This window comes from Silene latifolia, chromosome Y, assembly GCF_048544455.1.
Source record: "Silene latifolia isolate original U9 population chromosome Y, ASM4854445v1, whole genome shotgun sequence".
NCBI lineage: Eukaryota > Viridiplantae > Streptophyta > Magnoliopsida > Caryophyllales > Caryophyllaceae > Silene > Silene latifolia.
This window is the reverse complement of record NC_133538.1, coordinates 102,237,578-102,309,666: the sequence shown is the minus strand read 5'-3', so window position 1 is coordinate 102,309,666 and position 72,089 is coordinate 102,237,578. Positions and strand designations below refer to the sequence as shown.

Below are 72,089 nucleotides of genomic sequence, written 5' to 3'. Positions count from 1 at the left end.
AAAAACTAGGTGAGGAAAACTAGGTAAGGAAGACTAGATTTATCCTTTCCTTGAGCGGCACTCTTTTTGTACGACACTTCTTGGACGGAACTTCTCGGACCAACTAGAGCTTGACGTCCAACTTATCATTGTGACATAGCTCACATTTCTTTTAGCTCCAAAATAAGGATTCGGACCACCGTTAAGTAAGAGTGCGCTAGAGCTCGACATTGCTCCTGCATCATTCTCTCCTTCTTCAAAAGAATTTGTCCTAAAATTTTCATCATCCAAGTATGTAGATAGATCACTAATATTAAAAGTAGCACTTAGACCACCATATTCATCAGGGAGTTCAATTTTGTAAGCACTTTCACCGTAGCACTCAAGTACTCGAAATGGACCATCAGCCCTTGGCATTAACTTGTTCTTTCGCTTCGAGGGAAACCTTTCTTTGCGAAGATTTAACCAAACAAGATCTCTCACCTTAAAAGTAGGCTGTTTTCGATGCTTATTATCTTTCTCCTTGTATCTTGCATTAGCCTTCTCAATTTGAGCTTTGATTTGCTCACAAGTACGCAAGAATGCAGATTGTCTTTCCTTAGCTTCAAAACTTACCATCTCCTTCTTTGGAATAGGAATAATATCAATAGGGAGATAAGGATTTACCTCATAAACAATCTCAAATGGTGCACGGCCAGTAGTCATAGACAGTGTACGATTATAGGCAAACTCAGCATGTGCCAACTTTACATCCCAATCCTTTGTGCTCTTACTCACTAAACCTCGTAACAAACTTCCAAGAGTTCGATTTGTCACCTCTGTTTGACCATCAGTTTGGGGATGGTGAGAAGTACTAAACAACAACTTAGTACCAACCAAACGCCACAATGTCTTCCAAAAGTAGCTTAAAAACTTAGTGTCTCGATCGGAAACAATAGTTTTTGGAATGCCATGTAGACGAACAACTTCCTTGTAATATAACTCAACAACTTTAGAAGCGTCATCAGTTTTGTGACATGGTATAAAGTGAGCCATTTTTGAGAATCGATTAACCACCACCATGATTGAATCTTTACCCCTTTGAGTTCGAGGCAAACCAATAATAAAATCCATGCTTACCTAGCCCCATGGTTGTGTAGGAACTGGTAAGGGAGTGTAAAGCCCCTTAGTGAATGAACTTTTCGACATTTGGCATGTAGCACACCTTGCTATCACATCTTGCACATCCTTGAGCATCTTAGGCCAATAGAAGTGCTCTCCAAGGATATCATAAGTCTTATTGACGCCAAAGTGTCCAGCCAACGCTCCTCCATGTGCTTCTCTAACCAATAGCTCTCGAATTGAGCTCTTAGGAATACAAAGCAGCTTGTTTCCTTTGAACAAATATCCTTCTTGCACCGAGAACAAATTAGTAGGACTAATAAGTTCATTTGAAAAATCAGGATCATATTTGTACAATTCTTTCAATTGCTCAAATCCATGTAACCTTGCATCAAGTTTGACAAGCAAACAATCACTACTGCAAAATAAGTAAAAGAAACCGGTTAAAAATAGCCTTAGAAACCGGTTTATAACCGGTCTCTAGCTCACAGGTGTCTTAGCCTAAGAGACCGGTTATTTAAACCGGTTTCTTTGATTATTTCAAAAAGGCCAGTTGAGTGGAGAAACCGGTCTCTTTGGTTATTTCAAAGAAACCAATTGTCTGCAAAAACCGGTCTCTTTGATTATTTCAAAGAAACCAGATATTGACCATAACCGGTTTCTTTGATCTATCTTTGAAACCTGTGATTAACTAAAACCAGTCTCTTAGCCTTTTCTTTAAAAAAAAAATATCATTCAATAAAGTAAGACCTTGATAATTTTTAATCAAAAATTAAAATTATATTACATCATCATCATATAAATATAAAATCAGTCTGTCTTTTAACTTTTGAAATATGGTACAAATTCATATATATTGAATATCCCCAATTATTAAAACGTACAACTCTAACAAAATAACAAGTCTATGAGTTAACTTTGTAGTCAGAGCAATCTAATGTGTACCCAACTTGGAGTCTTCAAACGAGTCATCGTTGGCCTCGATGTTGTAGGAGAAAAGAACAAGCAGTTTTATACTGACTGGGATTCATCAAACGAGTCGTTGATGGCCTTTAATTTCCACGGTGTTGTTAGTGTTGTACAATGAACAAGGATGCAAAGCACCTTAGGTGTAAAAGCTCGCCTATTCAGTCTGCCAAGGACACTATCAAGAGCTTCTTATCCAATTTCACTTCCACACTAATAAAAAACCAGATAGAGCAGACCGCACAAAGAAATTCTCTTGTTACATAAAAATGACAAATAAACTATTTCGAAGACGTGAGTGGTGACCTGACCTCGCTAAGTTGTTCAGATCAATGCCACTGAAAGTTATATTCACTTCACGTTCTTTCCGAGGAGCTGTATCATTTTGAAAAGGTTAGCAAATACCATAATGTTTATTTTACTGCCTCTACCACAAGCTATTTTAACATTTAACTAGCTTGCTAGTATAACATATAAGAGTGCGACTTTGTCCCTATATTGTCGTAATCATTGGCATACCATTATTAAATTTTTAAGCTCTACCACCAAAAGACCAAAACGTGAAGGGATGATGTACCTTGCAGCACGTGAAGATGTATTTAAACATGAGGAGCACACTACAGGATCACTTCTCAAGAAGAATAGGATTTAAGAGTTAGAATAGGCCATATTTTCTTCCACGATGTCCAATCAATTCCTAGATTTAAACAATAAATGTCAAAGACAATATAAATAAACTCTGACATGGCTGGACATATTTTTTAATAAGGAGATGTCTATTTGCATTGCTTGCTTACCCAACCTGTTCAGTGGCATCAACCTGATAGGCCAGAGTAAATAACAATCACAAACTCAATGCCGATATAACAAATGGTCACTACTTACAAGTGCTTTCTGCAATTATCCCATCCTGAAATCTTCTAAGTTTGGCTTCCCTTCCAAAAATTTCCTAAATCTGTCAGCCTAAATTCCGAAAAATAGTAGAGCTTAGACCACCAAAAACAAAGAGAGCTGCGGGCTATACATTTGAAAACACGAGCATGTGAAATCTAACCAACAGTACAACTGTACAAGATAATGTTTTGTACCTTTCGCCATTCTGACCCCACCAGTCTACAACTCATCTTCAAATAAATCATCCTTGCTCCCACCTCTACATCGCCTTTATTCTAGAAATCGACATCCCAAAATTAATTCAAATATTTCACTTGGTGTACTAGTCATAGGTTTGTTATAGTGCTTATTCATACCGTTTAGATGGCATTGCATTTTATACAGTTAAAAAAAAAAAAAATAGGGCGTCACCAGCACTCTTCACCCTACTATTTCATAAAACTATAGGTATAGATAATCAAACATAGGCCTAGTTCTAGGCCCATTAAAGAATACTCATGTATAGACATTGATAAGACGGGTAAGCGCATATGAGGTCTTCTACAACAACTTATATATAGCACAAAACTGCATTTAAGCTTTATTTTATTTTATGTATACTTATAGTCATCCCAAGCAAGTAGACAATATTCTACCTCAGTAAGCACCTACAGAAAGGATCAGATAACCAAGCTAATAGTTATCTGGTTACACTATACAGATTGCATGTATATTAACTAAACTTTCCGAAATATATTAGTTATACAATTAACACTATCGAAAGCAGAAGACTAACTCAAAAACATCACTCAGGTTATCGACAGTCCTTGATTTTCAGCTATTCGAAGATTATATACTTGGTGCCTGAATATGTAAAGTGCCCTTCTTTGTTATCTATTGTTAGATGGATTAGAAAAATTATACTTCGTATTTGGGGGGACTCGTTCCCATGTCAACTAACATTATCATACTTGCACTTTCCCCATTTGCCATTAACAAAAGCAGTAATCATCTCCTATAAATGACTACAACCCAACACATATAAGACAACAATAGGACTATCGATCTTGGTTAGTAAGTAGCAACAATTTAGATTTAGAAATAGCACGAGAGTCTCGATTACATTACCTCACAGGCTCACAGTAATCAACTCTAATCCATCATTCTCCACTAGTCCACTTAACCACGAACCTCTTCTTCCACAATTGCATATATCTGCATTCAACTCATCATATGAAACTAATGGGTTTTCAAAGCACTTAGAATAATCATATCATTGATAATTTGATATTATCCAGCTATTGCAAATTGGCACAACAATCATCTCACTCACACTCGATCAACAACTATCGCACTTTATGGCAATATAATACTCAAAAAACTTCTACCAAACTTAAAATTCTCAAATATATCTTGAAATATACGGTTAATCATTCATAAACTTCAACAGTAGATCTATAATTAATTGTTATAAAGGAAATAACATAATCACACAACATTAAGAAAATGTAAACGATCTTTGTACATATACAATCCACCGACTATAAAGCCAGAATCAACAACAAAAAATAATTTTGATAAGACAAATCGCTCTAGAAGTTCATCACAAAATAGTTCAATTCATCGGAAATTAACAGAAAATCGAACAACTAACAGTTGGAATTGAATAGAACTCACTCCAAGTATGGCGGCTTTATGATGAGTAGAGCGACGGTGGTATGACTACGAAGGACTAGAGGCGATTTTCTGAACAAATGGGATGAGCGGTTTTAATTGAATCTTGTTTGATCGTGAGAAGAAAATCAGGTTGGTGAGGGTAGGGCACGCTTTTTACGATTTTGATAATAACAAAGAAACTGGTTTTAATTGAATCTGGTTACTTATTAAGACAAAGAAACCGGTTTTAATGAAAACCGGTATCCTATGTTAAAGGAACCGGGTAGAATGTTCAACCGGACTCTTAAAAATGGTTCCTTTGCCCATAATTGTAGTAGTTAATGCCTCCTCGAAAGCGCATCAGCCACAACATTAGAGTTTCCCATCTTATACATTGAAGAAATGGTAAGAGATTGTAAGAACTCTACCCATTTGGCATGTCTTGCATTCAACTTCTGCTGTCCGTGAATGTGCTTTAGAGCCTCGTGATCAGAATATAGAACAAATGCTTTTAGGCGAAGATAATGAGCCCAGTGATCCAGCGCTCACACAATCGCATAGATATCTTTGTCATAGGTGGAATACTTCAGCCTTGCTCCATCCAATTTCTCACTTAAGAATGCAATTGGTCGTTTCTCTTGGATTAGAACAGCTCCAACTCCAACTCTGCTAGCATCACATTCAAAGTCAAACAATTTGTCAAAGTCGGGTAAAGCTAGAATAGGTGCTGAACATAGTTTATCTTTGATCTCATCAAATGCCTTTTGTGTGCTAGGATTCCACACAAACTCTCCTTTCTTTGTTAGCTTAGTAAGAGGTGCAACAATAAAGCTAAAATTTTGAATGAACCTTCGATAAAATGAAGCCAATCCATGAAAACTTCTAACTTCAGTAGTTGTTTTAGGAATAGGCCACGATTGAATTGCTTCCACTTTTAAAGGATCAACGCTCACCCCTTCTTCTCCAACGATGTAAACAAGAAAGGTCACGCTAGGCACCATGAACATGCATTTCTCGAGCTTTCCATAAAGTTTCTGTTCTTTTAAATTCTCAAACACCTTTCTCAAATGTTCCAAGTGTTGCTCCTTATTTTTGCTGTAAATAAGAATGTCATCAAGATAAACAACAACAAACTTATTAAGAAATGGCCTTAGGACCTCATTCATCAACCGCATAAAAGAACTAGGAGCATTGCATAACCCAAATGGCATAACAAGCCACTCATACAACCCTTGCTTTGTTTTGAAGGCTGTTTTTCATTCGTCACCTTCTCGAATCCTCATTTGATGATAACCACTTCGAAGATCAATTTTTGAGAACACACGAGCTCCATTCAATTCATCAAGCATATCCTCTAGCATTGGCATAAGAAAGCGATACTTGATTATAATATTGTTCACCGCTCGGCTATCAATACACATACGCCATGTCCCATCCCTCTTGGGTACCAAAAGAGCAGGTGCGGCACAAGGACTAAGATCCTCTTGCACATAGCCTCGATCAATCAACTCTTGCACTTGTCGTTGCAACTCTTTAGCCTCTTCTAGATTGCATCGATAAGCTGGTTTATTTGGAAGTATAGCTCCTGGAATAAGATCAATTTGGTGCTCTATGCCATGCTTAGGAGGTAATCCAAGTGGCAACTCTTCCGGGAACACATCGTCAAACTCATTCAACAACATCTGAACAACCTCATCATGAACACCAACTCCTTTCTCCACATCTCGAACCATAAGAACATAAGCTTGTTCCCCTTGTTCTAATGCTTCAACAAATTCTTTAGCATTCATAAACAAATTCTCATTTTTCTTCCTTACTTTTTTAGGTGACAAGGGTTTCAAGTGGAATCTGTTTTTACCCTTCCTAACAATGTAAATGTTATCCCTTCCTTGATGAACAACTTCTCTATCAAACTGCCATGGTCGACCCAATAGAATATGACACGCACTCATGGGTAACACGTCACACGATACTTCATCTTCATAGGGACCCATAACAAATAAAAGTAAATCTTGTTTCTTGACTTTAATCCCGCTGTTTTCATTCAACCAATGCAGCATATATGGTTTATGGTGATTATGAGTCTCAAGCATAAAGGAATCCCCCAATTCAGTAGCAACCGCATTTTTGCAAGACCCACTATCAATAATCAAATTGCAAGTCTTACCATGCACTTTACAATATGAGTGTGAACCTTATCATCTTCTTCCTCTCTATCGTTCTGGATAGAACTGACCTCCGTCTCATTTGTCACAACGAAACATGGAGTAATCTCACCTAACTCTTGAAGAGTAAGCGCTCTCTTTTGGGGACATTCATTAGCGATGTGTCTATAACCTTGGCACTTAAAGCATCTTCTAGCACGCATATCTTTCAAATCATTAGCAACTCCTTTTCCTTTGTCTTTGGGTTCTTCCTTTTTGGCTTCCTTATTGAATGATGATGTAGCGCTCAACTTATAAAAAAGGATTAACACCCTTAGAACCATCACGAGCTACCAGAGGTTTCTTTCCTTTGTCCTGCTTTATAAACATAAGAGCAAGCTTACACACATCATTAAAATCAAGGAAATTCTAAACTTCAACTCGTTAGGCCAATGAAGGACTCAAACCCTTAATGAATCGAGCAATTTGCATCTCCTCCCGTTCTTCAAGAACACACACTATAATTAGTCTTTCAAACTCCTTAATGTAATCAGTCACACTTAAATTACCTTGAGAAAGAGATGTAAGCTTCAAGTACAACTCTTGTTCATAGTCTCTTCGCATGAAGCGTTTTTGCAAGTGCTTCTTCAACTTATTCCAAGGCTCAATCTTACTTTTTCCCCTTCACGCCTTCTTTGCTTCTTAAGGTTCTCATACCACAAGGATGCATACTTGGTCATTTTTAAGATAGCAACCTTGAATTATTTAGCTTCATCATAGCCTTTATATTTAAAGACTCTCTCTGCTTGTCTCACCCAATCTAAGAATTTTTCAGCGTCAAGTTCTCCTTCAAACTCCGGGATATCAAGTTTTAATCCACGATCATCATCATTATTCCTCCTTGGTTCAGAAATGGGATGATGCCTCTCATCGGAATCTTAACTTTCAACGTGCCTCCTCCCCTTCTTTCTAAGAGTATGATTACAAATCTGATCAATCTTGTAATCCATTTGTGATATTCGTTTTGTTAAGTAATCCATATGTTCCACCCATGGTTCTTGATATGAACCATCGTGAGAAGACATCTTTTTTTTTTCTTTTTTTTTTCTTTTTTTTTCCTCACGGGGGAACATTACCAGAACGTGAACAATAATTTTTTTTTTCAAGATAATAACACTAGCAATGGATCATCTTGCTTATGGAAAATCAAGAGCCGAAACTCTGATACCAATTTGATGTAAAACCGGGTAACAATTTAGTGTGAAATTTAGACACAAAAGGGGCCTGATTTGGTGAAGTGTTTTGAGTGATATTTTTGTGTTTTTAGAGTTTAGTTTGCAGCGGAAAATGTTAAGTAAAATGGATATGGATTTGCTAAGAAACCTCGTAAGATAACTCAACTAAAACTGAAATCTCAAACCAAGACCACACAGGAACAAGGAGGGAAACAAAGGATATTTCAACCAAGAACACACAGTAAACAAGAATGAAATAAGGCGCCAACCTCACAAGGAAGAGAAGAAAACTCGCAAGCGTTCAAAGTTTGAGAAAAGTTCTCAACACTTGGGTTTATATTTCTGAAATTGGATGATTTACAAATGGGGTATTTCGGCCCTTATATAGCAAAAGATGTGCTTGGGCTCCAAGGCAACATTAAATGCTAGGGGCAATTTCCTAAGTGTGCTTGGGCTCCAAGGCATTATTCAAGACTATGTAGAAAAATATGCTAGACTTTTGTAAAAACTAGGTGAGGAAAACTAGGTGAGGAAGACTAGATTTATCCTCTCCTTGAGCGGCACTCTTTTTGGACGACACTTCTTGGACGACACTTCTCGAACATCTAGAGCTCGACGCCCAACTTATCATTGTGACATAGCTCGCATTTCTTTTAGCGCCAAAATAATGATTCGGACCAGCGTTAAGTAAGAGTGCGCTAGAGCTCGACATTGCTCCTGCATCACTTGTTATTATCGGGTACTGTGGTTCGTATATCGTATTACAACATGAGACTAGATGAGGTATGGAAATTAATGCAGGGATGAGTTTTGGATGTTGGGACGATCGACCAAGCACAGGGGTCGATCGACCTAGGCCGTGTATGAAGTACATAGTTATGCGTTACTTAAATTCTTTTGCATAGTTATTGTTTATAAGATATTGTGATATATATATATATATATATGTTTAACGTTGGTTACTGTTGAGCCAAGATTTATCCTGCCATCAGATAAATGTCAGGCATCAACCATCAGGTCAGGCCAGACAAGGGCAACCCAGAATCAAATACGTATCCCAGATATTGACACCAGCCACGAGGGAAGAGCAGATCAGGGATCCACATCTTGCCTGCCCAGAAGAAATACATGTCCAGCATGATCAGATACCGTTTATATACATCAAGCAACAATTAGGGTACAAGAAGACGGTTCCTACTTTCGTGGAAGAACCACTCTACCAGCCCATAAAAGAGGAAGACGCAGTCAACCAAGCAAGACGTGCGAAGAAGTAGTTTCAAGGTCAATACCCACTCCCGGATTAATAGGGTATAAGGCCTATTAACCGGGAACGAACATATTGTAAGTTGAGGATCATTGAAGCCTACTATAAATAGCGAAGGGAAAGAAGAAACAAGTACACATTTTACTCAATTAAGTATACATACTCTTATACTACAAATAGCCTGACACACTTATATCCTGGCAACCTATATAATAAAATCCCTCCTAGCTTGGTGCCTGTGGTTTTTTCCCTTATTCCCAGGGTTTTCCACGTACAAATCTTTGTGTCTTTTTCTATTGTTTACTCTTTATTTATTTATTACACTAGTCAAGCATTATTTACTGAGTTAGATCACCCTGCAAAATACTCCTCTGGCAAGACAATACACCTGTGTAAAATCTTGCTAAAACAATTGGCGCCCACCGTGGGGCATCTACCTCAAAAATAACCAAATTCCAATTTTAAACAAATCACATATGATGCCGTCATTTCAGTATCAAAAATAAATACTTAAGTACTACTAACAGAAGTCAGCGGTAAGTAGGGTCTATCTCCACAGGGAGGCGGTCAAAATCTACTTGTCAATTTAGTCCGTCTGAAGTCACAAGATGGGGGGTTTGAAATGTTTGAACTAAACTAAGAGCATAAAGCGAGAGAAGAGAGTAAGAGAGATTAATATTAAAGGAAGAGAACTAGGATGTCGGGTCATCAATGAATATCGGTTAATTGTAGCTAAGATCACAGATCAGTCAACTGTATCGGTCTAAGGGGCAACGAATATCTCCTTCCGGTCTCAATTCGCCCTAATATACTATTAGCTTAGCTTCCGTCCTCACTAAAGCATCCTATTGTTCACTTCGGGTCTCACCCCTTCCAACCTTCCGGTCTAGGTTAAGGCTTACCAAGATTAATTAAGCTAAATGCATCGATTCAAGTAACTAGTTACGGTTAATTGCAGTGATTAACAACAAAGACATGATAACAATGAAAGATCTGTAAAGCTAATTAGCAACTAACAATAATCATTGAATCCCCTAAATCCTAGCAAGAGATTTAGCTATGCATAATGAAGAGTAAAACAATAGAGAAAGATACAGTAATAACAAGCATAATAGGAAGATGAAAAGAAGAGAAATTAATACTAGAATAAGGGAGAAGGAGAAATTACAAAGGTTTAAGATCCGTCAAAGAAGAGCAAAGCAACCTTCAGCAGAGAAAAGGGAGAAAAGAGGGAAAAGAGAAGAGAGTTTAGACCTAATGACGTCTTTCCTATTTATAGGAAAGACAATTATTAACCTAAATGATATTAAAATCTTGCGGCAGATAGAAAAGTACTCGATCGAGTGGTTTAAAACATCTCTATCGAGTAATTTATAGCAAAACCTCTCGATCGAGTAGAAAACCTACTCGATCGAACACTATCTAAAATAAGCTATTCGATCGAGGACTTTAAACTACTCGATCGAACACTATCTACTCGATCGAGTAGTTTCCAGCGCATAGCGCATAATTTCTACTTCGCGCACTGAACATCAAATGGCTGCTATTTCTTCGTTAGTTGGGCAGACAGAGCGTTTCCGGTGTCGTTGGAAATTTAAGAGGACAAGCTTTAATATCCAATTAGAATAACCTGAAAACCTGTTGTAGAACTCTAGATATGGCTCTTCAAAGTAGGCACTAGTAATTTGAACTTCTTTCTTTGCTCGCCTAGCTATCTTACTTCTTTGCGCACTACAAGTAGTAGTTTCCAAGCTCCGACACAACTTATCTACTAAATCCATACATAAGGACATGTTTTAGGCTTGAATATGCTCCTTTCCGGTTCATACCTGCAAATAATACAAGAAAAACCAAAGTAGACAATTCGAGGGACATTTGTAGCTAAACACTACTAAATATGCATTGGAATGCGTGCAATTGAAGTACAAAATACCTATATAAAATGCACGCCTCAAATCTCCCCAAACCAAACCTTTGCTTGTCCCAAAGCAAACTGTATGCAAAACTAATGGAACAAAAAAAGAAAACTCAGAGCTAGCTACAAATTGTCAACTTAAACCAATTTAATGCAGCAAACTAACACTTATAGCAAATCAGTCAAATGCAAACAAGGTGTAAGATGTCTATAATAAAGCTGAACCGTCGAGCTTGCAAGACCTTTAATGATGGACTCTCACGAGTCACTCTTATCTCATGAAACAAAGGGTAAGCATACGAGTGTAAGAGAGAAAGAAAAATAAGTCGCTCACCTAGACTACGACCCACATAAACATGCATGCAACTAATATGATAGACAATTCTAGCTACCGTAGATACATTACAACCTAACATGGTCCGTCACAGCTGAGGGCTTACAAATGATATGGGAAAGTGAGGTAACGGGTATGAAAAGGCAAAACAGGTTATGGAAATGTGGAGGTAAAGCGTCAAGCTAGCACCTAAATAGGACCATATGAGACCATCCTATTCTCAGCCGACTATAACAAAGAACATATGCCCTTCATTGGCGCAAAACTCATTTAACCAAACAACAACAACTCCTCAAATGATAAGAATAAAATATAGGAGAGAAACCATCACAAAACAAACAAAGCACACAGTTTTTTTTTTTTTTTTTTTTTTTTTCCAGCCAACTCTTTCTCTGTTTTTTAGTCTTTCTTTTCTTTCCTGATCTCACGTTTTTTTTTCTTTTTTTTTTCATTTTCAGTTTTTTTTTTCGTTTTTTTTTCTTCAACTTCTTTTTTTCTCATTTCATCCTCCTTCTACTTCATAAATTACCAGCTCCAGATCAATACAATACAAACCAAACTTTGACCGATAAAATATATACCGCAAAACATACACTAACTAGCTTCACAAGGCAGGCTAAATTTGGATGTAGTTAAGGGTCAAAAGGCAAATTTGGCTAAATGTGGAGTTTAAAGGGTAAAAATGAAAGAAAGGGAATATGTAAGCGCCTTCCTGCAAGTGACACCAACCACTAACCCGAATGTGTGCAGGCAAAAAGTAATTGAATTTCATATACGTGCAAATTAATGAACATGTTATGCAAGGAGTTGTTAGGTTTATATACCTCTTATTAGACTCCTCTAATAGTGAACTAATTAACATCTTAATTATTTGATCTTTAGATCTAGTGCATGCATAACAAAATAAGAGATTTATGAGGAAAAACAATGTCCTTTACATTGTATATGGTTCGAAATATAGGGCACAAGTAAGGCCACCTTTCTTCACTTGTTCTTGAGCTTAATATATTGGATGATCCTCCAAAAATCCCAAAGTAGAGATTCTCCTCTTGTAGTTTACCTTAAAATTGATTACTAATATTCATATATTACACTAATAATATTAGTAATCTTTATGAAAAATTTAGATTGAATCTTCTCATATTTTTAAAGAGAGATTAAAGAGTAGAGAGAATAATGCATAAGGCTTTTGCATGTATTGTGTAAGAATGATGATAAGAGAACAATATTCTCTTAATTAAGAGGAGGGAGCACGGTTGGAGCATGCATAAAATGCCAAGGATGGCATCTTCCTTTATGCTTTTTCTATTCACAAGGTAATAGGTTGTGTAAGAGATGTAAGAGTAGGTGTATAAGAATTGTAGTGTAGACATGATTAGCTATTTTATCAAATAAAATAAAACAACCACAATTTATTACTACTCCCTCCATATTTCGGTCCATATCTTATAAGATGAACTACCATTTTATTTTGTCAATTTGTCATTTGTCACACAATATCTCACATGTAGTATTTTACATGTAGTATTTTACATGTTATTAATTAATTTAATGCATATTTATCACATAAATATAATTTTATAAATTAATTAAATTATATACAACAAATTGACTAGTGATACTTGATCACATAAATAAAATGGGTCTAATAAGTATAATTCACAACATCTTGTAATTATAATTAACCATTAATTCTTATCTCTATTGTTTATTCAAATAATAAACAATTTTAGTAATAAAGTATTTCAATTACTAAAATAAATCTTATTTAATTCCGTTACAATAAGATATAAATATTCTCTCTCATAATTGAATTGTTCAATTTTAAGGAATTGATCATCTTGTATCGTCATACAATTAATGAACTTTACAGATAAGGGCATCATCCTTTAGGTGTGACCTTAAGGGATCAACTGACCACCACCGTCCTACGACAGTAACGTCAAACTCTAGCAAGCCAATCGTTACCGATTAATGTTGATCAGTTGACTATAAAATGAATCATCCCTTTTGTATTCTTATTATGAGATTTAATTATGATATTAAATCATGTGGTCGCACTATTGTTGAGGACGCATTTCCAATTAACTACTCGTCGAGTGGCCCTGAGATTTTAAACAACCCTAACAAGAGGTGGACAATTCCAATCGCACTATTCCCTTTGTTCAGCCAGAGTTCATCATAACCCAAAATATACCCATTTGACCTCATTTACGACACTCGTAGAGTATAAATCAAAGGCAATCAGAAATTTGTGCCAACTTGGGCGAATAGTCTCTAGTCAAATACTATAGTAGCTCTTGCCACGACCAGGCTTTATGAATTACCAGAACTCTATAAGCGGTTACTGCCCGACAGAGTGTCCCATACAGTCTGCCTATGTGATCGACTAGTCATCCCATATGACTCTATGGCACTTGAACTTGCCATCAATCGCATCACACTCTAGTCACTTCGAGACGTCACTTCATATAAGTAACTAGGGGCGAATACCATGTCAATCCAGTTCACTTTAATGGGGTTCAATTTGTCTCTACAACCCATTTGGATTTAACAAAGTAATGGGTGAGTTTAATAAAACTCAAACGATAAATGCGATTATCATATATGAATAGTCAATACACTATTACTACTTCATATCTCATAATCTATAGTGTACCTTTTACACTAGTTAAAATGCAATAAAAGCTTGGCAAGTGGATATACCCTATATCCAAATATTCCAAATTTGTCAATTGCTATTTCCTTCTATTCAATGTTATTTCTAATAACTCGAATTTATCTCTATGTATTTTACTAGTTTTCTTACTAGACTTGGGTTCTTTAGCTTGAAAGATGCTCCCAATGTTATCGCATAACTTGTGATAAAGTCATTTGTAGAGGGATTCACCCTTAATCCCTACATTAACCATTTTATCACAATTTACTTAGATTCCTTTTGTATAATTTGCAATGCGCGAAACTAAAACACCTTTTTTAGTCTCTTACTCCTTAGTCAATAAGACATCCTAGGATTTCAACAAATCCCTTTAAGTTTGGAAACTAAAGTTTGTGCAACCCTTCAACACCTAACTTAGTTTATCATCCAAACATATGAACAAGTCTTCAATTGGTCTTTAAGGCTTTTACAAGACCATCATAGGAATTAACTTGTTATTGACTCATCATGCTCCTAGCATATGGTTCATCACAGCACGGGCGTCTGTTGGCATACATCATCATTCTAATGGCGGAAACTGTTGGAATATGTGTCCTCCGACAATAATGCGATCACAACTGTCGATCATGATGATCACATGTTTAAATCTCATTTTAATAATACATGTGGGATGTAATATTTTACAGCCAACTGGTCCACACATATCGGTCATAATTGGCTGACTAGAGTTTGACATTACTGTTGTGCGACGGTGGTGATCAATTGATCCCCTTAGGTCATAACTATAGAGAAATACTCTTAATTGATTATTTAATTATTCGTATGCCGATAAGAGTTAATTAAATTGCTTAAAATTGACGGATGATTTTGTGAGTAAAGTTAACGTGTCTTATTGTAATTCGATTAAATTAGATACGGTCTAAGTAATCGAATTGTTTTATTACTTGAATAAAATTATTGTTTACGAAATAATTGATATTGAAATTGAATGAATAATTTATTATAAATACAAGACGTTGTGATTTATAATTGATAAACCGTTTTGGTAGAAGTAATTACGAATTACTAGTCGATTTTGTATATGACATATTTTATGAGTATGTTGATTTTTAATATGTTAAAAATACATTACAATTTCACATGTCAAGTAACATGTCACATATGTCACAATTGACAAATGACAAAAATAAAATGGACCTCCCATTTTATATATATATATGTGCCGAAAAATGGAGGGTGTTTAAGAATTATGTTGTGTTTTTATTTTAAGTGGAAAACATGATGATTAAAGCCTAATAGTAGCCATGAAACCCTATTTTTCTTGGGAAGAAAATGAACCTCATGCATTGGCTCCCTCTACCACCCCTCCCACCGGTTTTCCACTATAAGAAAAAAAATGGTTTTCTCTAATTATGATTCACTACTTCATCTAACATTTTCAAGTGTAAGAAAATAGGAATTTTTCTCTACAATTGTGAAAACATAGAGAAATAAAAATCTCTCAAAATTCTTCCTCTCATGGCCGAAAATTACAAGAGAACAAAATTAATATTTTGTGTCATATTTTTAAGTAAGACTTGTATTATTTCTAGTATAAAATAATATTAGTTATTAAGAGGTTTCCTTGGGTATTCACTTTTGGGAGAGGTTCTATTTTGGACCTTTTGTTCATCCATTATTAGGAAAGCTCAAGAACTAACAAGGAGGTGATATTGTTGGTGCCCTAATATCCGAAAGCTCAATGTAAGATTGACGATTTCTTCTTTTATCTTGCTTTAGTTTGCATGCATAAGATCTAGGATTTATTTTATGACTAAATTAATCAGAACATATATGAATATGTAAATTCATGAGATTAATGAATCCAACAAGCGGTATCATGAGCCTTAGGTTGTTTGCATGCAAATCGGTTTATAGTTTTTCCGAGTTATATGATGCGTGTCTTTTATATAAGGTTTATACCTCATTTTTACACGCATTTCTGTACTATTTATGTAGCAACTGGCTACAAATACCCCCGAATATCCTACTTTGGTTCGTTTTATGTAATTTGCAGGAATTAACCGAAGGGGAGCTAAATCGAGCCTAATTTGTCCCAATTGCATGCATTCTCGGAGAATAAGGAGTCGGAGTTTGCGGATCTAACACTTAGGCGAAGACGTGAGCTGAAATGAAGCCAAAGCACTCGATCGAGCTGTTTTACCAGTCGATCGAGTGGTTTCTATATCCAAGAAGTGGTCGATCGAGTACTTGTACTCGATCCTTAAGCTGCAGAAAGAGTTGTTGCTCGATCGAGCAACTTTCCAGTCGATCGAGCTGTTTTTACTGAAGAATTGGTCGATCGAGTAGCCTAATTCTACTCGATCGAGTGGTTTTTCCTTCCTCAGTTAATTTCCGCCTAATTACTTTATGGGCTTTTGTAATTAGTCCATAGATTAGGTTATGGGATGGATTTTTAGTATAAGACTGAAGGAGTGAACTACGTTACTTCTCTCTTCTCTCTCTCACGTTCGTTTACTATAGTTCTTGTGACTGTTCTTTGGATTTATTCTTCCTTTACACTTTACTACTCGGATTTGGAATCTGCGATTGGTATTATCATTCTACTCTTATTCTTAAATCTCATTTATTGTTTTAATTCTTCCCCTCTTCCAGTTATTATTATAATTGCTTTAATTGAATCCGTACTAGTTTCATCGTTATGTCTAGTTCAAATTATCTAATTATTACTATTGTTAACTCGATGGTCGTGAGTAGCTAATTTCCCTTGGCTAAGACTATAGGGGATCCATAATCATGGGGGAATAGTAATCGATTTATTTGGTTGATGCTAGTATATTCTTTGTTGGTTAAATGCTACATTTAATTGTATCTTTCTAATTGAGTCGACGTAATTAGACCTATAATTCCTAGTGATCCTTGACCTGGACCGAAAGGTTGGAAAAGGCGAGACTAGTAGCGAACAATAGGGTATTGCAGTGAGGGCGAAAGTTAAGCTGTTTACACTTTAGGGTGAATTAAGGACCGAAAGGTGACGTTCGCTACCCCTTAGACCGTACTTGCGTTGACCTGAGACCTAGATTACTTGACCGGATGGTTATGGTGAACCGTTTGTCTTAGCTGTTTCTTCTCTTTCTGTTTATTTCCTCCCTTTTAATCTCTTCTCCTTATTCTCTTTAGTTTAGAAAATCGCATTTATAAACCCCCAATTTGGTTACCTTGACGAACTTAGATTTAGCTGACAAATTCCTACCTCTCTGTGGATTCGACCCGACTTCCCTAGCTATATTAGTTAGAGCCAGTTGGTTATTTTTGACAGGTACGCGACAGACGTGTCATTATATGATTAACATACAAAACTAATTAGTTTGGATTTATGAAGATAAACCTTAAAATAACTTTTCATGTTAAAAGTTTCTGGTCCTAAGTGGGTTTTAGGACATTTTGGTTTATTTATGGATTTTATTGTTTATTTTATATATTATTGGCATTAAAATGTTATTTTTATGATAAAAATGTCATTTTTGGACGAAAAAAAGCTAAACTTCGAATTTTTCAGTGGTTTTTGGATATGTTTTCACATATATTATCTACTGATAGCCTGTAAATTTTCATGTTAAAATGAGTTGTTTTGCTCGAAATATGGATTTTTCAAGTTAAAATCGTATTTAAATGGGTAAATAGGTTAATATGAGTTATATTTCGAACCTTGTCATGGAAATTTGGTATGTTGTCACATGCAATTTCACAAGATGTGTGTAAAATATTTGGCTATAATGAAGTCTTTATGCATGATTTATGAATTTTTGATGAAAAATCACATAAATAGTGACTATAATTAGTAATAATGCTAAAACATACTTCATGACTAAAGGAAAAACATCACATGTTGCATTTTATCATATATTTCAGATCTAAAAGTGAAAAGTTCATAAAAATAATTTTTCTCATTTTTATGGTCATAATTGTTAAAACCGATAAACCGCAACATTGTTTTTCTCGATAAATTTTCGAAATTTTTAACCTAAGTTTTGAACATTATGAGTGTCATGGTATTTTTCCAGAATGTTCATGAGTTTAAATTTCAAATTTCGAATTTATGTGAAATTTTTATAATTTAATTTGAAGTTTATAGCATAATTTTGTATTTTAGGTCCATTTATGGACAATATAAGAAATCAAGTTTAATTATTGTCAAAATGTTAGTGGAGACTAATTTTTGAGTCCTAAGATGGTTAGGGTAATTAACTTGTACATAAATATGAATTTATGTAATTATTGTGATTTTAACAAGTTATAATCACGCAAATCCATGAAAATCGATAAATATACGATATTGGCTCTTAAAAGGCGATTTAGTATAAAATTGAGCATGTTCATACATATTATAATGCTGTATTTTATTTATGATTGTGGTTCTCACCTTTCTAATCATACTTCCACTACGACATGGGTACTGGATACCGGTTGTGGTTCTCACCTTTGTAATCATTTACGGGGGTTAAGAGACATGAAGAGGCTTAGCAAAGGAGATGTGGATCTACGCCTTAGAAATGGAGCTCGAGTAGCGGCCGAATCCAAGGAGACTTATGTATTAGCTTTGCCTAATGGATTTGAGTTGTATCTACATAATTGTTTTTATGTGCCTACACTTTCTAAAAACATTATTTCTATCGCTATGTTAGACATGGACGGTTTTTGTTTTGTCATTAAAAACAATCGTTGTCTTATTTCAAGGAACGACTTGGTTATAGGCCAAGCTCCTTCCATTAATGGCATTTACATTTTAGAAACCTCGAATCCAACTAATGACATCTACAACATTCAATCAAAGAAACTCAAATCAAGTGATCCAAATAAATCGTTAATTTGGCATTGTCGATTAGGTCACATAAACGAGAATCACATCAAAAGATTGATTTCGACTAATGTGATTACATCATTTGATTATCAAGCATATAGAACATGCGAATATTGCCTTCTTGGCAAGATGACTCGTAATCCTTTTAGCGGTAAAGGAACACGAGCTAGTGAGCTATTGGGACTCATACATACCGATGTGTGTGGACCAATGAGTATCACCGCTCGAGGAAATTATGACTACTTCATAACCTTCACCGATGACTTGAGTAGACATGGGTATGTCTATTTAATGAAGCATAAGAGTTAAGCTTTTGAGAAATTCAAGGAATTTCAAAATGAAGTTGAGAACCAATTGAACAAAAGGATAAAAGCACTACGATCCGATCGTGGTGGAGAATATCTTAGCAATGAATTCGATTCACATATGAAAGGTTGTGGCATAATATCACAACTATCTCCACCCGGAATACCACAACTCAGTGATGTAGCCGAAAGGAGAAATCAACCCTACTTGATATGGTTCGATCAATGATGAGTCAAACCGAGCTATCAAACTCGTTTTGAGGATTTGCGATTCAAACCGCAATTAGATCTTTGAATAATAGTCCCACAAAGACAACCGAAAAGACTCCATATGAGATGTGGACGGGAAGGGTTCCCAATATATCCTATATGAAGATTTGGGGATGTGATGCTTATGTCAAGGCAAAGACCGACAACAAACTTGCCCCAAGATCCGAAAAATGCATCTTTGTAGGTTACCCCGTGACCTCTCGAGGATATTACTTCTACAAACCTCAAGAAAACAAAGTGTTTGTATCTTGCGAGGCTGTCTTCTTAGAAAGAGAATTTATTTTTAAGAGACAGAGTGGGAGAAATTTTGAACTTGATGAAGTTCAAGAGCCATAAACTGAGGTAGAGATGCAAGAAGATGTTCCTTCGTCGTCTAGCGCGGCTGTCCCTCATCCACTTAGAAGAACGGACCGAGTTATTCGCCATCCCGATCGATATGTGGGACTTATCGAAGAAGATGGAACACTCGATGTGTTGCTTTTATAAAGTGACGAGCCCGCCACCTACAAAGCCGCAATCTCTAGTCCAAATTCCTCCTTGTGGCTTGAAGCCATGAAGTCTGAGATGGATTCTATGCATGAAAACCAAGTTTGGAACTTGGTGGATTTGCCTAAAGGGGCAAGACCTCTTCAATGCAAATGGATTTTCAAGGTCAAGAATGGCATAGAAGGACATGATGATGTCTACAAATCTAGGCTAGTGGCAAAAAAGGATTTACCCAAGTCCAAGGTCTTCATTATGATGAAACCTTCGCCCCCGTAGCCATGCTAAGATCCATACGGATTTTGTTAGCGATTGCCGCATTTCATGATTATGAAATATGGCAAATGGATGTCAAAACCGCTTTTCTAAATAGGCATTTAGAAGAGGAGGTGTACATGATACAACCCGAAGGTTTTGTTGATCTTAAAAATCCTAACAAAGTATGCAAACTTAAGAGATCCATTTATGGACTTAAGCAAGCATCAAGAAGTTGGAATCATCGATTCGATCATGTGATAAATGAGAATGGTTTCACTCGAAGTGTTGAGGAACCATGTTTATACATGAAATTTAGTGGGAGCAATGTTGTGTTCCTAATCTTGTATGTCGATGAGATACTACTTGTGGGATTTATCTGTATGCATCCCCTTAATTTTAAGGATTATAACGAAATTTATAATGATGAAACTAGTCAAAAAATAAATTGCATAAACAAAATTGTAAAGGATTAAGAAATAACCTTCGGTCCTAGCAAAAACGGCCTAAGAACAATATCAAAGTTGATATTCGCCTATCAGTTGCACCCAAGACGATATGAGAAATGCCCTTTGATTATGCTAGAATCGATCCAAAAATTAACTAATTAATTTTTTAGGTTTTTGTGTTTTTCTTCTGATGAGATGAGAGGCAAGAGAATGAGTGGAAAAAAATTAGGTTAAGAAAAATTCACTCCCCTTCCCCTTTAACCGTGTATGAGGAGGAGATTAGGGTAGAATTTTTCTTCCTAATATTCTCGGCCCATTTACCGAAATTAGGAGAGTTAATTTCTCTTTTTTTTCGGTTATTCCAAAAATGTATAAAATATGTAAATTGTCATCTAGTGAGGATCGAACCCATGACCTCTTGGTTTGAGTACCCCTACTATTACCACTATGACACATTCATCTTGTTGATATTAAATATAACCGATTACATTTAATTACGAATTAACAGATTAATTCGTCCAAGCTAACATTACATACATTTAATTAAATATAACTTATTATATTCAATTTACGAATTGACAGTTAATTCGTGTCAACTAATATTATTTAATCTTCATTAAATAATTGTCTCATCAACACATTGACTAACTAGTTAGTCATATAAGGCATCAATGTGATTATATTTCTATAACCACATTTCTCAAACACATCCTATAGGTGTGACCTTTAGGGACCAGTTGATCACCGCCATCTGTATGATAATAACGTCAAACTTTCTAGCAAGCAAACCGTTATTAGGTAATCGTTAATCAACTGATTAAAATACGAAGTATACCCTTGTGAACCTGTAAGAGATTTACAAATGTTATCACACTAATTTGTGGAGGATACAAGCTCCAACAAACTCCCACTTGTCCTCACAAGTGTATGTGCGATAACCGATTCTCATATCCTAAAATTTCTCCCACTCAATGTAAAACAATTTGCAAAATCTGTATTCAAAAAGGCCGTATTTAACAAGTGATCTGTATCAAGAGTGGTTTCCCCGACTAGAGAGTAACTTAACTGATAAACGAATCATCATTCGAGCATGGCCATGCATTTCAGTTACAACTCCTCGAGTGGCCCTGAGAAATAACTATACCAGATAAGGGTTGGATATTTTCCTCAACTCGAATCCTGCAGATGTAAGCACAGTATGAAATGACCCGAAAAAATCTACTTAGCCTCGATTCTACGGCAGACCGTGAGAAAGAAACCAAAGTCACCCAAAAACTGCCTTAATCTCAAGAGACAGTTGATAGTCAAAAGAATCGACTCTAGGAACACAATGGATGTCCTATCCATGACCTGGCACCGAATGTTTTTAAACATTTAGGACTCCATTACGTTGTCACAAAAATTTGTCCTATGAGGTATCGTTATAATCTCGCATTTCTGATCGATCAGTCAACAGTTTGACTTATGGCTCGTTGAACCCACCATCAATCTACAGCACAATATAATAGCCAGAGTTATCAGCTCTTGTAGGCGATTACGGACCAAAACAAAATATAATATAATTCAGTTCACGTTGTGGCGTTCAAAGTTGTCAGTACAATCCACATGAAAAACAAAATATTATTATAAAACGATGAAGTTATAAATAGTATATGAAAAAGATAATGTATCAAATCCATAATCGACTACTAAAACCCAGGAACACGTTTAATTCCCATGGAAACAACGTGCCCTTCTTGTTTATCAAAATTCAACGGTTTAGTGAGAGGGTCCGCGATGTTATCATCCGTCGCAATCTTGTCAATTACTATCTCTTCTTGCTCCACGTAATCACGGATCAGGTGAGCTTTCCGATGTACATGTCTAGATTTGTTGCTAGACTTTGGCTCCTTAGCCTGGAAGATGGCACCTCTATTGTCACAATAGATGGTGATCGGGTCATTTGATCTAGGAACTATCGTAAGTCCTTGTAAGAATTAACGCACCCATATCGCTTCCTTAGCTGCTTCCGAAGCGGCATAGTACTCGAATTCAGTAGTAGAATCTGCTACAACACTCTGTTTGGAACTCTTCCAGCTGACCGCAGCACCATTAAGAGTGAAGACGAACCCGTACTGAGATTTTGAATCATCTCGATCCGTTTGGAAGCTAGCATCTGCGTAACCGATTGCGCATAGCTTAGTATCACCTCCATAAGTCAATACCTTATCCTTAGTCCTCCGTAGGTACTTGAGGATATTTTTAACAGCTATCCATTGTGTTTCACTTGGATTTGTTTGGTACCGACTCGTCATACTCAATGCATATGCCACGTCCGAACGTGTGCATATCATGGCATACGTGATTGATCATATTGCATATGCATAAGGAACACGAGTCATGCGCTCAATCCCTTCAGGTGTCGTGGGTGACTCAGACTTGCTCAACTGCATCCCAGATGTCATTGTAAGGTTCCCCTTCTTGGAGTTGGTCATGCCGAACTTCTCAAGAATCTTATCCAAATAAGACTCCTGACTAAGTGATAATGTCCGTCGTGATCTACCTCGGTAGATACGGATTCCCAAAATGCGTTGTGCCTCACCCAGATCTTTCATCTGGAAATGATTCTTCAACAATTCATTAACCGAAGATAGGAGAGGAATGTCATTCCCAATCAGGAGTATGTCATCGACATACAATATCAAGAATACAATCTTGCTCCCACTCGACTTGATATATAAGCATGGTTCTTCGACCGATCGAGTGAAACCATACTATTTTATCATCTGGTCGAAACGATGATTCCAACGCCGAGAAGCTTGCTTAAGTCCATAAATGGGGCGCTTAAGCTTGCATACTTTCTTAGGATGTTCAGGATCTATGAAACCTTCGGGTTGCACCATGTACAACTCTTACTCCAAATAACCGTTTAAGAAGGCGGTTTTCACATCCATTTGCCAAATTTCATAATCATGAAAAGCGGAAATCGCTAAGATTATCCGAATGGAACATAGCATGACTACAGGTGCAAAAATCTCATCATAATGAAATCCGTGCACTTGAGTGAAACCTTTTGCCACTAGTCGTGCCTTATAGGTATCTGGTTGCGCGTCTACAGAACGCTTTATTTTGTAAAGCCATTTGCACTGTAGAGGTTTTACCTTATTAGGTAAATCAACTAGATCTCATACGTCATTCTCATACATGGAGTCCATCTCGGATTGCATGGCTTCGAGCCATAGCTTTGAGTCGGAACAGGCCATAGCACCTTTATAGGTAGCGGGTTCATTACTCTCTAGGAGTAAAACGCCATTCTCCTCGACCATCCCAATGTATCTGTCCGGAGGATGAGAGACTCTACCCGACCTCCTAGGTTCCTCAGGAATATTAACCATATCATTAGTTGGAGGAACAACTTCCTCCATCTGTTCCTCGGTTGTTGGTTCTGGAATCTCCGACAGCTCGAAGGTTCTATTACTCGTCTTGTTCTCAAGAAATTCTTTCTCTAAGAAAATCGCACTAGCCGCAACAAAAACTCGATGTTCGGTAGGCGAATAGAAGTAATGACCAAATGTTCCTTTTGGATAAGCTATAAAGTATGTCTTGACCGATTGCGGGCCGAGCTTATCCTCGTGTCTCCACTTGACATAAGCCTCGCAGCCCCAAACCCGAATAAAGGACAAGTTAGGGACCGTTCCCTTCCACATTTCATATGGAGTCTTGTCGACTGACTTTAGTCGGACTTGGTTAAGTATAAGAAAGCGGTGACAAAAGAGCAAAACCCCATAATGAATCAGGCACTACCGTGTGACTCATCATGGATCGAACCATATCAAGTAAGGTTCGATTTCTCCGTTCGGACACACCATTTAATTGAGGTGTTCCAGGTGGAGTTAACTTTAGAACGATTCCACAGTCTTTAAGGTGTTGATCAAACTCATTTGAAAGATATTCGCCACCCCGATCTGAACGGAGTGCTTTAACCTTTCTAACCAGTTGGTTCTCAACCCTGTTCTGGTATTCCTTGAATTTCTCAAAGGACTCACTTTTATGCTTCATTAAGTAGACATATCCGTATCTACTCAAATCGTCCGCGAAAGTGATAAAATATCTATAGCCATCTCTAGCGGTAATTGACATAGGTCCACAAACATCAGTATGTATGAGTCCTAATAGGTCACTAGTGCGCATTCCAACACCTTTGAAGGAAATTCAAGTCATCTTGCCAATGAGACATGATTCACACGTGCCATATGTAGAAAAATCGAATGCGGGAATAGTCCCATTATCGACGAGTTTCTTCACGCGTTACTCATTTAAGTGTCCCATTCGACAATGCCATAGATAGGTTTGATCTTTGTCACCAACCTTTATTTTCTTATTATTCACGTGTAATACTTCCGTGGTTTGATCTAAGATGTAAATTCCATTCATGGAAACTGCTTTGCCATAAATCATTTCATTGAAAGTGAAAATACAGCTATTATCCTTTATTGAAAATGCAAAACCGTCGTTAGCAAGTACGGAATCAGAAATAATGTTCTTAAACAAACTGGGTACATAGTAACAGTTATTTAAAAATAACTCAAAACCACTAGGGAGTTGGATTACATATGTTCCCTTCGAGACAGCAGCAACTCGTGCTCCATTCCCGACTCGTAGGTCCACATCACCTTTTTCGAGAGGTATGATGTTCTTTAGGCCCTGCAAATGATTACACAGATCAGAACCACAACTAGTATCAAGTACCCAAGTTCCGAAACTTGCATGGTTAATCTCAATCATATGAATATAAGATGACATACCAATAGGAACGACGCGGCCTGCTTTGATGTCCTCACGGTAGACGGGACAGTTCCTCCTCCAATGTCCAGTCTTGTGACAATGGTGGCACTCAATGTCACCGCCCTTGCTCTTTGCCTTGCCATGTGAGCCACTAGTTTCACCGGGCCCACTCTTACCGTTTCCTGGCTTTTAAAACTTTGGCTTACCTACAGCTAGGTCGCCATGAGCCTTGCCCTTACCTTTACCCTTGTTGGAAATCGTGAGAACATCTTGCTTCATGCTCCCACTCAATTTCATATCCTTCTCGGTCTGTACGAGAAGGGAGTGTAGCTCATGAGGACGCTTTTTCAAGTCATTCATGTAGTAGTTCGCCCTGAAAAGGGCAAAACCATCATGAAGAGAATGAAGCATTCGGTCAATGACAATGCTCTCACTGATTTTGCAATCAAGTGCCTCCAGCTTCTTGACATTCTCAATCATGTGAAGAATGTGTGGGCTAACCGGTTGGCCCTTCTGGAGTTTCGCATCAAAGAAGCGACAGGTATGCTCATATGTAATGATTCTCGGTGCTTTTGAGAACTCATTAGTGAGCGTGGTGAAAATCTTGTTCGCACCTTGGGCAATGAAGCGTCTCTGCAAATTGGTTTCCATTGCAAATATGAGTACGTTCTTTATCGCACCCGCTTCCATAACGAAGTCACTATAAGCGACTGACTCATTGACTCCTGCATTGGGGCCTGGGTTTACCGGTATTGGCTCAGTTAAGTACCTGAGCTTACCGTCAGTAATGGCAGCATTCCGTAGTGCCGCCTCCCAGTCCGCAAAGTTGGACCCGTCGTTTTTCAGACGTGTGAACTGATTCATTTGGTCCATGAATATTTTCATCCAGGACTCGCGTCCAAGTGTGGCACTAGGCATTTGGATTGCGTTATTTCCAGACATTTTGTTGTAACAGTAAAATAAACGTGTTCTACACTGCGAAAAGAAGAATAAATAATAAGCATGTGCATCGATTTTAATTTAAGTCTAATAATCTAATGTCATAACGCGAAGACTCAAAACATTTATACAATTGACCTTCCTCAAGAATTATATAAATGATCTCAAGACTCAATTATCTGTAAATTGATAAGCTAACCTTTTAGGCAATTCTACCGTTAAACTTCTTGGTCGATAAATTTCTGTAAATTCTATCTTTAGTCCATCATAATCACGAGAAACTCTTCGGACTATAATGTTGAGATAAACTAAGTCAACACAAACTACTTACCCAACGTAGAAGGGGTCATATTATGCCTACCGACGAAGAAGGGATTCATAGTTGTTTGTCCTCATAAAGACTAATCTCAATTTCCGTTTTAGAGGAAGATCCCACCAACTTTATTTTAATTCATTTTAAGTGAACTAATATCTAGCATGCGTGAATGAATAAACTAAGATGATGGCTTAATAAACATGTGACTTCTGTATGTCTATGAAAACTAACATACAACCTATATGTGTCAATTTTCATGCATTTTAGTAGTAGGTGGTTTGGTTATAGGCGGAATATGATGCATAAACTATCATGTGAATGAATAGCAATATGAATGAAAACGTAAAACAATAAAAGTCCTAGTGTGGCCTATCCTATCAAAATCAACATTAAATACAAGTTTGGAATCCATCCTTGGACCCGAGAAGCTTGTCTCGATGTTCCATCTTGATCCATGTAGCGGGAGTGAGCTCCAATCTCCATCTTTAGTCTTCTTCGAAAATTACAATAAATAAATTTACATAATAAACCTATTTATTACATTGTAATTTCAAAACCCAAAACTAAAGGAAAAATAAAGGAGATTCGAGATCTCATAATTACATAAAAAATCATGTTTCCTTCATTACGAAAACATAATTTGACTAAGGCCACACTAAGTATTACAAATTACAACCGATTGCAAAAAAAATACGTAAATAAATTCATTCAACGATTCATTCAACAAAATGCATCAACTAAAAAAATTAAACATGCAAGACATAATTCTTTAATTATGTAGATTAATTTTCCAAACCACCTATTTAAAAACAAATTAAGTGACAATTCCTCAATTAATCACATTAATTTCATCTTAATTCATATTAAACTTGTAATATAAATTTAATCCATCAATATTTTAAACTGCTTTAAAATAATTAGGTATCTTAAAATTGTGAACCGTTTCACAACAATTAATCATACATTGTAAAGGTAATGTATAATTAATATTGGCAAAAACAAACAAAAAACAAAATCCCTTTTTTTTATATGTCTCGGCTAATCAAGGAAAAAAAACAAGTATTTTTTTTTTCCGGCAATAACAACAAAAAAAAAAAAAAAAAACAGCCCTTTTCTTATTTTGTACACGGTTTTATATGTAAAAACCGAAACAAGACAAATTTTTTTTTTATATCTGTCCTCTGTGAACAATAACCACGTGAATAGTAACAGGAAAAAAAAATTTCTTTTCTCGGATGCTTTTCAAATCGGCATAAACAAAAACAGCCGCAAAAAAAACTTTAATCGGTTTTTCAGGAGAAACCGAAAGAAAAAAAAACAGAAAATAATTTTTTTTAAGTAATACTATTCATCCGTGAACAGTAACGGAAACGGAAAAAAAAAAATTCCACGGCTAAAATAAAACCAGCCGATTATATTTTTTTTTTTTCTCGCAAACCCTAATTATTGTTTACAAACAATTTTATGAAAATTATCAAAATTAAAATTCGTGGCCATGGCTCTGATACCACTTGTGGGATTTATCTGTATGCATCCCCTTAATTTTAAGGATTATAACGAAATTTATAATGATGAAACTAGTCATAAAATAAATTGCATAAGCAAAATTGTAAAGGATTAAGAAATAACCTTCGGTCCTAGCAAAAACGGCCTAAGAACAATATCAAAGTTGATATTCGCCTATCAGTTGCACCCAAGACGATATGAGAAATGCCCTTTGATTATGCTAGAATCGATCGAAAAATTAACTAATTAATTTTTTAGGTTTTTGTGTTTTTCTTCTGATGAGATGAGAGGCAAGAGAATGAGTGAAAAAAATTAGGTTAAGAAAAATTCACTCCCCTTCCCCTTTAACCGTGTATGAGGAGGAGATTAGGGTAGAATTTTTCTTCCTAATATTCTCGGCCCATTTACCGAAATTAGGAGAGTTAATTTCTCTTTTTTTTTCGGTTATTCCAAAAATGTATAAAATGTGTAAATTGTCATCTAGTGAGGATCGAACCCATGACCTCTTGGTTTGAGTACCCTCACTATTACCACTATGACACATTCATCTTGTTGATATTAAATATAACCGATTACATTTAATTACAAATTAACAGATTAATTCGTCCAAGCTAACATTACATACATTTAATTAAATATAACTTATTATATTCAATTTACGAATTAACAGTTAATTTTCTCTCAACTAATATTATTTAATCTTCATTAAATAGATGTCTCATCAACACATTGACTAACTGTATAGTCATATAAGGCATCAATGTGATTATATTTCTTTAACCACATTTCTCAAACACATCCTATAGGTGTGACCTTTAGGGACCAGTTGATCACCGCCATCTGTATGATAATAACGTCAAACTTTATAGCAAGCCAACCGTTATTAGGTAATCGTTAATCAACTGATTAAAATACGAAGTATACCCTTGTGAACCTGTAAGAGATTTACAAATGTTATCACACTAATTTGTGGAGGACACAAGCTCCAACACTACTCATCGAAAATGATATTCCGATGTTGTCTTCCGTTAAGAAGTGGTTAGGTAACCACTTCCAAATGAAGGATTTAGGAGAGGCACAACACATATTAGGTATCCGGATCCATAGAGATAGATCCAAGAGGATATTGGCACTAAGTCAAGAATCTTAATCTTATGTTGATAAGATTCTTCGACGTTTCAGCATGGACAAATAAAAAAGGGGATTGGTACCTATGGTAACTGGGACAATATTGAGCAAGTCTCAATCGCCCTCTGAACCCCATGATGTTGAATGCATGAAGTTGAGCCCTTATGCTTCCATTGTTGGATCAATCATGTATGACATGATATGCACGCGTCCTGATGTCTCGTATGCCTTGAGCATGACGAGTAGATATCAAGGAAATCCAGGTGAGAGTCACTGGATAGCCTTCAAGAACATCCAAGTACTTGAGAAGAACTAAGGATTTCATCTTAGTGTTTGGAGGAGACACCGAGCTCCGTGTTAATGGTTACACGGACTCAAGTTTTCAAACGGATAGAGATGACATGAAATCACAAGCTGGTTTTTTTTTCATGCTCAATGGTGGTGTTATTAGCTGGAGAAGCTTCAAGGAAGCTGTGACTGCGGATTCAACAACGGAGGCTGAGTACATTGTAGCATCAGAAGCTGCCAAGGAAGCTGTATGGATCCGGCAATTCACAGAAGGTCTAAGAGTAGTACCTACCGCCAATGATCCCATCACTCTCTATTGTGATAATAGTGGGACGATCTTCCAAGCTAAAGAGCCAAATTCTAGTAATAGATCTAGACATGTACTTAGAAAATATCATGCAATTAGAGATTTTATTGAAAGAAAGGAAATTGCGATATGTAAGGTTGGGACGGATGATAACGTAGTTGATCCACTCACCAAGCCTTTATCGAAGGCTAAGCATGATGGACATGTTGCGTCCATGGGACTTAAACGCATGCCAGTTTTATGTTAGATTTTGATATGAAATAAAAGAGTTATTTTATTTGCTCATATGCATAATCACATTTGTCTTTTATTTTATTTTTCCATTACTTTGTCATATACAAAAGGGTTGTAGAGACAAGATTGAACCCCATTAAAGTGAACTAAATTGACATAGTAATCGCCTATAGTCACTTGTATGAGTTGACGTCTCGAAGTGACTAGAGTGTGATGCGATTGATGGCAAGTTCAAGTGCCATAGAGTCATATGAGAATGACTAGTCGATCACATAGGCAGACTGTTAGGAACACTTTGTCGGGCTAATGACCGCTTATAGAGTTCTGGCAAATTTATATAGCTTGGTCGTGGCGAGAGCTACTATAGCATTCTAATGAGTCGATTCCTTTGACTAAAGACTATTCGCCTAAGGTGGCACAGTTTCAGATTAACTTTGATTTATGTTACTACGACCTTCGTAAATGGGGTCAAATGGGCATGTTTTGGGTTATGATGGCTGTGGCTAGTCGAAGGGAATAAGTGCGATAGGAATTGTCCACCCCTTGTCAGGGTTATAACAATATCTCACGGCCACTCGAGGAGTAATGAACTGAAAATGCGTGGACACGCTCCGAAGGTATCTATGGTAGATAATTTCGGTCAATAAGTTATTCTCCAGATCGAGGAAACCACTCTCGATATGATCACTTGCAAGTACGACCTGAAAGACACCTTGCATTGAGTGGGAGATAGTAATAGGACAAGAAATTGGTGACGCACACTTGTCGAGGACAAGTGAGAGATTGTTGGAATATGTGTCCTCCGACAATAATGCGATCTCAACTGTCGATCATGATGATCACATATTTAAATCTCATTTTAAGAATAAATGTGGGATGTAATATTTTACAGTCAACTAGTCCACACATATCGGTAATGATTCGCTGACTAGAGTTTGACATTACTGTCGTGCGATGGTGGTGATCAGTTGATCCCCTTAGGTCATACCTATAGGAAAATTCTCTTAATTGATTATTTAATTAATCGTATGCCGATACGAGTTAATTAAATTGCTTAAAATTGACGGATGATTTTGTGAGTAAAGTGAACGTGTCTTATTGTAATTCGATTAAATTAGATACGGTCTAAGTAATCGAATTGTTTTATTACTTGGATAAAATTATTGTTTACGAAACAATTGAAATTGAAATTGAATGAATAATTTATTATAAATACAAGACGTTGTGATTTATAATTGATAAACCGTTTTGGTACAAGTAATTACGAATTACTAGTCGATTTTGTATATGACATATTTTATGAGTATGTTGATTTTTAATATGTTAAAAATACATTACAATTTCACATGTCAAGTAACATGTCACATATGTCACAATTGACAAATGACAAAAATAAAATGGACCTCCCATTTTATATATATATATATGTGCCGAAAAATGAAGGGTGTTTAAGAATTATATTGTGTTTTTATTTTAAGTGGAAAACATGATGATTAAAACCTAATAGTAGCCATGCAACCCTATTTTTCTTGGGAAGAAAATGAACCTCATGCATTGGCTCCCTCTACCACCCCTCCCACCGGTTTTCCACTATGAGAAACAAAATGGTTTTCTCTAATTATGATTCACTACTTTATCTAACATTTTCTAGTGTAAGAAAATAGGAATTTCTCTCTACAATTGTGAAAACATAGAGAAATAAAAATCTCTCAAAATTCTTCCTCTCTTGGCCGAAAATTACAAGAGAACAAAATTAATATTTTGTGTCATATTTTTAAGTAAGACTTGTATTATTTCTAGTACAAAATAATATTAGTTATTAAGAGGTTTCCTTGGGTATTCACTTTTGGGAGAGGTTCTATTTTGGACCTTTTGTTCATCCATTATTAGGAAAGCTCAAGAACTAACAAGAAGGTGATCTTATTGGTGCCCTAATTTCCGAAACCTCAATGTAAGATTGACGATTTCTTCTGTTATCTTGCTTTAGTGTGCATGCATAAGATCTAGGATTTATTTTATGACTAAATAAATTAGAACATATATGAATATGTAAATTCATGAGATTAATGAATCCAACAGAAACATTAGTAATCGATTTCATGTGATCAACAACTTAATAGGTTCAGTGAATGACTATGACTCTATCATAGTAATTCCACTTCCATCAACATGAACAACCTATTCAACTTTGTTGATGTACAACAGATATGAAAGATCTTATCCTCATAAGACTCTCAACTCTATGCCAATATTCTCTCACATAGATTCAAAATCTAAAATACTTTGCATCCCTTTCCAAGTCTCCAATCACTCTTTCAGAGAAGAGAGTAATGGTACATTATTCTCAATAAGTAATATGTTATCCACATATAAGACATGGATAAATGATTCTGGCTCCCACTTAACTTCATGTATACTCACGATTCTTCAATCATGTAAATGAAACCATTCACTAGTATCACATGAACGAAAAGTATAATCCTTTAATGCTTGCTTAAGACCATTCTAGGATCACTTAAGAAAGCAACGCATAATGTGTTAGGATTCTTAGATCTGCATCTAAGGTTTTGTGTTCCAAACACTCCCTTCTCTAAATTCACATTTTAGAAAAGCGTATTTTTAATATCATTTGCCATTCTTCATCAAAATGAAATGCGGAAATTTCTAACATAATTTATCTTGATCAACATCTTCATGTCAATCTTATGCATTTGAGTACTCTAAAGCTCTATTTACCTTTAAAGAGACCCTCGCTTTAAAGTAAATCTACACTTGAGTTACAATTTTTGGATTGTAATGCTATGGCTCGTATGTAACAAGGTCGATTTGGGACAAGGTCATAATACCATTAATTTCACAAAGCAACATTTTAACAACAAGACATGTGTGCTAAACTCCCACTGAGCTATACTCCCACTCTAAACTCTATAGTTCCATTACTTTCACAAAGTAACTCATTAACTATAAGACATGTTTGTGACGAACTAATCTACTCCCACTCTATCTCTTAGAGATACCTCTATCTTCTCAAGAGATAGTTTTGTGAGTTACAAACATATATATAGTGGAGTATTAGGAAGTTTACCAAGATTGACATGTTAGCACATAAAAATACTATCTCTATCATGGCAGTTTGATTCATGTCATTTGCATGTCTGATCCATGTGATTTGTTAAATAGACTCTCTATTTCAGGTATCTCATGGTTGACCATCCGTTTAGAATTACGTGTTCGTTTTGGTTTGTAAATTCCCAAAATTGAGTTAAATAACTCAAACCGACTCATTTTAGTTTGATATTATGGGTAGTGACACTTGGTCATAATCCATATTTAAATAAATCAAATTCATTACTTAGATCTTTGCCACTACGATCGAATCGTAATGCTTTAGTACTTTGTTCAATTGGTTCTCTACGTCATTTAGAAATTTCTCAAATGCTTCACTTTATATTTGATTAAGTAAATATACCTATATCTACTTAAATCATCGGAAAAAGTGACGAAGTAGTCATAAATTCCCTTGCGGTGATGCTCATTAGAACACATACATCGGCATGTATTAGTCCCAACAAATCACTTGCTCATGTCCCTTTACCACTAAAGGGAGTACAAATCATTTTGAAAAGGTGACAAGATTCGCATATTCCATATGATTGAGAATCAAATGGTTCATAAAATCTAGTCAACACTAGCTTTCAATGCGTTTCTCATTTATGTGACCTAATCGAAAAAGACAAATGTGCAAATTATTTGGATCACTAGTTATGAGTCTTTTGGATTGTATTATGAAGATATCTTTACTTGAGTTGGAAGTGTCTAAAACTTGTATATCATAAATATAAGTGACATGGCTCACAGCCATGTCTGTTTTCAACAAAATACAAATCCTTTCATGTCTAACATAGAAATGGACATAATGTTTTAGACAAAATGGGTACATAATCACCATTATGTTGATTACAACTCAAAGTTATTAGCTAAACAGGTACACAAGTCCCTCTTGAAGTGGCGGCTACCCTAGCTCCATTTCCTTTTTGGATATTTATATCACTCTTGTTTAGCTTTTCCATATTTCCAAGTCCCACTTGGAGTACAATTCCAACTTTGATATCTCCCAAATACTTGGGGCAATTTCACATCCAATGGCCCATGACATTACAATAATGACATGCCTCATATGATTGGACACCCTTCTTGGTCTTGGTTTTGGTTGTCCCACTATCTATTTCCAATTCATTATCAGGTTTGGGTTTCTCACCCATCTTTGCCTTTCCTTTAACAGTGCCAATACTCCTTTCATTTGCAAGGACACTCTTGCTAGAACTCCAACCCAATTTAATATTTCTCCTTGTTTCTTCAAACAAGGATGCCCATGGTTCACTGAGATTTTCTTCACAAGATTTTCTTACCAAAGTGGTGGGCATTAATATTGGAGTGGGTGGTGTGGAGGTGGTAAAGAAGCAAAAATTTCCATCCTGATCAATGCCAACGCGTAATTCTCTAATCGTATCATTGTCATACTCGGAGCATTTTTTATCGAATGATTGAAGCCATGAATCAATGGTGATTGGTGTAGGAGTATTAAATGAATTCATTGCATATAATTAACTACAAAAACGTAAATAAAGGAAATAATTAACATCTATCGTTTTAAAATTACTTGTAAACAAGTATTGCATTTATATAGCGACCTCTACCCAACTATTATAAATGATTCCGAGATCCAAATTCATTTTTATACGGGTACGGTGAGCCGAGTCATCCCTTATTAATATAACTCGGTGGATTAACCTCTTAATCGATTCTACTTCTAGAACTCTCGGTCGATAAAAATTACTCTAATTTTCATCTTTAGCCCGGAACACATGCGACTACGGTCACGAATACTTCCGTTGAGTTCAATCCAAATTTCGATGTAATAACATTTTATTACCCACTTACCCAACGTAACAATTTTAGTACCCTGGTGAGCCGAATCTACTTCCTTATGAAATTGGGATTCATGGTTTCTACTATTTGGTAAGGCTAATTCTCAATTAGTAATTTGCGAGAGGTCGTATCAATTTATTATCTATGACGTTTTAAGTGAACTAAAGCGGTGAACTACGATAATTGTAATTGACACGGTCGATGACTCGATATGATATGCATGTTGTTGTTATGGCGATTTGGCAATGCATGCAACATATTAAAAGAAATGCAAAGCAATAATAAAATTCCTAGTATGACCTTCCTAAAAAATAGAAAATCAAATAATCTATTACATATTCAGAAACCAACTCCTTTGGTCCCTTGAATCTTCAAGTGGCACGCCTCCCAAGAACTCCGTCTTTGTCGGAAGACCTTTCCAATTTGCACCAATTTGAAGTAATTCCATAATTACAAATAATAATAAAAATAAAAAACTATTCCTATTATACATTTGTAAAATGGAAAAACTAATAAAATGAAATAAAAGTGATACGAGATCACATTAAATTACAACCGAATCAATATTCCCTTTCATTACGGGTACTATCGATTAAAATTAAGGCCATACTAAGACAAAATTACATAATTAAAAATTATATAAATAAAAGACATTCAACAATTGAAATATGCAGCATTATAATATGTATCTATCATTCAAAATTATGTGCCAAATCGCCCTATTTAACTTATATCGTATATATAACCCGATTTTATGGAAATGCGTGATAACAACTTCTTAAAATCACAAATTAACACTTAAATCACATCTAAGCTCAAGTTAATCATCCTAACACTCTTAGGACTCAAAAATTAGTCATCACGCAATTTTTGACAATAATTCAGCTTGATTTAAGTTTTATGCTCATTTTTGACTTTAAAATCATAATATCCATACTCTTTAAAAAACCGAAAGATGGGTTACTGTTCCCAGAACAGTGAATTTCTCCCTATTTCACCCCTGGTTATATCATTTCTCCCCATTTTACCCTTGTTGTATATTTGTGGTGTTGTCGTTGCTTTTCTCTGTTTGTCATACCATTCCCCCCCCCCCCCACCCTCTCTCTCTCAATCTCTCTCTCTCTCTACCTTTCTCTCTGCGGATTTGTCTCCACTATTTTCATCTCCTTGCCGCAGTTTCGACTTCTGCTTTATTTTTTATTGAGATTTAGTGGATTTTTCCTTTTGTTTTGAACATTTGCATGTCGGGATGTAGTTTAAAATGTCGTATTTCTGGGTTTTTTAATTGCATTGCTTTAGCTGACGGTAATCACAATCACAATGAGGAGAGCCGCCGACGATGAACACCGACATTTGTGAGGTAGTGTGGGATTAATTACCTCCCTTGTATTTATTGTAATAATTTGAAATGAATTGATTATTTTCCATGTTGTTTCTTGTGTTTTTCTTCCTATTTTTCTATTTGCATGTGGGATACCCAAATTCTAATCGTGCTATTATTCCAGTTTCCAGTTTAAATTTCGGGGTGCTTTGCTTTTTTTTTTATGTGCACTCGCTTATGTTGAACGGGGTGTGTTGAAAGGTTGATCGGGGTGTATTGTGATTAGAGTTAATCTAATTTACCAATATTTGGTCCTTTTTTCCAGAAAATGCAGGGTTAAAAATGATGCATATCGAAGAGTGAAATTTTCGACAAGGGGACAATTGTTAGATAGGCGGTATAAGAGTTTGGACGTGAAGAAAAAGTATTCTGATATCGAGGCTAAGAAGGTTGGTGATTCACTCTTATTTGCAGTTAATTTTCCTTCTCTTCAACAGCCTTGAGAGTTCTTTTTGGCCTTTCACTAATGGAGACATAAATTATTGTACTGTAAAATCTTTTGTTGTTTAAATTTTGGGTTGAAATGATGTTATCTGAACTAGACGATTTTTAAAAAATGCGGATTTTTTATAGAAGATGGTGAAGGAGGCAGTATACTACGGTTTATTCGGTGTTAGGGTTGATGCTTCTATCATCTATCTATAATTTATATCTCTTTGAACTTTCTGGAAACGTTCATAGTGGGGGGAGCGCATTGAGAACGGAGGTCGGAGATCATCGGTACCACGATGGGGAACGTCGCCAATGATGAAAACTGCCACTCGTGAGGTAGTGTCGCCTTAATTACTTCCGCAAATCGCTCACCATTTCAACTATTAGGGTTTCGATTTGTTGAGCGTCTACTTTTCTGGTATTAAGTTCTTCTTCTCTTTCTCCCTTTTTTCTGGAAAATATGTCTTCTCCTTTTTCTAAATTAGGGTTTCGATTTCAAGTTCATTTGCAATTTAATCTTCAGTTCCTTCCTCTTACTCATTTATTAATATGTCTTCCCTTTTTTCTAGAATTAGGCTTTCGATTTCAACTTCATTTTCAATTTAATTCCCGTTATTTCTGCAATTCTGCTCATTTTAAGGCTACTGTTATTGATGATTTTCTAATGTTTCTGGATTTTGTTAGAGAACGATGTCAATTAGGGTTATTTAAGTGTTGTTAGGTCTATTGGTACATGACTATTTCTTCTCTTGCTAGATGGTGGAGTTCTTTCAAACATAATATTCTTTTAGTGAATAGTTCGTAGAATCTAATAGTCAATTCCATTATTACCTATTTTAAAAATGTGAACCGAAGGTGAAATACGTGTTTCATGGATAAATGTTTATACAAATGTTTTAGAAGTATGATAACTACCCAAGTTATACGGTATTGAAACTACTGTTGATTGTTTCACTAACAGTAATCTACTAGTCATTGTTTCATGGATAAATGTTTGGAATGAAATAGTCGATAATTTGTTGTGACATTTGTTCATATCTATTTGTTTTAATGATTTTTGGCTGACAAATTAAATACGCTTCGCTTCTCTCATACATTACAGCTGCAACATCGAGTACAACATTTTACCGGCCTTGTGAAGTCAGCACCAGTTCAACGATCCAGAGTCAAGGTCATATATATCTTTTCAGACTTTTGTCTGATTTGCAGTTTTATGTTTGCAATGTGTAAGTGATACAATACTGATGAATTGATGAAATATAACCGAATATGAGTGCTGAAGTGATTGACAAGAATCCACTTTAACATATGGGCATTGTAGCTAATTATGAAAGAATACGAGAATATTCTGTGGCAGTTGTGGTATGTTCTTGAACTTTCTCCATTTACTTGTTTCTTATTTACTTTTCTCTTTAATTTCACTTCTAGAAATTATTGTGTGCATCAATTAATTATGAATGGGAAATTTTTTGCTCAACTAATGAAAATTGAATTCGACGTATTTGGTGTGTTGTGGCAATTGGGTTGCTATATTGCAAAATTTCTAGAATTTGGTTTTCAGATAGTGTTACATGTATGATCTAGCATCAATTAGTTGGGTGAGATAGCTTTCTTAGAATTCTAATTTTTTTAGAGGAAATGGTTTTTCAAGGCAGGGTATTGGTGGAGTATGAAGTGTTGCCGATGAGATGCTTATTAGTTATTAGATGCTGCATTGGTCGCTTTTGCTTTATGATTACGACACAGTGGAGTTGGCTTACATGAATAGGTTGTTTTTCCGTTCAGAGCAGGTTTGTCTCATATTATCTGTTTCATTTGTACTCTATATAAATTCTCCTCTTTAGCTTACTTTGAATTGGGTCTTTGTAGTATCATTTCAGTAACTTGGAGCCTATGGGATGTCTTAATTTTTATTTGATTACGACTGAATCACACAGTGCTGTTTTGAAAAATATATATAGGCCTGTTGTCATTTCACATTTGGGTGGTGGATTTTCAATTACAGGTTGGTATGCCAAAGACTGATGCTGCTTTTCAGATTCTATCAAATATAAATCCTGATGTTGTACTTGCGGTGAGTATACTACATATATATTATACAATTGGTGTTATGCATCTCTCACTTCTGTTTTCTCTGTATTGCTTTGCTGATTGAGTTGTCAGATCTGTCCTTTCAATGTTAGATCAGTTTCTAAACTGTTAATGCAAGGGGCGAGGTTAAAAACACAAGACCTAATCAATTTTCCTTGAGAAGTAGTAGTTTGACCAGCTGAAATATGGAACTAAGAGGGTGGGGTTAATGCGACAAGGAACTATTCAATTTCCTTAAGAAATAGTTTGACCAACTGAAATCGGAAACTGAGCAATGAAAAGCGACATTCACTAAAGGATGCTACAAGTCATGCTCAATTACTCATGGTGGTTAGATTATTATGTTAAAGGGTGTATATAAAACATAGTTGCTTGACAAACACCTTGGTTGATTATTGAGGTGGATTGCTTCTTTATACTTGTGAAATTTTGGAGAAAGCCAGCTTTAAACTGAGCCTATTTTAATGTGATTGCAGTTGTTGAGGATAACGGAGATCGAGCAAGTAAGGGTATCACCGTGGATTGTTTCGGAAACCAGAACTCCTTCCAGTGTATGTTGTCTCGTTTTCTGTTTATTTTGATGATTTGGAATTGTGGGTTTTATTCGCGCTTGTTTTGAGGAATTTAGACCTGATTTTGATTTGTTGGTTCAAGGTTTGATTTTTAAGATTGTATTTTTTTGGGTTTGCTTTTGTAGTTATACCATGATCAATGAAGCATCAAATATAGTCTCTCCGTTTCTTAGGGAGTGCCCCCTTTGGTTAAAATAGTCCTTCTAAATCTTAGAAAGTGGGGCAACTCCAAAGAAACGGAGGTATTATAGTTCAAGTTATGAATGTCTTGAATTGAATCGTGTGAGGTGCTGCGTTTTATGTCTCTGATTTAGTAGTCGCGATGATTGACAACAGTTCTCATTTGTGATTTTCTTGTTTACTGAGTCGAGTTTTCCTTTCCTTACTTCAAGTTGCAGTTATTGATCTCAAAACAACACAAGTTTGAAGATAGGGTTTGAGTCTGTACTTTTCAGTAGTTCGATATTTTTATGGGTCATAGTTTCTTAGGTAGATTTATCATATTGGTAGTAGATGTAAATGCAGATAATGAGTTTTATTTGATGTTCTTATTTCTTGACACATTACGCTTTTCCGTGCTACCTTTAGGCCAATATCTAAGTTTTGATATCTCCACTCCTTTTCAATTGTCCCATTCCCTCCGTCCATTACTCATTTGTGTCAATTCCTTTTTCACCATCCTATTCCCAATTCATTTTAGCCACGCATATCCCATCTGTCTCATTCACCTACAAGCATAATATAATTTGTGGATTTTATGTAGCAAGATGAGTAATGTGTGGTTGTCTCAGAGGATATGTATATGGGAAAGTGAGGGAGAAGCGAGAGATATTAAGTGTGATACTTTTTTTTTTTGCTAAAATGTAAGCTTTTCCATTAATAATCGCAAATTACATCACATCTTTTTTGAGTACAAAAGTCACATATTTGAGTGCAAATATTACACTAATTGCACCTTAGACAACCAGATTACATCTTTTTGAGAGATACAACCTGGTTTACAACAACTAAAGCGACTTCTAATTACCTCTTGGACATGACTTGCAACAATGCTAGGTCTAGTGATACATAGGTGTAGCCTCGCTTCATTTCGCTGCATCCAAATAAAGTACCAACAGGCTATAACAGCAGCAATAGTGACACTCTTCCGTAGCTTAATCCATCTTCTGCGGGCAAAAGTGAGTAGGCAACCATCAGCTCTAATGTCAGTACCCAACAAGTTTCCTACAATATATAACAGCTCTTGAGTGAATTGGCAGCTTGTAAACAAATGTTGGTGTGTTTCAGAATGCATCTGACAGATGCAACAGAAGTCATCCACACAAACACCATACTGTACCAGCTTATCTTTCAACTTCAAAGCCTGATGAGAAATAATCCAGGCAATGAAGGTATGCTTTGGGACTGCTACAGAACACCATAATGCCCTGTACCAATCCACCTGGTCCCTCTTCAACCTTAATCATTGATAACAGCTCTTCATTGTGTACATCCCTGAATTCAGACACCACTGACCCTCAACAAATCCACCACTTATAGTGTCCTTGACACTACAAATTTTCCTCCAGTACCAACCACAATCTGAAGGAGGATTATACTGAAGCCAAGATGAGTCTTTTAAATACACAGGTTCACCCATTGTACCCAAAGCCTATCAGGCTGCACAGCAATCCACCAAACTAATTTGCCCACCAAAGAAATATTCCAAACCTGAGATTGTTTGAGACTAAGTCCCCTCTCCTGTTTTGGAACACACACCTTATGCCAAGCAACAGAACGAGATTTACCATATTCAAAATTGCCTTCTCAAAGAAAATTTCTACAAATATCATCCACTCTCTTAAGAACACTTTTTGGAAGGACAAACATAGCAGCCCAATAACTATGCATTGTAGATAGAATAGAGGAAACTAAGATAAGTCTTCCAACATAGGAAAGATGCTTAGCTCCTAAACTTTTAATCCTGGCCACAATCTTATCAATCAACAAAGCACAGTCTTTCTTCATAAGCCTACCTGTTGTGATGGGCACCCCAAGATATTTAAAAGGCAGAGTGCCTTCTATAAACCCAGAGATGGACAAGATATCTTTCTTGAGCTGTTCATTAACACCATTGAAGTACACACTAGACTTATGAGCATTCATCTTAAGTCCAGAAGCTTCAGAGAAAGCAGAATAGGCCCTCAACAAGAGCATTATAGAGTGTGCATTCCCTTTACAAAATAATAATAAGTCGTCAGCAAACATTAAATGTGTCAACTTAAGTGGTTTGCAAAGGGGATGATACTGAAAAGGCATTTTCTCTGTAGCACACTTCAATATTCTACTTAGGTACTCAATACTCAAAGTAAATAATAGAGGTGACATGGGATCCCCCTGTCTAAGGCCCCTCTTACCAGGAAAGAACCCAAAATTTTCCCCATTTAAGGATATAGAAAAGGTAGCACTTGTCACACACTCCATTACCAAATCTCTGAAATGATTAGGGAAGTTAAAAGCAGTCAACAGATTTCATAAAAAATCCCAACTCACAGAGTTATAGGCCTTCATTAAATCCATCTTAAACATACAACGTGGGGAACAAGCTTGTCTGTTATATAATCTAACAAGATCTTCGCACACCAAAATGTTTTCAATTATACTCCTACCCTTGATGAAGCCCCCTTGGTTCAGACTAATGATCTCAGGTAGCACCTCAGCCAGCCTATTACAAATTAACTTAGAAATACACTTGTAGAGTACATTGCAACAAGCAATAGGATGAAACTGAGTGACATGGGTAGGAACCTTATAGTTTGGAATAAGTGTAAGAACAGTGGTATTCAATTTCCTGAGAAGCTTACCAGATCTAAACACATCTTTAACAGCTTGACATACCTCATCACCAATAATACTCAAAGAATCTTTATAAAAAGCACTATAGTAGCCATCAGGTCCAGGGGTTTTATGTTCAAGAATAGAGAAAATAGTTGCCTTAATTTCTGCATTAGTGATAGGCTTGAGTAGCACAGAACAGTGAGCAACATTGCAAATAGCACCCTTCCTTATAATTTTAACATTAACTTTAGGAGTAGACACTGACTCCCCTAATAAGCTTTTATAATATTGTAGGAAAGCCTCTTGAATATGCTGAGGGTCATCATGCTCCACTCCATTTATATCTTTAATAGCCAGTACTTGATTTCTGAAAAAATGACTTTTGTTGACACCATGAAAATATGTAGAATTACTATCACCATCTTTGATCCAACTGGCCTTAGCTTTCTGTCTAAGAAACTGAGCACAAGCATCCTTCAAATCTTTATACTCCTTAATGGAATTCTTTTCTTTTTCAATCCAATCCTTATCTCCTAGATGAAGAACAATTTGATTTTGAATATACTCCAGGTTCTTCAAAGCCATCAAGGAACTATTTTCTATATCACAGAAATGCTCTTTGTTATAATTTCTAAAAATTTTCTTGAGGGGTTTGAGTTTATATACCAAGCAAAACATTTGTGTGCCTTGATAATGTATATTCCACCAACCACTTAGGGTAGTAAGATAAAAAGAAGCCTTCCCCCACATATTATAGTATTTAAAAGGCTTCTTATGATGGGCAAGCTGATTTTTAATCTTGATGATGCAAGGAGTATGGTCAAAATCTCCTTCAGGCAAAAAATGAGCATACATCTCCTTCCATATCCATACTCCATTCTCTATTAATAAGAGCTCTATCCAGCCTACTATACACCCTAGTAGCAACATCTTGCTTGTTGTTCCAAGTGAACAAAGACCCCATGGCAGGGCTATCAAATAATTCACACTTGTCCACACAAGCAAATAAATCATCTATTTCAGCATCTGTACTACTACCACCCAGTTTTTCAGAATGTGCCAAGACTGTATTGAAGTCCCCACACACCAGCCATGGTGTGCGATATTGTTAATGTGGCGTGTTGAATATGATGTTAGGAAGGTTTAGTTGTGGATTGAGTTAATTTTAAGCTAATTATATGGTTATAGTTATTAAACAATTTGATTAATCTAATGCTTATTCAACTTTGTCTTATTTTCGAGTATCTGGCTGGCAGCTTATAATTATCTTTTACTTCTAACTTTAATTATGGTCGTTTTCAAGTTTAAGTAGATTCACAAATCAAGCACTGATAAATTAATGTTATGGTGTTGTTATTATCAATGGTCATATCATTATTCTCGCTTTTAAAATTGGGCCGACATTAACAGTAATTACATTGTTTATCTACTGGGTAACAGTAGTTACTGTGTATGCTCTGACGATCTTACACTGTGAGACATACCCTTTATATGAAAAACACCCATCTATTAATAGCGAGAATAATTTTCTTTCATAAAAGTACCGTCATACATGTCAGATCGTGTTTCACTGAGTAAAACTTTAATTAGGATTGTGTGGGATCATCAGTCTATGCTCTATGAGCTTTTTTTAGCTGATTAAGTATTCAGTTATTCTTCTACTCTTCGATAAACAGTCACATAATAACACATATTAATTTAATGGGAAACCAAAGTATTTGACCAAGGCATCGTGACTACTGTATTGTGTTGATTAATTTCTCATATAAGTACTCTGTTATGATGTGCCTTAGGAAATCTAAAGTTAGATTTTAACTCCATGTTCTGCGTTACGCTCAAATAATGATTTCCAACGTTTAATACTCATATTTTCTGATGTGAATTTCACTGTGTTCTATGTCCACTTGCTCACTTGCGTAAAACTTACCCAAAATAGAAATAGATAATAATTGAGCAATACACCCCAAAAGAGAAATAGATAACAATTGACCGGAATGGAGGTCGTAAGTCACAAATGTGGCATTAAGATTTAAAGGGAAGTGGATTCGAATACGAGATTTATTATCTACAATACTTATTTTGGGAAAAGAATTAGCAGATACATCTGCTGTTGACTCACAATAGCAAAGATTCTCATTTATGAGGCTTGCAACATTGGTTTGTAAGCCCGTGCATCCGGGCCGGGAAAGCTGGATGCCCGATCTTTATTTCCCGAGCTCGTTTTACTGACGGGATTCATCACTACTTTAGCTACTTTAGCGGCTTTTCCAACGATTTGTTTAATCGATACAAACTGTGACCCGGATCTCGCCGATATTTCGATTCCGGCAAAAAGTTCTACCAAATTACAACTTCATTATCTTTCGTTTTTATAAAAAAAAATTCTTATTATTTTTTACTCTTTTTGTCCCATCTATGTTGTCCTCTAACTGACATTAGTGGTTGAATGTAGAGAACTTTGGGCAATATTTTCGTACAAAGATTTAATGACTACAACATTTTTGAATTATAATATGAACAACGGGCACGTGCTTAAAAGAGGCATGCCTGTGTCAGGCAAAGCATAAAAATTCATAGGTGAAGCTTATTAAACATAGGTGTATCCATCTCTTAGATGTACAGTTGTATAAGATAGCATATCACATTCTGTCATTTCAAAGAGAAGAGTGTTGGATATCAGTTTAAGAAAGGGATGGATATCAGTTAGGGTAAATGATTATTATTAAAGTTATTTCAACAAATAAACTAGATTACAACATGGATATTGGTCCTTGGAGTCATTTGTATCATTTACTTAGATCGGTTGTAAGTAGTATAACTGTTTGGACTTTATATTTAGTTTTAGTATTTCAAGTCATATTGATGTAAGTGAATTTGGAAAGATGTCATTTTGCAAGTGATGGAGTGTTTGGTAATGTGTGTTGGGGTTAACTAATTGGAGAGATCTACAACTAAATTGTCAGGTATTACTTCATTGCACTATGGATTCATGGTAGCTTAATAGTGTACACTTGGGATTTATTTTTAAAATTTTTTAGATTTTGTTTTGTCTGTGACGAATGGTTTGTATACTGCAGAATTTCTCTACTTCTCCTCATAATGGGGAAGGTAAGAGGAGGGGTAGGGGGAAGGAGAAGACAGAGATAGGGTTAGGGAGAGAGTCCTTGCTTGTTTTGTTAGGAGTAGCATGTGCTCGACTATTACTATACTTGACCTGATTGGCCTTCATCTGACTCTGATTCAATTGCAGGATATGGGGAAAGATATACCAAGCTCGATGCTTTTCATCATGAGGTTATGTGTAGGTGTATTGATATTCGAAAGGGCTTTAAGAAACCAGATTTAATAGCATTAATACTACTTAATCATGGTAGATGCAACTGCACTTCATCAAAAGTGTTAAATTGTTGAACCTCAATTAGCCACTAAAGGAAGTGAACTTCGTAATTATTTGTTAAGTTTGTGACATAAAAGTTGCCTGCTTTCCGAAAATAATATGCCACAAATTAACCAAATGACAGAAACACATAAAAGTAAATGGAGAAAGTAAAAAAGACTGACGTCTACTGTGACCCATCATTGACGATCCCCTTTTATCCTTGGCCCATAGAGACAAAAAAATGGAGGGCTTGGTGCTGTACTTTTAGGGTATAAGTTGCTTCTGCTCCATGGTACATGTGTAACATTTATTCCTACTGTCTAACCTTCTCTCTTATTCATCTGCTTAATTAATGAAATTTGAAGAGTACTCTCTTTTGGTGTGTGTATTGGCAACATGAAGTCATAACTCATAAACCAATGATCACGCCTGTTTATTTTATTATTTCTCACGGTATCATGGTATCTTTCATACTACAACTATTACGTATTAGATATGCTTTATGTGTGCTTGTTTAGTTGCGGACTCAATTTTTAAGTATTTTCTTTCTTGTTTGTCAATTTTCCTAATTCTTAATTTGATTTGTCATTCATGTCACTACCCAAAATTTGTAATAAATCAGGGTTCTACTACTGTGACTGAAAGCGCAACACAATGCTCTGCAGATGCTCAATCAGGACCCCGTCCTCTGTGTAAAGGTTGGTGTACTCAACTTTACTCTCTTGGCTTATACATAACTGAAGTGCATCTTCAATTTATGTAGTATGTACTACTCCCTTTCTCCTAATTATTTGTTTACCTTTGATTAAAATACCCCTCACAATTAATAAAAATGGTAAAACAAATGATTGGGATGAAGGGTGTAATTGTAACACTACGGATTTTTTTTGGTGACTACTCGACCGAGTAGTGCTGTTGTTATGAGTTGTTTTGGTTCTGCCGATGAATACTCGGCCGAGTATAGTGAATACTCGACCGAGTAGAGGATACTCGGCCGAGTATAACTTTACTCGACCGAGTATTCGGTCTCACGAGTATTATTTTGACGGTTTGATTAGGGAGCGTTTAAGATTTATTTTATATCCCGCGTCAGTTTTCCAAACATCATTTCTACTTCATCATTTTATGTTAACGCTAATCTCTCCCTAATCATCCCATTGCTTTGTTGTTTGCGAAACCGTCGGAGTCCTTACGTACAATTCCTCATCCTACTGTTGGTAAGTTTTATTATATGTTGTTTGTATTCGTTGGGGTTACTGTAATTACGGAATTGGGAATATGGGGGTTGTGCAATGTGTAATTGTGTGATATGATTATGGTATAGGAGAAAACTTCGTAGAGGAGCCTTTCTGAGTGTGCAAGTTCATTCCCACTGTTGATTTCTAAGGTAGGGTTTTCTACTCAGTTTACTGTTATTGTAAGACATGTTGTTGTGATTATTGTTATCTGTTGATCATCGGAGTATGGAGATTGTTGTGACGATGATGGTGTAAGGGTGTTGAGATGGCTGTGATATCTTGTGTTTGTGATTGTGGTGGAGTCACTTGCGGGAGTGGCTTCACACCCTAGTTCGCCCTCCGTGGAACCCGCCACTGGAGGGGATGTGCACATTAAGGGACAGGAATTGTTGTCGCTCGTTGAGGAGCTGGACTAGGTGGGATCAGCTGCGGTCACCCACTGGCGGCGAGGATTACCTGTTGCGATGGGTAATCTGGCAGGGCTACACACTTCAGTGTGTAGTCGGTTACTGTGTGAGAATAGAGTAATGGGAATTGGCGATAATCAGTGGATTTCTCCGTTTGTTTGTCCTAATGTTTGAGTAATACTGACCCCGTGTTGTTTGTGGAATCTACGGTGATCCATTCGGGGATGGTGAGCAGGCTTGACAGGTATTGCTAGTGTGAGCCTGGGAACTGTCTTGGGAGTATCGCCATCACCAGTCATAACATCACCGTCTGAGTCTAAGATTGGATTTCTTTTATTGTTAAACTTTGGAGATTGTATTTTGTTAAACCAGTATTTGGATTTGGGATGTTGTAAACTTTATGCTTTACAGTATTTTAATAAATGTGCTCAGTTCAGACGCTTTTGATATGTACTAACCTCGGGCAACCGAGATGGTAACACATTTTCATGGTAAGGTGGTCCTGGTAAGGCACATTGGTATGAGGGGGTGTTACAAAGTGGTATCAGAGCCGAAGATTCCGGCACCTAAACAAATGAATATAATGAACCTTGGGAGTCTAAATAAAATGAACCCGGGGAGAGTTGTTTGGAGCTACCGCAAAGACTCGGGAGACGTCCCGGAGTCGCAAATTGGCCCTCACCAACTCGAGCCGGTAACATGGGGAAGTGTGATGAGAGCTAGGTTTTGTATGTACATGTATGTGAAGATGCATGTTGGTAAAAGTTGATAGTTGAAAGTATGTGTGTTGAAGTTCCTAAATGTTGTGATGGGAGGAATGGTGGATGTGACGGGTTGTGAATGTTGGTCATGTTGGATTTAGCATATGTATGAATTGCATGCTGATATGATTCTAATGTGGCATTAAAGTTCTTGATATATGAATTGCATGCTGATGTGATTATAACATGGCATTTAAACTCGTAATATTATGCGTTTGCTGTGGGGAATAGTGAGCATGATAGGGGAACTTTATATTGTATACCTGTCTATTTTGTGACTCGGCCGAAGCGGGCGGTACTCGGACCGAGTAGGGAGCACTCGGCCGAGTAACCAAGAGCTCGACCGAGTATTGATTTGCAGTGAGTAGCAGTAGCTACTGTTTGTGACAACTCGACCGAGTAGTGGCTACTCGGCCGAGTGTTGTTTTACTCGACCGAGTGTTGTTTTTGAGTTTTTGAAGTTCGCTTCTGGAGTCGAAAGACTCGACCGAGTATCTAGGATACTCGAACGAGTAGTCGTTACTCGACCGAGTATGTTGGTATACTCGGCCGAGTGTTCTTTTGGCGGAGGTTACTACGTTTTGAGTTGTAGGCTTTTGTGTTTACGTTTCCGTGTTTCTTGTCAGTTCAGTATGCCGCCCAAAAGAACTCCCGCGCAGATCCAAGCTTCGGAGATGACTCTTGACGAGGTTGCTCGTATGATTGAGCAACAAGAGGCTCTCCTTGAAGCTCTAAAAAATGTGGGAAAGGGGAACGAGAAGTCGATGGATGCAACTCAACTCAGCATCATCATTGCTCGCTTCAACCCTCCCACATATGACGGGGTAGGTGAACCAAAGCTACTCGAGAAGTGGCACCGTGAGATTGACGCTCTCATGGAAATGGTTAAGTGCCCCGAGGACATGATTGTTGAGCAGGTAGTGTACTACCTAAGGGGTGAGGCTGCAGTTTGGTGGCAAAATGTCAAGGAAGATGGTAGAGCGTACTACCAGGCAGAAGGAGCTATTCCGTGGTCTGGGTTGAAGAGTGCTATGAGAGAGCAGTTTGTGCCGGAGCATATCCGACACAAGATGAGATCCGACTTTGATTCCTTCACCATGACCGAGGAGATGACGATCACCGATTACTATCATCGGTTTTGGAGCTATCTCGTTATGTTGAAGATATGCGACTAGGACGAGAGAGGTTTGGCTCTCCGTTTTGAGCGGGGTTTATCTGCTAAGATCGTGAGTCGTATGCCAGCCGGGGTTGCTACTGACCTCAAGGAAGTGTACTTGAGAGCGGGTTAAGCTGAGAGAATGGTAGATCTCTCAAGAGAGATCGATGAGAGGGCTAACTGAGAGAAAAGAGGAAGGCTGATGGTGGAAACAACAGTCAGCCGACCAACAAGAAAGGGAATTTCAACCATGCTAAGGCTTTTTCTGGTGGAGCTGGTTTCTCGGGAGGATTTCATGGTTGGTTAAAGAATGGGGGTCGGGCTGTGAGTGACAACTCCAACCTTACTTGCTTCAACTGTGGTGGGATAGGCCACAAAAGACAGGAATGCACGAGCTACAAGCCCGGCACTGGTTCAGGAGCACGGTCAGGGAATTTTTCTCAGGGGCCGACTCAGAGTTTTGCTAGTAACCGACCGGGAGGTTCATGGGGCAACAGAGGTGGACAGGGCAACCAGGGTGGTTACAACCGCGGAGGTGGTGGATCGTATCAGCGCCAGAACAATAGCGTCACTCAGGATTCGACAGCCAAGCCAAGTACCTCCAATGCTTCAGTTCAGGGTGGAGGACATAAAAACAGTGGAAAGCTCTTCATGATAGACAAGCAGGAAGCACAGGATGATGCTCATGTAGTTACTGGTACCTTTCTTGTTCATAATGTACCGTCCTTTGTTTTGTTTGATTCTGGGGCTACACATTCGTTTGTGTCTAAGAGTCATGCTGTGTCTATGGGTTTGGGAAAGTTTGAGGTTGTAAAAGATGATGTATTCATACCTTCAGGGGAGTCTGTGTCATGTCTCAAGCTGTATAAGGGAGTATTCATGGTAGTTGGAGGGGTAGATTTACCAGTAGACCTGTTAGAGTTTCCTATGGATGGGTTCGAGGTGATTGTCGGGATGGATTGGCTAGGTAAGTATGATGCCAGGATAGATTGTCGACAAAAGAGAGTGTCTTTAAAGGGTCCCAAGGGTGTTAGGGTGTCCTATGGAGGGTTTGTGGTAAAGCCTAAGTGTAGGTTCATAGCTGTAATGACTTTAAAGTCATGTTTAAGGAAGAAGTGTCCCTTGATTCTTTGTCATGTGAGAGATCATCGAGTAGAGCCACCGACAGCTTCTGAGATATCTGTGGTGAGAGAGTTCGAAGATGTTTTTCCTGAGGAGATACCAAGTTTGCCTCCCAAGAGGGATATTGATTTGAGCGTGGAGCTTAAGCCGGGAACGGGTCCTATATCTAAAGCACCTTACCGTATGGCACCTAAAGAGTTGGCGGAGTTGAAAAAGCAGATACATGAGTTGCTAGCCAAGGGTTATATCAGGCCTAGTGTGTCACCGTGGGGAGCTCCAGTTCTTTTTGTAAAGAAGAAAGATGGGAGTATGAGATTGTGCATTGATTATAGAGAGCTCAATCGGGTCACAGTGAAGAACAAGTATCCGTTGCCGAGGATTGATGACTTGTTTGATCAGCGAAGTGGAGCAGGTGTGTTTTCCAAGATTGATCTGAGGTCGGGGTATCACCAGTTGAGGATAGCAGACGAGGATATTCCTAAAACAGCGTTCCGATCTCGATATGGTCACTACGAGTACGTGGTGATGCCTTTTGGGTTAACCAATGCGCCAACAGCTTTTATGGATTTGATGAATCGGATCTTTACACCGTTTTTGGATAGGTTTGTGGTTGTTTTCATCGACGATATCTTAGTCTATTCTAAGACTAAGGAAGAGCATGAGGAGCATTTGCGGATAGTTCTGCAGACTTTGAGAGATAATCAGCTTTATGCCAAGCTATCCAAGTGTGAGTTCTGGTTAGAGGAGGTGGCTTTTCTGGGCCATATAATATCTAAGAAGGGGGTATCCGTGGATCCTAGTAAGATTGAGGCCGTTACCAAGTGGGAATCGCCGAAGAATGTTGCTGAGATTCGGAGTTTCTTAGGCCTTGCAGGCTACTATAGAATATTTGTAAAAGATTTCTCTACCATAGCGCGGCCTATGACATCTTTGATGAGGAAGGAAGTTAGATTTGTTTGGGATGAGAGTTGTGAGACGGCGTTTCAGACCCTAAAGGAACGCTTGACCACAGCTCCTATCTTAGCCTTTCCAGAGGGTTGTGAGAACTTTGAGGTATATACCGACGCTTCAAAGAATGGTCTTGGTTGTGTTTTGATGCAGGGAGGGAAAGTCATAGCCTATGCTTCGAGGCAGCTGAAGCAATATGAGGGGAACTACCCTACTCATGATCTGGAGCTAGGTGCAGTGGTGTTCGCTCTTAAGATTTGGAGACACTACCTTTATGGAGCAACTTTTAAGGTGTTCTCTGATCATAAGAGTCTAAAGTACATCTACACTCAGAAGGAGCTTAACATGCGACAGAGACGGTGGATGGAGTTGATTGGAGATTATGATATGGAGATCATCTATCAAGAGGGTAAGGCTAATGTTATTGCAGATGCATTGAGTAGGAAGAGCGTTCATTCGCTATGTACAGCTATGTCCTTGCTGAAGTTGAGGGATGAGATGTCTAATTTGGGGATCTTTATGATTCGAGAGGGGGATACCATCGGGGATTTGACGATCGAGCCAGAGTTGTATGAGAACATCAAAAGTAAGCAAGAGCTTGATCCGAAGATTAAGGAGTGGAAGTCAAAGGTAGAGAGTGGGACGGCTTCCAGGTTTTCTATCCATCCAGATGGGAGTGTTCGTTTTGATGGGAGATGGTGTGTTCCTGAGGATGCAGAGTTGTGGAGAGTGATCTTGACGGAGGCTCATTGCACTCCCTATTCAGTTCACCCAGGTGGAGACAAGCTTTATAGAGACCTTAAGAAGACTTTTTGGTGGCCAAACATAAAGAGAGATGTAGCGAGTTTGTGGCGGATGTTTGACTGTCAAAAGGTCAAGGGTGAACAAAGGAGACCACAAGGTAAGATTCGTCTTTGACATGACTGAGTGGAAGTGGGAGTCGAACTCCATGGACTTCATTGTGGGGTTACCTAGGTCACAACAAGGTAACAATATGATTTGGGTGATTGTTGATCGGTTAACCAAGTCAGCTCATTTCGTTCCCATGAAAGATACTTGGTCTAAGATGCAGCTGGCATTGGGTTACAGGAGGCATGTGGTTCGCTTACATGGTATACCTAAAGATATCGTTTCTGATCGTGATGCGAGGTTCATATCCAAGTTTTGGCAATAGCTGCAAGAGTTGATGGGTACAACTTTAAAGATGAGTACAGCCTTTCACCCGGCAACCGATGGTCAGACAGAACGGACCATCAAGACCTTAGAGGACATGCTGAGGGCATGTGTTATGGACTTTGGGGGCAGTTGGGAAGACAGGCTTGATTTGATCGAGTTTTCATACAATAACAGTTATCATACAAGCATTGGAATGGCACCTTTTGAAGCTTTGTATGGCCGGAAATGCCGAAGTCCAGTTTGTTGGGATGATAGTTCTGAGACGGTGGTTTTAGGGCCACAGTTGGTTCAAGATATGGTTGAGCAGATCCAATTAATTCGGCAAAAGATGAGAGCAGCTCAGGATCGTCAGAAGAGCTACGATGACTTGCACCGCAAGGACATTGAGTTTATGGTAGGTGAGAAGGTTCTTTTAAAAGTGTCACCTATGCGAGGTGTTATGAGGTTCGGGAAAAAGGGTAAGCTAAGCCAAAAGTTTATAGGTCCTTATGAGATTTTGGACCGTGTTGGCGAGTGATCGAGGCCATTTCGTGTTCACAATTAAGCATATGTGGTCGTTGGTCAATGGTCGATACAAAACACAATTTATACTCCACAAACAACTCTACAATTAGTAAAGAGGCAAGTAAAGGTCGGATCCCAAGGGACGGGTATTGAAATGAGAATTCTATTGTAACTAGTAGTGTCTAAGGGGTGTCACAAATTTGGTTGATGTAGAAGGTTACTAAACTAAAATAACAACGAAAATAAACTATCAAGATGAATAAAATAAGGGGTGTAAACAATTGATTAAAAGCACTAGGGTGTCATGGGTTCATAGGGGAATCATGGGATATGATCATACAAACATGTTCTCAAATTATAAGCAAGCAATTATTGTTGTGATGGATTGAGTTGGGTTATATCTTACAATCCTAGGAAAGTTTGGGTCCCGGAGCCGAATCGATTAGATTGTACAACACCTACAAGTCGACTTAATCTTTCCTACTCAACACATGCATGGTCTAACAAGACTCGAGTTGGGTTATGTCTTACAAGTCAAGTTGAAGGGATAGAAGATGATAGTAAATGCAACGATTCATAGGCTTAGCATTTCATCAAATATAACATGTGCATGTATTAAGATCAAAACAAGCAAGCAAATAAGATATGAAAGCATATTGATTTAAGCATGAATCATTCCCCATGTTGGTTTCCCCTAATCACCCATTAAACCCTAGCTAAGAGACTACTCACTCATTATCATGTTGATCATGCTAGAAAGGTTGTCAATCATACTAACATAATGAAACATGATGAATAAATGAAAGTAATTAACAATAATTAAAAAGGGATTAAGAGATTATACCTACTAATGATTCCAATAATAAAGCAAGAATAATAGAAGTACTTGAATCCTAGATTGAGAGGTTGTCAATCTCCCAAAATAACCCAAATAATCTTCAATTACCCAAAATAAAGGAAGAACAAGAGAGAGATTAAAGAACTAAAACTTGGATTAAAACTTGATTAATACTTGATTACAATATTAAAGAGAGATTTGATTGATATTAACTATACTAATTATTGATAAGAAGAACATGCTCCTCTAATTAGCCTAATGGGGTATTTATAGTGAAAATTAGGGAGGATGCATTAGGGTTAACTAAGGGCTAAACTAGTAATTACACTTTTTAAGTTGAGCAAGGAGAATCCGGTATTTTCTGAGAGAAGGGCTTCTCTTTTCGTAGCTTGAAGAATGAAAAACGTGCTGTACTGAAATCCTTGCGGATTGGAGTCGGGGCGGCCGGATCTGGGCTGAGGAATCCGAGCGGATTCAGGAGAGGGACGCTCGGATTGTGCTGGGGGAATCCGAGCGGATTCCAAGGTGGGACGCTCGGATTGGGCTGGACGGACGGGCGGATTTGGTACAATCCGTTCGGATTGTTGGTCAGCTTCAATTCTTCTTCTTTTCTTCCCTTTTCTTCATAAATTCCTTGGGGATTTCCTCGGGGACTCAAGGATCCTTTTCTCAACATTGTTCTTCTACTATGATATGTACAAAGGCCTTCTAGTCTTGTCTCTCCTTGATGCTTGGTCATTGAATACAATCAATTTAGCCTCGTTTTGCCATGAAAATGCAAGATTCTTACTCCTTTCCTACCAAGGGATCAAAATCTCAAAGAATATGCAAAACAAAGAACTAAAGATAAGAAATGACCCAAATAGGCACTAAAAAGCATGGAAACAATGGTAATTCGGGGGCTAAATATGCGCCAATTATGGTCACATCAAATATCCCCAAACCGAACCTTTGCTCGTCCCGAGTAAAGAGGTGACAAAGACTAGGACCAATACTAACCTAACCTAATAATAATAGCCGATATGAGACAATTAGCGGGTCTCACTCCGCCCCTTCAACTCACAACAAGACAACCATGAGGTAGGATGCCTTCTTGCAAGGCAAGGTGGGTCTTGCCAAAATGGCGACACATCCAAACATTAAGCACACAAAATCAAGTAATGGATGCATCTACAAAAGAATAGCCACTTTCCTCATCTAAGTGGCGGAAATTATCTACAAGGGAAGCAATTCAAGGGTACACAATCCTTCATAGATGCAATTTGTTCAAACTACTAAGCCTAGAAGGATACCAATAAATCACCTCCAAGTTGTGTCAAGCTAGGGTACCTTTGTCCTCAATCGCTAAATGCTTTTGTCAAGAGTAGACTCCCTATGGTGTTAGAAACACTGGAGGATCGCGGAATTCCCCCTCTTGCCTAGACAAGAAGAAGGGTCGTCCCCTCTCTACCATGCACAAAAATGGATATGATGGAAAAAGGGATCGATAGTAATTGAGTTTCATTTTGGGAGTTTGCTTTCATTTTTGTTTTTCCCCCCAATTTCATGTGGCATATAACATTTGAGAACACTTTCTTTTTGCCATTTCTTTTTGATTTTTGGCTTTTCAATACTTGACAACTTTTCAACTTTTTGCATTTTCTTTTGAACATTTTCAAAGTCACCCCAATTAGTAACGAGGGTGCCTTGTTTTTGAAGCTTAGGAGTTCTATTTTTGCTCCTCTTTTCATTTGATGCATTTTTGCAAACTTTCTTTCACTTTTCATTTCTTTGAACTCAAATTGATTTCTTTTTGTGCCCATTCCCTTTGATGACAAAAATGTATGGTAGAACATGGATGAATGATGGAAGTATGCATGGTTTCAAGGGTCACCTTGGAATAAACGGTAGCCAAGGAGTTATCACACCACAAGGTACTCTTGACTAGGCCTTAAACCATGGGTCAAAGGATACTAGCATGACACATCCTAGGGTGTTTTACAAGCATTCTAACAAGCAAAGTCTTAAGAATAAAAAGCATCTACTAGGGCCTATATACACTTGTCAAGCTTCCCAAGTAGACGGTTTCGCAAAATTTTTCTAACATGCAAACTACATGCCATGATGCAACTAGCATATACACATCCTAATGCAAATGATTCTACCAACTAATATGGCATATAAGCTATATGCAATCCTAAGTTCACATTGTTTTACCGCATCAATCAAAATAAAGCCACATAGTCATTAACATAAAGAGGAAAAAGGAGATTGGAAAGATCATACCATGCGGTCTTCAATATCCTCATGTCTTGGATGTGGCGTAGTCAATCAAAGTGAACAAGGATAAAACAAACACAATATATACAAGACAATATATACAAAGGAAATGAACTTGTTTTTGGTTTTTCAATTTTTTCAATTTTTATGGTTTTTGAAATTTTTCAATTTTTATGGTTTTTTGAATAAGAGTTAAGTGTTAGAATTCCCATCCCCACACTAATATGGGCATTGTCCTCAATGGCCAAAATGATGGAAATTATGCAAAAATGATGCATGATTTCTATACTAAATGCAATTCTACACTAAGCTATACTACATGATGCATGGTTTTTGTTATGACGGAGAGGATAATTTAGATTACCTCCCGTTGTGTATGCATTAACTTCCCCAAACCAAATAAGACACTATTGCTAATGTCAAGGATGGGTATAGTTCATGCACACACTATGCTATGCATGAAACTAGATTGTCATTTTGGATTTTCAAAAATGGGAACAAAAAAGAAGGAACACCTCAATGGAACCGAAGTGTGAGTCCTTTGATGTTGCTAGGACTAAACCAACAATGATCAAAATGAAATAAAATACAAAGAAATAAGATACAAAGTTCTTTTCATGAAAATAAAGATAAAGAGGGGAGATGAGAAAACTTCACTTGAACTAAGGTGGGTGCCTCTTGCCCGCTCCACCTAGTGATGAAGTAATCTCCTAGATATCGGCATCATCTCCTTCAATATCGGTATCCCAAATATCCCTAGAAGCATCACTTAAGCTTGGATCCATGAATTCATCTTCACTCTCAAGCTTCACCGTATCACCTCCACAAGAGTCCCCACTTTCTTCTCCTTTGCGACCGTTCGCTCCTTCATTAGCCTTCTCCGAGTTAGGAAAGAGCAATTCCATTTGAGCCCATGAGGGGAAAGCTCCTTCCTCACTAATCCGTCCTTTTTGAGCCATCTCATAGTATTGGGGGTAAAGAGCATAATAAGTGTCCACGGAGGTCTCATATTGACGGTAGTGTAAATCTTGCAAGATTCCCGTGACAAAGTCGTCACGGGGGAGGATGAAGGGATTTGGATGGTTATATGGTTGGTAGGGAAAGGGGTAAGGAGGCACTTTTATCCTTTCATTTGGAGTTTGTTGTTCTTGTTGTGGTGGTGGATTTTGTGGAGGTGGAGTTTGCCTTTTTTGACTTGGGATGAGGTAGGAGGGCATTGGGGACAAGCTTACTCTTCTTGGGGAGACCCGTGGTAGATCATGCATTGGGAGATAGAGTGGATCGCTCCCTTTTGTCAACCACTTTATCCTCTTATCAACCCCCTCAAGGGTTATCCAATGGTGTTGGACGATAAGGAGATCTTCATTAATTCTCGTGTTCCCCGCAAGTGGAGTGTACTCATTGTTCTCATTGAACCTTGGGTTGAAGTGCTTTGCAAGTCTAGTTATGAGTCCACCATTCACTATGTGCTTCATTCCATCATCATTCCCATTTTGAAACTTTGCCCATTTCTCTAGCATAACTAGAGGTGCATTGAATTGATACCCATCTCTCCCTTGAATGTTGAGGTATGATTCCATGAATACAAGGTCCAATTGGTTGACAATGGCCGGATCACGACGGGCGAAAAGAGTACCCGAAAGAAATCTATATGTAAGCCTCAAGATCGGGTTTTGGATGTGAAAAGCAAGACACTCTTTGGTAAGAATGAAATCCCGGCCCGTCATGGCCCTCCACAATGGTGCAACATTATACTTTTTGGGCTTTGATGTTCGGGTAGGCGAAACATCAAGTCCGAACACATTGGCAAACTCGACTAGGGTCATCATTCTAGAGATATTCTCCAACCTAAACTCTATGCAAATAGTCTTGTTCAAGGTTGTGATTCTCAAAAAGCTTAAGAATTCTAGCACAAGGGACCGATATGTTGGCTCATACATGCGAAAGAGAGTTGAAAGACCAAAAACCTCAAAGAGTGCTTCTACTTGGTGAAAGATTCCAAGCTTTCTTAAGGTATCATGACAAAGAAATTTAGTGGGAAGAATATTCTTACTTAAGAGTCGATGGAAGACCAATCGCTGCACATCATCAAGGAATTCCACATTCGAGAAATCATCGAGCCTTGTGAGGTCTACAATCTCTACATGCTCTCTTCTAATGGTGTTGAGATGTGAGGTAGAGGAACTTCCCACCATCCTTGGTCTTCTTGCACTTCTAAAGGAGGATCTCCTTGGTGCCATTCTTGCTTCTTTTGTTGGGTTCTTTTGATTTGAAGATTGCTAAGGATGTTCCTTGTTAATTGAGAATTGGAAACCCTAGAAAATTGGGGATTTTTAATTTTGTGGGTGAAGAGAGTGATTTGGATATGTATGGGAGTCATAAGGAGGTGGGTTTTATAGGGTAAGTGGAAGGAGTAGTGATGTGTCATTATATGGGTGGTGGGGTGTAATTTAATTGAGAAAAGTCGGGCCGAAAAACGGGCAGTGAGACGAGCGGATTCGAAGGCAAGACGCTCGGATTCTTCTCTCACGGGACGGGCGGATTCTGGGCAATACGCCCGGATTCTGCCACAGAGTAAAATTCCAAAATTTTTGTCGCCACAAGACGGGCGTCCCGAGAATAAGACGCTCGGATTCTTTCAGTGGGACGGGCGTCTTCTTGAGAAGACGGACGGATTCTTTGACAGAGAATTTTCTTGAAATGCTCAGGTGGAAAGGACGAGCGTCTTTCCAATAATCCGGCCGGATTCTTTCAGACGGGCGTCTTCTTCCTTAGGACGCTCGGATTCTTCATCAGTCCAGAAATCTTCAATTTCTCAACACAGCTGGACGCGCGGTTTCTCCCCTGGACGTCCGGATTCTGTCGACGCCGGATTCCGGGAATCGGTCGGGATCTCGGCGCGAGCTTTGACTTTTCTTCTTTCTTTCAATGCATCCCCACACCTAGGAATTTGCTCCTTCCTTCATTCAAAAACTTGTTAGTAACCCTCCCTCACTTACGCTCATGAAAAGAGTTTATGACATTTATTAAAATAAAAGCAATTAAATAATAAATACAAGTTAGAGGGTTAGTATATTTACAAATGGTGGTTTAGGGAGGACTCCACCAAACTCTCCCTTAGATGGTCCTTTCAAGGGGGAGGAGGCCCGAGGTAGGTAGCCTCGACCTCTCCAACAAATGCTCCTTCATAGTATGGCTTCAATCTTTGACCATTTACCTTGAACTTGCTTCCATCTTCCGCCTTGAGTTCGAAATCTCCATATTTTCCAACTTCGGTTATCACATAGAGACCCATCCATCTAGAGTTCAATTTTCCCGGAAAGAGTCGGTAGCGGGAGTTGAATAGAAGGACTTTGTCTCCCTTGTGCAAGGCCTTTCGTCGAATTCTCTTATCATGAAGCAATTTTGTTCTTTCCTTGTAAATCTTTGCATTCTCATAAGATTGTAGTCGGAATTCTTCCAACTCTTGGATTTGGATCATCCTCTTTTGACCGCTCAATTTGAGATCAAGATTGAGTGCTCGGATTGCCCAATAAGCTTTATATTCCAATTCGATTGGCAAATGACATGCTTTTCCATACACAAGCTTGTAGGGGGAGGCACCAATGGGAGTCTTATAGGCCGTCCTATAAGCCCAAAGAGCATCATCAAGCTTTGTGCTCCAATCTTTCCGAGTCTTGTTCACAACTTTTTCAAGGATTTGCTTGATCTCTCTATTTGAAATTTCCACTTGACCGCTTGTTTGAGGATGATATCCCAAGCCGGTTCGATGTTGAACACCATATTTGGTCAAAAGGGATGCAAGCTTCTTCTCATGGAAATGTGTTCCCCCATCACTAATGATAGCTCTAGGAACTCCAAATCGTGGGAAAATTATCTTCTTGAAAAGCTTGGTGACCGTTTTCGCATCATCATTTGGGGTGGCAATTGCCTCCACCCACTTTGAAACATAATCTACGGCCACAAGGATGTACTTGTTCCCATTGGATGTCACAAAGGGTCCTTGGTAGTCAATTCCCCAAACATCGAAAATCTCCACCTCTAAAATGCCCCTTTGTGGCATTTCGTTTCTCCAAGATATATTTCCCGTTCTTTGACAAGCATCACAATGAATGATGAATTCTCTTGTATCTTGAAACATTGTGGGCCAATAGAAGCCCGATTGGAGAATTTTTGCAACGGTTCTTCTTGCTCCATGGTGCCCACCGTAGGGTGATGAATGACATCCTTCCAAGATTCCTTCGATTTCCCATTGAGGGATACATCTCCGGTAGAGTCCATCACTACACTCCTTGTAGAGGTTTGGGTCATCCCAAAAGTACCTCTTCACTTCGAATAGGAATCTCTTCCTTTGGTTGTGGTTCAAGTTTGGAGGGAGCACCTTTCCAACAATATAATTGGCGTAATCGGCAAACCATGGGGTGATGTGCCTTTCAAGTTGAGTTTGAATAGCCATTAAAATATCGTCGGGGAATGAGTCATTGATCGGGGTTTCTCCATTTTCATCATGAAACCGGATTCTTGACAAGTGATCCGCCACTACATTCTCGGCTCCTTTCTTGTCTCTTATTTCCAAATCAAATTCTTGAAGAAGCAAAATCCATCTCAACAATCTTGGTTTTGCCTCCTTCTTTATCAAGAGATGTCGGAGAGCACGGTGATCCGAAAATACAATCACCTTGGATACAAGCAAGTAGGAACGTAATTTATCCAAAGCATAAACAATGGCAAGAAGCTCCTTTTCGGTTGTATCGTAATTCACTTGAGAAGGGTCGAGGGTTTTGCTTATGTAATAGATGGCATGAAGAGCTCTCCCTACCCGTTGGCCAAGAACCGCTCCAACGGCGTAGTTGCTAGCGTCACACATAATCTCGAAAGGTAACTCCCAATTTGGGGGTTGGATGATTGGTGCCGAGATCAATGCTTCTTTGATTCTATTAAAAGCTTCAACACACTCGTCAGTAAATTGGAATTGGGCATCCTTAAGCAAAAGTTGAGTGAGGGGTTTCGCTATTTTCGAAAAATCTTTTATGAAACGACGGTAAAAACCCGCGTGACCGAGAAAACTTCTCACCCCTCTAACATTCACGGGAGGTGGGAGTTTCTCTATCACCTCAACTTTAGCTTTATCGACCTCGATGCCCTTTTCCGAAATCAAGTGACCCAAAACAATTCCTTCATTGACCATGAAATGACACTTTTCCCAATTTAAAACAAGACTAACATCTTCACATTTTTGCAATACAAGAGAAAGATTATGCAAGCATGAGTCAAAGTCCTTTCCATAAACACTAAAATCATCCATAAAAACTTCCATTATGGTCTCTAGATAATCGGAGAAGACACTCATCATGCATCTTTGGAAAGTGGCGGGGGCATTACATAATCCAAAAGGCATCCTTCTATAGGCAAAAGTGCCATAGGGGCATGTGAAGGTGGTCTTATGTTGCTCATCCGGGTGTATAGGGATTTGGAAGAATCCCGAATACCCGTCAAGGTAACAAAAGAATTTGTTAGAGGCTAACCTCTCAAGCATTTGGTCAATGAATGGTAAGGGGAAGTGATCTTTCCTTGTTGCGGAGTTTAATTTACGGTAATCAATGCACATAAGCCAACCGGTGATCATTCTTGTGGGTATTAATTCATTCTTTTCATTTGTCACTACCGTAGTACCTCCTTTCTTAGGTACCACTTGGACGGGGCTAACCCACAAAGAATCCGATATGGGATATATGATTCCCGCATCAAGTAATTTCATGACCTCTCCTTTGACAACTTCTTGCATGTGGGGGTTCAATCTTCTTTGGGGTTGAATGGTAGGTCTATGGTCGTCCTCTAGATGAATCCTATGCATGCAAAAGTTGGGACTTATCCCTTTAAGGTCATCTAGACTATAACCTATAGCCTTCTCATGTTGTTTCAACACATTAAGTAATTTCCCCAATTGGTCATCATCAAGTCTATCATTAACAATTACGGGTTTGGTCTTTGATTCATCAAGATAAGCATATTTCAAATTTGGGGGAAGGGGTTTCAAAGTAGGAGTTTGTACCTCACTTTCCTCCTTTGGAGTTTCATTGAGAATTTGCTCCATCTCCATTAAACATTCCATTCTCATGACATACTCTTCTTCACTTTCATGAACCTCATCATATTCGAATTCCATGATGGGTTCCTCTTGCTCTTGAGTTTGTAGAATATCCTCTAGGATGGATTGCTCATCCTCTATGGGTTGACATGCTTCTACTAGAATATTATGCACCAACTCGGATTGTGCATGAGTAAGTTCCTTGTTAGGTAGAGCGGCCTCAAAGAGATCCACCTCCAACTCCCAATACATGCTCTTAGCCTTACTTGCTTCTAAGGCCTCTAATGCTTGCATGGGATCCTTGAAGTAAGGGATACTCAAGTGGTCCTCTACAAAACAATCTATGAAATCCATTCTCGCAAAATATCAAACAACTTGAAAACGATTAGAGCAAACCTTGAGGAGTTTTACTTCCCCAAGGTGAAAAAGACACAACTAATAACAATAAAAGAAATCTTAAATCAATTAAACACCGTCCCCGACAACGGCGCCATTTTTGATCGAGGCCATTTCGTGTTCACAATTAAGCATATGTGGTCGTTGGTCAATGGTCGATACAAAACACAATTTATACTCCACAAACAACTCTACAATTAGTAAAGAGGCAAGTAAAGGTCGGATCCCAAGGGACGGGTATTGAAATGAGAATTCTATTGTAACTAGTAGTGTCTAAGGGGTGTCACAAATTTGGTTGATGTAGAAGGTTACTAAACTAAAATAACAACGAAAATAAACTATCAAGATGAATAAAATAAGGGGTGTAAACAATTGATTAAAAGCACTAGGGTGTCATGGGTTCATAGGGGAATCATGGGATATGATCATACAAACATGTTCTCAAATTATAAGCAAGCAATTATTGTTGTGATGGATTGAGTTGGGTTATATCTTACAATCCTAGGAAAGTTTGGGTCCGGAGCCGAATCGATTAGATTGTACAACACCTACAAGTCGACTTAATCTTTCCTACTCAACACATGCATGGTCTAACAAGACTCGAGTTGGGTTATGTCTTACAAGTCAAGTTGAAGGGATAGAAGATGATAGTAAATGCAAGGATTCATAGGCTTAGCATTTCATCAAATATAACATGTGCATGTATTAAGATCAAAACAAGCAAGCAAATAAGATATGAAAGCATATTGATTTAAGCATGAATCATTCCCATGTTGGTTTCCCCTAATCACCCATTAAACCCTAGCTAAGAGACTACTCACTCATTATCATGTTGATCATGCTAGAAAGGTTGTCAATCATACTAACATAATGAAACATGATGAATAAATGAAAGTAATTAACAATAATTAAAAAGGGATTAAGAGATTATACCTACTAATGATTCCAATAATAAAGCAAGAATAATAGAAGTACTTGAATCCTAGATTGAGAGGTTGTCAATCTCCCAAAATAACCCAAATAATCTTCAATTACCCAAAATAAAGGAAGAACAAGAGAGAGATTAAAGAACTAAAACTTGGATTAAAACTTGATTAATACTTGATTACAATATTAAAGAGAGATTTGATTGATATTAACTATACTAATTATTGATAAGAAGAACATGCTCCTCTAATTAGCCTAATGGGGTATTTATAGTGAAAATTAGGGAGGATGCATTAGGGTTAACTAAGGGCTAAACTAGTAATTACACTTTTTAAGTTGAGCAAGGAGAATCCGGTATTTTCTGAGAGAAGGGCTTCTCTTTTCGTAGCTTGAAGAATGAAAAACGTCTTTGTCTTGAAATCCGTGCGGATTGGAGTCGGGGACGGCCGGATCTGGCTGAGAATCCGAGCGGATTTAGGAGAGGGACGCTCGGATTGTGCTGGGGGAATCCGAGCGGATTCCAAGGTGGGACGCTCGGATTGGGCTGGACGGACGGGCGGATTTGGTACAATCCGTTCGGATTGTTGGTCAGCTTCAATTCTTCTTCTTTTCTTCCCTTTTCTTCATAAATTCCTTGGGGATTTCCTCGGGGACTCAAGGATCCTTTTCTCAACATTGTTCTTCTACTATGATATGTACAAAGGCCTTCTAGTCTTGTCTCTCCTTGATGCTTGGTCATTGAATACAATCAATTTAGCCTCGTTTTGCCATGAAAATGCAAGATTCTTACTCCTTTCCTACCAAGGGATCAAAATCTCAAAGAATATGCAAAACAAAGAACTAAAGATAAGAAATGACCCAAATAGGCACTAAAAAGCATGGAAACAATGGTATTCGGGGGCTAAATATGCGCCAATTATGGTCACATCCGCGAGGTGGCCTTACAGGTTAGCGTTACCACCAGCTTTGGATAGAGTACACAATGTTTTTCATGTATCTCAACTTCGGAAGTATGTGAGCAATCCGTCGCATATCCTTGAAATGGAGAACATCGAGCTTGATGAATCCTTGTCCTACGCCGAGATTCCTAAGGAGATTCTTGATCGCAAGGTTCGTAAGACCCGGAATGGTGAGACGGTCTTACTCAAGGTCCTTTGGTCTAATCATAATGTGGAGGAAGCCACATGGGAACCCGAGGAAGCTATGCGAGAACGTTTTCCTCACCTTTTTGATCAGGTATGTTTGGTTACGGGGACGTAACCGTTGTCTTTTTAGGGGGGTAGGAGATGGTCGCGGTTGTGTTTTGTTTTGTTTGTTGTTTGCTTTGAGTCGGGATAATGACTTTTGTGGTGACTTGTTTAGTTCCTTGGTGTTGTTATGTGTGGTTAGTATAGTCTTGTGCTGTAGTGTTGTGCTTTGTTTTATAGTAGAGTACGAACTTCGGGACAAAGTTCTTTTTAAGGGGGGAAGATTGTAACACTACGGATTTTCTTTGGTGACTACTCGACCGAGTAGAGCCTACTCGGCCGAGTAGTGCTGTTGTTATGAGTTGTTTTGGTTCTGCCGATGAATACTCGGCCGAGTATAGTGAATACTCGACCGAGTAGAGGATACTCGGCCGAGTATAACTTTACTCGACCGAGTATCGGTCTGACGAGTATTATTTTGACGGTTTGATTAGGGTGCGTTTAAGATTTATTTTATATCCCGCGTCAGTTTTCAAAACATCATTTCTACTTCATCATTTTACGTTAACCCTAATCTCTCCCTAATCATCCCATTGCTTTGTTGTTTGCGAAACCGTCGGAGTCCTTACGTACAATTCCTCATCCTACTGTTGGTAAGTTTTATTCTATGTTGTTTGTATTCGTTGGGGTTACTGTAATTACGGAATTGGGAATATGGGGGTTGTGCAATGTGTAATTGTGTGATATGATTATGGTATAGGAGAAGACTTCGTAGAAGAGCCTTTACGAGTGTGCAAGTTCATTCCCCTTTGTTGATTTCTAAGGTAGGGTTTCCTACTCGGTTCTTGTTATTGTAAGACATGTTGTTGTGATTATTGTTATCTGTTGATCATCGGAGTATGGAGATTGTTGTGACGATGATGGTGTAAGGGTGTTGAGATGGTTGTGATATCTTGTGTTTGTAATTGTGGTGGAGTCACTTGCGGGAGTGGCTTCACACCCTAGTTCGCCCTCCGTGGAACCCGCCACGGGAGGGGATGTGCACATTAAGGGACGGGGATTGTTGTCGCTCGTTGAGGAGCTGGACTAGGTGGGATCGGTGCGGTCACCAGCGGCGGCGAGGATTACATTGCGATGGGTAATCTGGCGGGGCTACACACTTGGTGTGTAGTCGGATTCTTGTGTGAGAATAGAGTAATGGGAATTGGCGATGATCGGTGGATTTCTCCGTTTGTTTGTCTTAATGTTTGAGTATCGACCCCGTGTTGTTTGTGGAATCTGCGGTGATCCATTCGGGGATGGTGAGCAGGCTTGACAGGTATTGCTAGTGTGAGCTTGGGAACTGTCTTGGGAGTATCGCCATCACCAGTCATAGCATTACCGTTTGAGTCTTAGATTGGATTTCTTTTATTGTTAAACTTTGGAGATTGTATTTTGTTAAACCAGTATTTGGATTTGGGATGTTGTAAACTTTATGCTTTACAGTATTTTAATAAATGTGCTCAGTTCAGACGCTTTTGATATGTACTAACCTCGGGCAACCGAGATGGTAACACACTTTCATGGTAAGGTGGTCCTGGTAAGGCACCTTGGTATGAGGGGGTGTTACATGTATATTGTTAGAAATTTCACATTGTAGATGGAGTTGTACAATTGTACCTTTTCCTAGCTACTTTAAAGAACGCGTTGTTAGTTACTAGGGTGAATGTCAGCTTAACTCCAAATTCTTCTTTAGTTTCAAGAGTTTTGGTACAACCGACTATGAATTGAGATGAAATATATGTATAACAACTATAGATTCTGGTAACTGATAGCAACTAGCCGTGACACATCCTTGGAGAGTAGTTGTTCTATGTCTTATTTTTGAGCATGGGTTTGCAGCTTTGGGGGCAATCCAAATTAGAATACTTGTTTAGTTGATAAGACCATATAATCATGTATGATGAATAGTAGATTCCGGCGAGGAAAAAGTAAATAAAAACCTTGTGAATATTTAGAGGCGAAATTGCTTTGCTTGATAATGATGGAAGCATGTTTGATGAAATTATAAATACCATGTGGGATTGCTGCCATTATTTTCCTCTTTGGTTAGTTCTGTAAATTGTGGATGGGAAAAGTATTTTCAACCATGGCTTCTGCTTATTGATACGTGCATATTCTATACACTTTATCTGTAGTTTTGGCGCGTATTTCCATGCAAAATTGTTAGCTTAAGGCTACTATTTCTCCTGAAACGGTTTACTTTGCATTTTCTATGATTTATTGTAGGAATGAATGGAAGTAAGCTAAATCAAGCCTAAACCATCCTTCGGGGGCAACTTTAGGGAAGCTTTGAAGAAGGGAGTTCGGATTCACCCACCTTGGGATACGTGCAAAGGAGTGGAGAGCTGATTTGAAGAGAGAAAGAAGCCACTACGCAGCTCAGCCCAGTCGATCGACTATGCTTCACAGTCGATCGACCAATGAAGTACAGCAGACGCTACTGTTAAGAAGTGACTAGTCGATCGACCATGCTGACCGGTCGATCGACCAGTCTGCGAGCTGATATTGATTTTTCGTTTAAGACCTTTTAAAAGCCCAACTTGTAATTAACTTTTGGTATCTTTTAATCAGTAGAATGCAGAAATTATTAGGTTATGCTTTTCATAACTGAAAAACTCAGTTTTTAGATCTAGCTTTGAAGACGGAAAACCTCGAACTCGATTACTTTGTTCATCGTTTTAATTAGTAAGTTTTTATGCAATTCCTTTCTTCCTTAATCTCTTGTTATTTCAATTCTTATTTTTATCAATTTAATTTCAGCAATTAGTTCTTACCTTTTGTCCTTAGTTCAATTTAATCATGTCAAATTTATTCTTTGCTATCAATTTTGCAATAGTTATAGTTTTAAATATGTTTAGCTAATTGTTTTGATTGGGAACGAGGTGAGCCATGGCAAAAATTAGGATTGTTTGTTAGCATGAATTCTTCCGTATCGATCTTGTTGTCTTTTGATAAGCCTTTTTACTAGATTGAAGGATTAGTAATTAGAATTATCATTATATTGGAATTTCCTTTGAGCGAAAGCTTTGAGAAATTTCGGGGAATTAGAAGACCGTAAGGTTAATTTGAGCATAGATCGAAAGGCTTGCTTGTACCCCTGAGACTGTATTATAGGATTTCTGCTACCTTATTGCCCCGACCATTGCCATGGTGAACCGAATTTCCCGATCTTCCTTTTATCTTGAAATTCTTATTTAAGCAATTAGTCATTAGATTCAACCAAATTCAAACCCCCATTAATTGTTACTTTTGTAGACTGAAATAAGCAAATAGAATTGATCTTGTCTCTCTGTGGTTCGACCCTTACTATCACTAGCTATAGTTTTAGTTTGGAATTATAAATTTAATTTTGATACAAAACGACGGTATCAAATTTTGGCGTCGTTGCCGGGGAGACGATGTAATTCTGTTTGCTTTATTTTTAGTTTATTTTTCTTGTCTCAAGGAACTTTGGTTCCTTGAGGCCGTTGCTTACCTCTGCTTCTAGTTTTGCTTTTGCACAGTTAGAAGACAGGTTTTTGAGAGGAAGGCTTGAGTACTCTCAGTTCTGCGAATATGGCTACAATATATGATAATCTTCAGCCAAAGGAACACCATCTTCCAAAGGCGCACCAGTTACCTACCCCTACTACGGGTAACTTCGAATTTCGTTCCTCTTATATCGATTTAGTGGAGCGAAATCAGTTTGCTGGTCTACCAGATGAGGACCCCTTGAAGCATATGGAAATTTTCACAGACTACTGTTGTTCCATACCTATACCAGCTGGGGTGACTCAGGATGAAGTAAAGGGGTTGATGTTCTTATACTCCTGGAAGGATTCGGCGCGAGATTGGTACCGCTACCTTGATAGGGTAGCAGCTGGAGTCACGGATTGGACATCTCTAGCATTAGCCTTCTACAAGAAGTACTTCCCACTTTCAAAGACTGGCGCCTTGAGAAGCAAAATCACAAGTTTCCAGCAAGGAGTTGATGAGGGTTTTTGTGAAGCATGGGGACGTTTGGTCCGAGCTGTCGCTCACCATGGCTTCTAGCAGTGGTATCTTTGCAACTTATTCTAAAATGCTTTATATGATGATTACAAGGTCATCCTGGATGCAGCTACGAATGGTAGGTTTCAAAACAATACCGGTCAGAATAGAGGTTGGAACACTATTGAGGAGATCGCGGTCCATAGAGCTGAGTTTGGGAGTTCACGTGGGAATTCACGGAAGCAAAGTGATGAAATGAGTACCGTTGTGACACTCATTACCTCTATTACTGCCCGTCTTGAGAGGCTCGAGGCCTATGAAGCTACCAAGGAAAGAGTTGAAATTCCTGTCCATAATTCGGATGAGACCGCGGAGTTGAGAGAAATGGTCCAAACTCTTTTGATTCAAGTGGCGAATATGGAAGCAGGCGGGATTGGGTCCTCAAAGAATTTTGTGAAGCAGTTGGAGAATATAGAGGCTAAGCAAGTCGAAAATTCTTCAAACAAATGTGAAGGGCCAATTGAAACGATTAATGCCATTAATCTCAGAAGTGGCCTCTCTTATGAAGGCCCCAAAAAGCGAAGAAGAGACTCGGAAAATGATGAAGAGGCTAGTTTAATTTCTGGTACAAAAACGAGCTCAACTGCCAGTACTTCTGGTCGATCGACCAACATTGTCAGTCGATCGACTGAAGTGTCAGATAAAAAAGTTTCTGATCAGAAACTATTCACACCCAGCACAAGCAGTCGATCGACCAACATTGTCAGTCGATCGACTAAGTCACCTGACGAAATTAATTCTGATCAGAAACTATTCATACCCAGCACAAGCAGTCGATCGACCAACATTGTCAGTCGATCGACTAAGTCACCTGACGAAATTAATTCTGAACAGAAGCTGTTCACGCCCAGCCAAGTTGGTCGATCGACCCCTCAAATCAGTCGATCGACCGGGATCCCAGTGCAGGATGCAAATCCGTCAACTAGTTTGCATGATTCTTCACTCATTGATGATTTGATGGAGGTTTTAAACTTACGGAAGCCGAAGGTTGCTGATCCTACGGCCAGTGTTGCAGTCCCGTATCCGGAACGTTTGAAGAATACTAAGCTGGAGCGTAAGTTTGGTAAGTTTCTGGAGATGGTCCAAAATCTCGAGGTAACGGTTCCTTTCACTGATTTAATTACCCAGGTACCCTCTTACGCTAAATTTATGAAAGACATTTTAAATCGTAAGAGAAATTTTCGTGATGATGGCAATGTTGCTTTTGTGGAAGAATGTAATGCTCTTTCGCAAATTAATGTACCACCTAAATTAAAGGACCCGGGTAGTTTTTCAATTCCTTGCACTATAGGTAACCACGAAATTGGAAAGGCCCTTTGTGACTTAGGGGCGTTATCGTGTCATCTTTGTATTCTGTTTTGCGAAAGGTTAAATATTGGTAGACTTAAGGTGACTGATATTACTGTTCAAATGGCAAATAGATCGACTCAGAGACCTATAGGAGTTCTAGAGGATGTACCCGTTCGAGTGGGTAAGTTTTTTATTCCTGTTGATTTCGTTGTTTTGGACATTGCAGAGGACAGTCAGATACCTATTATTTTAGGTAGACCGTTTTTACATACAACTGGGGCTGTAATAGATGTCAAACGCGGAACCATCACCTTAGAGGTAGGGGATGACACCATTGAGTTCAGTCTTGCTCACAAGGCGACTGCTGACGATGATACGTGTTATTCCATTGGTATTGTTGAAAGGGCTGTTAGTTACAATTGGAGGGAATCCTTAGCCCAGGATCCCTTAGCTGATCTAACTGGTTCAGATGAGTGTTCAGTTACTATAGTGGAGAATGCTGAGGAGCCAGATGCTTTGGTAGCCTCAATGGAGAGCTATGAGCTCACAGAGGAAGAAGATGAGATGCTCTTGAGCCTAGCCAACGAGAACTTGGTAAACACTTGCTATAACATTGAAGCTGATTCTGTCTATGCTGTAGAGGTAAAAGTGCCAGAGCGTAAGCCACTTCCTCCTAATCTTAAGTATGTTTTTCTAGATGATACGGAGCAGTACCCAGCTATTGTCAGCTCTAAGCTTAATGATGACCAGCTGTCTGCTTTGATGTGTGTGCTTAAGAAAAACAGGAAGGCTTTGGGTTATTCTTTGGATGACATTAAGGGCATCAGCCCTGATGTTTATATGCACAGGATAGAGCTAGAGGACGGCCACAAGGCTTACAGACAGGGTCAACGCAAGTTGAACCCGAAGATGCAGGAAGTTGTTATGGCTGAGGTGATGAAACTACTCGATGCAGGTATTATTTATACAGTTGGCAACTCCAAGTGGGTTAGTGATTCAGGTAGTCCCGAAGAAAGGAGGGACTACCGTGGTTAAAAATAAGAAAAATGAATTAATACCAACTCGAGTAGTGACAGGGTGGCGGATGTGCATTGATTATAGACAGTTAAATGCCGCCACCAAGAAAGACCATTTCCCTCTCCCTTTTGTTGACCAAATGACTGAAAGACTGGCCTCTAACAAATTTTTCTGTTTTCTAGACGGATATTCAGGGTTCTTTCAGATCCTTATTCATCCAGATGATCAGAGTAAGACCACTTTTACCTGTCCACAGGGTGTTTTTGCATATCGTAGAATGCCTTTCGGATTGTGTAACGCCCCTGCTACCTTTCAGAATTGCATGATGGGGATTTTTTCTGATTATATAGAGAACATTAGGGAGGTATTCATGGATGATTTCTCAGTTTATGGTAGTGACTTTGATCGTTGTTTAGCTAACCTTGATAAAGTCATGCAGCGTTGTATTGATGTTAATCTTGTTTTAAACTGGGAAAAGTGTCAGTTTATGGTTAATGATGGAGTTGTGTTAGGGCATCTGATTTCTGATAAAGGTATACATGTTGATAAGGCAAAGGTGCAGGTGATTGAGCAATTACCCCCTCCCGTGAATGTTAAAGGAGTGAGGAGTTTCCTTGGTCACGCCGGTTTCTATCGGCGTTTTGATTAAGGACTTTTTAAAAATTGCTAAACCACTTACACAATTGCTCCTTAAGGATGATGTCTTTGAGTTTACTGATGAGTGCCTTTTAGCTTTTAACAGGTTGAAGGAGGCTCTAGTTTCTGCACCAACCATTCAGCCGCCTGATTGGGATCTTCCATTTGAGATTATGTGTGATGCCAGCAATTATGCAATTGGTGCAGTTTTGGGACAGCGAAAGAATAAAGCTTTG

General features: G+C 38.0%; 2 protein-coding genes and 3 long non-coding RNA genes across 6 annotated transcripts; 3 read left to right on the top strand and 2 right to left on the bottom strand.

Moving 5' to 3' along the window:
* Positions 1–1,875: 1,875 nt before the first annotated feature.
* On the bottom strand, positions 1,876–4,736 carry LOC141626552 (uncharacterized). Of its 2 annotated transcripts, none has more exons than XR_012536139.1 (6): positions 4,574–4,736; positions 4,048–4,134; positions 3,135–3,215; positions 2,932–3,009; positions 2,624–2,743; positions 1,876–2,421 (listed from the first exon to the last, which is right to left on the bottom strand). It is a non-coding gene; the product is annotated as an uncharacterized LOC141626552 (long non-coding RNA). The 2 variants fall into 2 exon arrangements; XR_012536140.1 differs by having other exon boundaries at positions 4,597–4,736.
* A 32,056-nt stretch (positions 4,737–36,792) lies between these two features.
* LOC141626556 (uncharacterized) lies at positions 36,793–38,355 on the top strand. The gene is made up of 3 exons (XR_012536145.1): positions 36,793–36,930; positions 37,223–37,309; positions 38,076–38,355. It is a non-coding gene; the product is annotated as an uncharacterized LOC141626556 (long non-coding RNA).
* Positions 38,356–38,633: 278 nt separating this feature from the next.
* On the top strand, positions 38,634–39,981 carry LOC141626402 (ubiquitin-like modifier-activating enzyme 5). The gene is made up of 3 exons (XM_074440237.1): positions 38,634–38,763; positions 38,979–39,047; positions 39,541–39,981. The coding sequence occupies exons 1-3, from the start codon at positions 38,680–38,682 to the stop codon at positions 39,643–39,645; spliced, it is 258 nt and encodes an 85-aa protein (XP_074296338.1). The 5' UTR covers positions 38,634–38,679; the 3' UTR covers positions 39,646–39,981.
* A 335-nt stretch (positions 39,982–40,316) lies between these two features.
* LOC141628627 (uncharacterized) lies at positions 40,317–41,275 on the bottom strand. Its single transcript, XM_074441739.1, has 3 exons — positions 41,152–41,275; positions 40,664–41,043; positions 40,317–40,364 (listed from the first exon to the last, which is right to left on the bottom strand). Exons 1-3 carry the CDS (start codon positions 41,273–41,275, stop codon positions 40,317–40,319), a joined length of 552 nt encoding a protein of 183 aa, XP_074297840.1.
* Positions 41,276–45,553: 4,278 nt separating this feature from the next.
* LOC141634146 (uncharacterized) lies at positions 45,554–46,533 on the top strand. The gene is made up of 3 exons (XR_012538896.1): positions 45,554–45,754; positions 46,066–46,124; positions 46,455–46,533. It is a non-coding gene; the product is annotated as an uncharacterized LOC141634146 (long non-coding RNA).
* The last annotated feature ends 25,556 nt before the right edge of the window (positions 46,534–72,089 follow it).

Bases quoted from the DNA above. Each gene is read 5' to 3' on its own strand.
- LOC141626402 (XM_074440237.1), top strand. From the start codon at position 38,680: ATGCTGCATTGGTCGCTTTTGCTTTATGATTACGACACAGTGGAGTTG. The intron at 38,764-38,978 runs GTTTGTCTCATA...TTTCAATTACAG, and splicing joins TGTTTTTCCGTTCAGAGCAG to GTTGGTATGCCAAAGACTGA. The intron at 39,048-39,540 runs GTGAGTATACTA...ATGTGATTGCAG, and splicing joins ATCCTGATGTTGTACTTGCG to TTGTTGAGGATAACGGAGAT.
- LOC141628627 (XM_074441739.1), bottom strand. From the start codon at position 41,275: ATGGGTGAACCTGTGTATTTAAAAGACTCATCTTGGCTTCAGTATAAT. The intron at 41,044-41,151 runs GTCAGTGGTGTC...GGTGTTCTGTAG, and splicing joins AAGTGGTGGATTTGTTGAGG to CAGTCCCAAAGCATACCTTC. The intron at 40,365-40,663 runs GTAATTAGAAGT...TTATGCTTGTAG, and splicing joins TTGCAAGTCATGTCCAAGAG to GTGAATGAGACAGATGGGAT.